The 72,089-nt window shown below is 35.7% G+C and overlaps 1 protein-coding gene across 6 annotated transcripts; it reads right to left on the minus strand.

Annotated features, from left to right (window-relative positions):
• Positions 1 to 3,991: 3,991 nt before the first annotated feature.
• LOC142337742 (uncharacterized) lies at positions 3,992 to 46,599 on the minus strand. Of its 6 annotated transcripts, none has more exons than XM_075387223.1 (9): positions 46,325 to 46,599; positions 27,559 to 29,636; positions 26,776 to 27,285; positions 25,832 to 26,290; positions 15,931 to 16,337; positions 15,444 to 15,505; positions 10,423 to 11,581; positions 5,239 to 6,973; positions 3,992 to 4,831 (listed from the first exon to the last, which is right to left on the minus strand). In XM_075387223.1, exons 2-9 carry the CDS (start codon positions 29,294 to 29,296, stop codon positions 4,230 to 4,232), a joined length of 6,672 nt encoding a protein of 2,223 aa, XP_075243338.1. In that variant the 5' UTR covers positions 29,297 to 29,636; positions 46,325 to 46,599; the 3' UTR covers positions 3,992 to 4,229. The 6 variants fall into 6 exon arrangements, with proteins under 6 accessions (XP_075243338.1, XP_075243339.1, XP_075243341.1 ...); XM_075387224.1 differs by lacking the exon at positions 46,325 to 46,599 and adding an exon at positions 45,713 to 46,140; XM_075387226.1 differs by lacking the exon at positions 46,325 to 46,599 and adding an exon at positions 45,600 to 45,622.
• Between the last annotated feature and the right edge of the window lie 25,490 nt (positions 46,600 to 72,089).

Genomic DNA, 72,089 nt, shown 5'->3' on the forward strand with positions numbered 1-72,089 from the left:
TTTAGCTTCCGCCGAGTCACCTGAAAAGAATTGTATAATGTTATTGGTAATCTACCTAAGCATAAATCTCCCGGACCGGGCTATATACCAGCATGGGCGCTAAAAGATAGTAAACTGTCTATTAGAACTCATTTACAATTTGTCGTCAATGAATGTATAAACAAAATTATGTTTCCTAATAATTTGAAAACAGCCCATGTTACACCTGTCTATAAGAAGGGAGACCGACTAGAACCAGAAAACTATCGACCCATATCAGTCACACCAACTCTAGCTAAAATTTTTGAGCAATTACTACTTGAACAACTAACTCACCACCTAACTCTTAATGGTCTGATTAACAGCAATCAATTCGGCTTTCAAAAGCAAAAGTCCTTTCTCAATACTATCATTTCATTAACTAAAAAGATAAACCAATGCGTTGACGAAAACGAAATTGTTGTCACACTCTTTTTAGACTTAGCAAAGGCTTTCAACTCAATATCTATAGATGTTTTTATGAACAAAATAAAAAGGTATGGAATTGGAGAAAATGCAAGAATCTTATAAAACTCTTTCCTTTGTGATAGAAAACAGTGTGTAAAAAATGGGATAGCAAAATCAGATTGGGTTGTCATAAATCACGGTGTTCCTCAGGGAACTGTCTTAGGGCCTCTAATTTTTATACTTCATGTCAACGATTTCAGTGAAGCTGTATCAACGAATTGTGATGTATTACAGTTTGCCGATGATACAGCAATTTTATGTCATGCAAAGAATGAAGCAAATTTGCAGCTAATAGCTGAAGATACATTAAACAAGACAGACCTATATATGAAACAAAACAGGTTAACTTTGAATGAGAAAAAAACGGAGTTATTGGTGTTCAGGAATGAAAAATTGCCGATCATTGAAACTGTCGATTTCAAGGGACACCGATTGGAAGCATCTGAAAAATGTAGATATTTAGGTGTAATAATTGATAGGGAACTGACATACCAAAATCAACTAAATAAGGTTATCAGTAAAATGGCTTCAGCAATCAGATCATTATATTTGGTTCGTTATCAGGTACCGCTAAAAACAAGAATAAATCTTTTTAAATCACTAGTTTTGTCTCATTTAGATTTTAGCGCAATTTTTTTTCAAAATTTACCATCTTAATCTATTGACAGAATTAACAAACAGATAAACTGGGGAATAAAAGTTTGCTTTATGAAAACCAAATACGATACTGCCAGAGATCTACTTCTGGAGACTAAAATTCTTCCAGCAGAGCTCCAAATAACACGGGTGTCTTTAAATAGGTTTTTCAATATTCTCCAACAAACAAGAAATCGCTCTAATAAACAGTTCAGATTTTTAGAAAACGTGCCTATTATTGTAAACAAACGAACCCATAACCTTTTCTTAGAACAAAAATGTAAGTCAAAATGGAGTAATGGTTCAATTGTTCGTAACTTTATTCGAAAATGGAACACACTTCCAATTACAATTAGAAAAGAAACGTCGAAGACCAAATTTAAACAAAAAGTTTCAGAGGAAATGCTTAAACGACACGAAAGAGTTCCAATAGACAGAAGGGTTGCAGGATTTAACCATATTTTTTATTAAATTATTTTACGAAAACCGAACCTTAGTTTGTTATAAATTATAAAAAAATAATGTTTGATTAATAAATTTCTAACATGTAACATTAACCAAGTGGTTAGTTTTATTTACATGTTTGCAGATTAAAAAAAACACGCTAGTAAGTTGTTCACATTATTCGTTGGAGAAAATTTTTTTTCCTATTTTGTTAAGCATCCATAGTTTCTCTGTTTCTCGTTTTAAATATCGTATCTTGACACAATATCGCGAAATGTTATTTGAAACAAGTTTTCAACAAAATAGAAGGCGTGGATCTTAAGTTTTACAAAATTTATCAACGTTTTCAAGAAAAACATTGGTTTTTTCTTATTCTTATTCCATAAAAGTAATAATTATGTTTAAATGCTTATTCCGTTGACTTAGATAGTCTCTTGTACAGGTGTTTTTTGCAAATTAAAATATCTGTTGTGAGAAGCCACAGAAACCAGCAAAACTGTGAATGATTTTTTTTCAATTATTTTTGTTTTTTTGCGTCCTTTCTGGAAAACTTGATCTCTATTTCTCTATTGTTTTTTGTAGAGCATGAGTGTAGCAGATGTTTATTTGGATCTGTTATCTTTTAAAAAACAGAACAATTAACTATAAGACACTATACAGTTTAAAGTGGAAAGAAAGACGAAAAAATTAGAAGATTTTTTCCTTCTCGTTATTATCTTTGGGATTAAAATATTTTATTAAATTTTCGGCTGTGGTTTTAACGGTAACTTAATTGGTCCAATAAATGAAAAAATGCTTTGAAAAGTTGAACAAAACTGCTTTAATTAAATTGAAAAGAACTAAAAAAAGTATATTTGTTTTTTTTAATTTGTACAACCAGTTATTGTTCAAAGAAACGATACTTGAAATACTGTTTATTATTGAAAAAATCGTTTAACTTAGAAACATAAAACTCTGATTTGACGTGATTATTATGAATTAGCTCCTGAAGACACAGAAAGAAACGCTCTTTTTCTTTTCTTCGCGTTCAAGATATGCCCGATGGAACCTTTACCACGCCATTAGCTCTTGATTCCGTTAAAAAATTTTATGTTCGTTTGTTCTTGTCTCAAGCATCCCATATCAGCCAATAGTGTTTTTTAATCGAATCGATTTTCCAATAAAATAGAAGTGAATTTTAGTATTGGTTTACGTTCTCGCAGAAATTTACAACTTTAATCAATATTTTGTCCTATACTTTCTCTGTTGACGTAAATATTCTATATGGAATTTTTTTTTGCAATTAAAAATGTTAATTCAAAAAGCCGCGGAAAACAGCAAAAAGATAGTTGTTTCAATTTTATTTGGTTTTTGCTTCTCAAGAGCAGTTGTTTCTTGTAAATTTTTTTATTGCCGACAGACCACCGAAACAAAGCTGACATTTTTCACAAAACGTCTCTCTCAACAAATCGCTCAATTTAGTCTAAAAAACAGCAAAACAGATGAAAACTTTAAATTAGCGAAAAACTCATAGTATTTGCCAGCAACTTTCAAACCACTATCAAAAGGAATTGGAAGTTAACATCATCAAGCCTCCTCCACAAAAGGGCAAAACTCCTAGATTTTTTTACACCTCAGTTTTTCGCTCTCTCGAAGAGGTATGAATTAAAACCATTTTGCTTTCACTCCACTCTTCTGTTTTGTTCAGCATCCAAACTTCAATTTTTTCGAGCTTTTCATTACCTTTTCCTTTTCTTTACCTGCTCCACAATTCACTCCAATGAAATTGTTTTCAAAGACACTTCTCCAATAGTCCGCTTCGAGTCTCAAAAACGACAGCTCAATACAATTCAAAATTTTTGTAAACCCACGAACGCCGCAATATAACTACGCTCAGCTTACAGCTTCACATCTATAAAGACGTCTTATTTTCACTTTACTGGATGGTCATGCTCACTGCTGCTTCATAATGAGCACCTGTTATAAGCTGCGCGGAATTTTATCTCCATGCTTAAAGTCGTGCATGTTCGCAGGGTCAGTTGTAGAGTTCAAGTTATTCTGAAGGCGGTGGTTTCAGGAAATTGAGCAAGAAAAATTTGTGAATGATCTTCTCAGAAGCTTGCAAAGGATTTCTCCAAAAATTATGCTTAACTTTTGGAACAAGTAGTTTATTTCGAAGTTGAAAACGTTCTACTGATTACATGAGAAAAACTTGAAATTAGTGAACAAGCTCAGATTAATTTGTGCTTTTTATTAGCCACAAAATTGGGGTCTAATTAAGTTTACCGATAGTTCAATCAATTTACAGTACCACCAAAATGAGAATCGCATGCATAGGCCCGATCAAAAAACTAACCTTAAGAGGGGCATAAAATCTTGTTGAACAAAAACACTGGCATGTTAAGGTTATCTTTGCTAGAGGACTCTAGCGCAGCTGGTGAAAAGATAGATTGTAAATATCTATTGCCTTTATAAACAAAGCATAGAAACTTGGATACAATACAGGAAACAAAGTACAATATAAATTTCTAATATTAGATGAGTATCAACATTTAGCACCAATCAACCTTAAATTATCGCTTTTTAAACTATTAATTTTAACTGACATCGTTTGTGCCTGGTCATTTCACTAAGTTTTCGACTAACGTATCATACCGTTGGCAAATCTTTTCTACTGAAGTTTGTCAAACATCTCCAAATCCTGAACTATTGCTATCGTCAGTTTTAGATCCATTAATATGTAAGTACTGCTTTTTCAACTTGGCTACTTGGTAACAAACTTTTAAAGCTAGCTCTTTTTTAACTTCACACAGTTCAACTAAATTTGTGAAATTCAGCAACAAAAAGCTTTGTCCGTCTATGTTTTCGCGCCTTATGAAAGGCAAGAAATCAGCACATTCAGTTGTGTTCAGATGTAAGCATAATTCTTCCGTAGACCACTTCAAAGGATCTGACTTTTGCAGCGGATTGGCAGCTCTCGTGTATCGCTTGGGCACTTTTGCTTGCGCATTTTGGGTTCGTTTTCTTGTCGACATTTTAATCGAAGTTACCGTCAACTCGCTTTTACTTTTGTCTTTGCTGCAGTGAGGTGAACTCGTTTTGTCGCTTGACGATTGCCGAGATTTTGGACCTTTCGGACTTTGTTTTTGCGGCGAAGAGAGCAATGAGCGCCTTTGATTTTTTGCATTTCTGTGATCGTTACGTACATTGATTGTGGAAGATCTGCTAGACGCTGACGACGCCTGTGGATTAGCTTCTGAAGTTGAGGGTTGCTCTTTTTCAGATCCTGCAAAAAATAAGGCGTCAGTTAAGCAAATCGAGCCAATGCTGTTGAACAAGGATTTCTAACGTGTGCTGTAAATTACCTATACTGAACAACAAAATTAGATCTGCATTCAGAAAAACTTACAGCCCTGCTTGCAGAAAAATCCAGATAGAAGTTGGCCACTTTTCCGTAAGCAGCAGTACTTTGAGTCCCACGGAAACAGTTAATTGGTTGAATTTACAAGGCAAAGTTTTTTTTGCTTAAATTGATGGATAGATAATCAATTGAACAGATTCCACGAGACGCACAAATTATTTAGTAATATTAGGGATTGCTAACTTACTTTGGACGTTCAGTATACTTTGTCAGCATGTTACTCTCACAATAACTTCAAGGTACCCACCCTCACTATGACAAACTGGTCTTACCTTGATCAGGAGAAATGGGTCTGAATCGACTTTCTTCACTCAGCAAGCTAGAAGAACCAGCATCACCATGTTTCACACCACTGCTACATGTCTCACTTAGCATAAAGTCCTCAAATTCGATTTCATTTTTGGCAATCATGTTGACAGTCGAAAAGACACTTTTATGTCGTTTGCTTTTCTCGCGTCCGGGCGGATTCGACGTCGTAATTGGCGTGACAGATGCATTCTTTTTCAACTTCACAAAACCTCGTTTGGGCTCAACTGTAATTAGCTTTCCGAAATCTGTCGTATCGGCAGGCGATTCCGAGTGCGGTGTAAGAGGACGCGATCCGGGCAAACTATTGTCTGATGGGATTTTGTCATCATGTTTGGCACTGCTAGTGTTAATAGCACTGCCCGTTTTGTTAGCACCTTTTTTATTTGGCAAACTTAACCCATTCTTTGCCTTATCAGAGCCGTTTTGATTGTTTCCGCGTTTATGTGTCGAAAAAAGCATTTTCTTTTTCTTGCGTTTTTTATTACGGTTCATACTGCCGCGTGTTCTGTTTAGATATGAATTGGTTAGAGAATCCGATTCTTTATAATCAGTTAACTCTTGAGCGGTTAAAGTTTTGTAATTGGCTAAGCAATCAGCACTTTCACAAACTCTTTTCGGGAATGACCGAAGAGTGAACAAATTCTCACAACATCCCAGTTTTCTCAGAACCATCTGAATAAACTCTTCAAAGTCTGAAAAAAATTCGGGAAGTTTAACAAATGCGTGAAGATTTTTAGTTTTGAATTTCGCTTTAATGTAAGCTTGACTTGTGGCGAAGCTATCAAACTGTGAACAAATAACGATAATTTCCCTGAAAACTTGAAAAGGTTTCACAGAACAAGAAATCAAACAGTTCAAGATTGAGCGTATAACGTAAATTGATAGACCGGGTCCATAACTTTGATTCAAACACGATAATCTGTATCGACTAAAAATTGGGTTTTTGCAGCACTTGAAGTTGACGTACACTTTAGGGCACCAGAATTTATTGGTAAAATTGGAATGGAACAATTTCAACTCCCGTTCAGAAGGAATGTCGCTGAATGTTTTGTAATTATCGGCTATTGGTCTTTCAAAGATTTTCAACTCCTGCAAATGTTCCTCACGTCTAGTAGCTGCAATGTTTGACTCTTGCTTGGAATCGTTTGAAGTCGTTTGTCGAGGAATCAGAAAATAAGGACAGCCATTGCTTTGACTCCACCGCGCTGGAAAAATCGAATGACTTTTTGCATCGACAAAGATTCGCAATGGCTTCTCATTTTCAGAGTCACAGAACCAACCATCAATTTCAACTAACACAACATTTCCCACGACTTTTATCACAGTACACGGGCTTATAAATCTTGGACACAATGGGTTAATTATTTCCATTTTATGCCCAATTTTAAAGCTTTCAGTAACAGCTGCAGAACAGATTTGCTCTCTTTGATGCTTCTCCTGTTGGGCTAACTTGAGGAAGTTTTTCGGGAAGCAGCGTCGACCATATTGCATAAGGTAGTCATGCCATATAAAGTCATTACAAGGATGCAGTTTGTTTTTAGGTCGTATGGATGGGTTCGGAATGTAGTTAAGAGGCCAAGTTAGTTCAACGTCGTTTTGCTCGCACCATAAAGCAGGTCGAAGGTTGAAGCTATCGAGAAAAAATGTTTCTGAAAGCGTGTCTTTGCCTTCCTTCATGCTGATGTCGTCAAGTTCAACCTAAAAATTGAACAATTCTCACTGAATGCCAACAATTTTAAAACATACCGGGCGATTGACGCAAAATAGCCGTCATTGAATCCCGTAACCCCATTAATAAAATTTTAAAGTGCGAGCTATTTTGATTAGATTTCGTAGTTAGACATATCCCCTGTTTCTTAATTAGAGGATACAGAGTTGGTATCAATACAATTGAACATTAGGCCTGGTAACCAAGTTCACGTTAGAATATAGTTCTGGTAAGCCTAAGGGAATTAGATCTCAGAGCAAAAGGTGCTTGCAACTGGAGGTCACACTCGACGTTCGCCTCAGGATCCGATTTAAGCAGGACCATTATATTCAAGATACCGACAGCCATTTGAATTCAAGTCTTTGATCCAAAACTAAAAGATATAAAAACAAGGAACAGAATATTCTGATTGTTTTTTCCGCAAAATTCGTCATCAATGTCCACTCCGAAGATCAAATAAATCAGTGGATCTTCTTATAGATCTGTTCATTAGTTCTTGTCTGTCTATAGGTATGATGATGAACAATAGGACGCAAAAAACATGCAAATACTTCTTATTTTCACGATAATAAACAATCAAAAAAATTTAATTATCATTCCGAAAACACAAAACTTGAAAAATAGCTTCCTACCAACTAATGCTATCAGCAAATACAGAATAGTATCCACAAAATTAAAGATATACTGAAGAATAGGCAGAAAAATTGAAAATTCGACAAAAATGGGTAAAAAATTAACCAAATTCACTCAAAAATTCTTTCAAGACATTGGATCCCATCAAATCAAGTCAAATCGAACAAGCATGAGGGAGAGTATCTCCACCAAGCATCTGCCCCTTCTTTGGCCCTCAAAACAGACAAAAAATTGTTCAAAAATCCTCTAAACCATCAGAATGAGAGAAAAACAAATCAAAATTGGTTGTAAAAGACTGAAAATTGTTCAAAAAGCTCAAACTAGTATTGAACTCCCCCTAAACTGTAGAATCCGTGATAAGAAATTAATTCATCTGAATTACATGCAATTAAAACTGAAAAAAGATTTTTGAAAACGGCGCGCATGAACAGAACTCGATCGCACAGCGAAAATTTATTTACATCCTGAGAAAAATATTCACATTTGTCGCCCTGTTTCAAAAGGTATGAACAAAAAAACCAGCCTTATTTTTACTGCTCTTGGAAATTGTTACCCGAAACATCTTATTCAATCTTGATTCACTCCCTGAACTTCCGTCGGGGGGGGGGGGGGGGGGGTGACTAAATTCATTATTGCGGCTTCAAATGACGTCATTACAGGTTATTATGTACCAATATAACAACAAAAAAATTACACCCATTTTTCGTACTTTTAATTTGACTTTTAGTAGTGAACTGCCGCCACTTGAGTTCAGCTATTTACACTTGTGAATGAGACAGAAATTGAGTTAATGAGAGGAAAATTTAGCGAAACGAAAAAGTCAAGTACGTAAAAATCATTCTAGAAGTCAAAACGGTCAAGCAAAAAAGAGCAAACTGTCACTAATTGCTTCAAACTTTGTTCGAATGCAATTAACCAGCTGAGAAGATGAGGGCGGCCATTAAACAGGTTAAATGTAAAAAAATGAGTTTGGGCAGGTTGTAATGATAGAACTGCAGAAAGAATTCAAAAGACTCTCTGTAATTGCTCTGATAGCTCATGATTGAGTTTCTTTTGATTTCAAGGGCCCAATAGTGCAACAAAAATATTAACAAATGTCACAGTCTTCCAAGAAAAGACGCCATTTAACTGCTCTTACTGTTAGCCCAGTACTATGTTTAACATCAATTGCACATAACCAACTAACGTCGGTCGAACTGCTTTCAAACGACCGGCGAGCGGTTGGCTTCGGTAGTACCCAGCTGCGGCTCGATGCTGAGGTGTTGGGGTGTTAGCGCGGAGTACGGGGGTGGAGGGGGTTAAGCGATTGGGGGGGGGGGGGGGGGGGGTAAGGTGGGGAGGGCTGGAGACGATAGGGGGGTCCATATCGACAGGTAGAGGCGTGTGGACTGGGGGTATGAGTGGTGGTGGTGGTGGGGGGGGAGGGGGGAGTGAATGAGTGTGGGGTGGGGGAGGATATGACCGTCGTCAAACTTTCAAGACAAAGAACTGCCCTTCACACCAAGAAATTTTCTCGAATAATTTTGGTTGAATTGCATTCTTAAGAGACTGTTTAGGCGTAGGGCTCAAAGAGAACTTAATGCCCCAGAGCGTTACCTGTTTATCCCCTTTTTGAGGACTAAAAGTCAAATGGATCAGAAAAATCGGTTCAAGCAAAAATCACAAGAAACCACAGGACTAATATAATTGCTACAAACTTCGCTTGAGCAATTAAACACTTCATTTTCATGAACATACCCCGCAGATCGCCGAAAAATAGCCGCCGTTGATTCCAATAAGCATGATTGGGATTGAAGGAATAGAAGATATTGAAAAAAAAAGATTTTTGTACAAAAACATTTTTTAAGTCCGATTTATTTTGATGGCATTTCGTCGTTGAACTTACTCCTGTCTCTTAGAGAGAGGCTACAGGGGCTACTATCAATACCAATAAGCATTAGAGATGGTAACTAAGACTTATAGGAACGAAGTTCAAATAGCGGGCATCTCAAATTCGTCTTTATGGGTTTATCCCGTTTCTATTTCTGACTTCAATTTTTTTATACTGACTCTGTTGATTTAAATATGCTTTGCTGAGCAACTGATGTTGAAAATCACTTTTAGAAGAATGAGAAAAGAGAGAAACTAGCCTAGAGAAGTCAAAAAGATTTCACGCAAAATGTTGAAAAAGCGGCAAAATGAGGTAAAGCGAAACATTTTTTTGTTCGACGAAGTAAAAAAACATAGCAGGACAAGTCCTGACGTACAATTCAAAGAATTTTCATTGACTAAACAGAAAAACTAGACCTAGAATGGACTATGAGTGAATTGAGAGAACCATTTTAAAAAAATCAGATCAAAAAATAAGAAAAAAACTGAAAATCAATGTCAAAATGCCGCATGTGAACAAAAAAAAACCACTAGCGAGAAAAGAAAAATTAATTCAAACAAAACTAGGCCTAGAATGAGCTGTGAATTGATTGGGAAAACCATCTAGAAAAAAAATCCGATCCAAAAAATCGAAAAAACAGTAAAAATCAGAGTGAACTGGCCGCATGTGAACAAAAAACCACTACCGCGAAACCGAATTTTTGTTTAAACACCATTTTCGCACTCTACTTTAAAATCAGAGCGAAAAAAATTCACGCCGCAAAACCACTCGCTTTTTCGCTCCATTTCCTGTTGCGGCGTGACCAAAATCACCACTCACAAAAAAAGACAGCGCCCCAATACAATTCAAATTCTTTGAATTGTAATAAAAAATTAGGAGCGCTATAATAACCGGCCGAGAAGATGAGGGCGGCTATTAACAAAGAAAATGACTTACCGTAATGGCATTGTCACTCACAACCTTTGTTACTGTTCCCACACACACCAAATGGGGCAACTTGGAGAACACAACTTCTAATTTCGAATTCACATAACACTCTCGCTCCTGAAGTCTTGTCACATTTAGGACACAACTTTCATTGCTCAAAGTTGGATCATGCGTCGAAGCTTGGTTGAAAAACTTAGCAGGCATTTTCAATTTGACTTTCTCTTGTTTCAGCCATCCTGCCTTGTATGTTCGCACTACTTCCTCTTGACTTGTGACAAATTCTGATAGCAATTTTGGGGGTTCCATTATTGTGTCGAAACTTTTAATTGCGAAACCCACGGGGTGCAACTTATCCGAAGTGAACAAAACCAAAAAATCGTGTTCTTCCACATCATTTGGAACACCCTCGTATTTTAACATGAGTAGCCCGCCATGATTTGACAAAACGCGGACTAGCCAGACTTTTTTAGCCTCGTATTCATATTCAAACCTCGCGTCAATTGGTATCCTGAACTCCGCCGGCCAAAATTGCTGATTTTCGATTGTAGCTTCACAAACTGACATTCGTCCCATTAGATATCTTTTAAGGAATAATTTCAGGTTTTTAGCATACGAATCTTGTACAGTTTTGCAACTTCGGACTTCGTTTCCGCATAATTTTTCATCTGGATCAACCATTACAGGCTCGATTTTCATAATCTTGCTCTCGTTAAATTTACTAATGTCTGTCGAAACACTTGAGCTTCCGCCACTTTTGGCATCATGAACTGATGTGTGGTTGCATAATGATTCAAATTTGATTTTGTCTTCTTCCTTCATTTCATCTTCACATTTATCAGAACTAGTCGGACCGTTCTTGTTATTTTCCACTGACAAATCGGGTTCCTTATTTCTGGGCAAAAGTTTCCCCCAATTCTGCTCATCCCATTGCCTGCTATTGGTACCATTAAGTATAAACTTATCTGCAGCAGAACACATTCTCCTTTCATCCGAAGTGAGGAAATTGGAGTGAATTGAAGTGCAGTCATCTTTCATGATGAGACTTGGTGGGAATCCGGGTGGTGGCACGAGAGTCTTGCCTTGTTCCTTGCACCATCCAACAGAATGAATCTCAGCTGTTCGCATGTCCAGCCATACGTCGTCAACGGGGTCCGAGAATCCAGCGTATCTGCACAACGAAAACATTTACTAGCTTTACAATTACTCATTAAAGAACCGACTAACGTCCCAAATGCTCTCAAACGACTGGCGAGCAGCTTGTTTTCGTAGTCACTAACTTAAACTTAGAGATCCTATTTTCACTGGATGAGGGGCCATTAAAGTGGGGGGGGGGGGGGGGGGGGTGCAGGATGGAGAGGGGTCGAGTGATCCAAAAAACTCACACCATGAGTGTCTCCTCAGCGGTTTCAGTGAATTCTTAGAGAATAGTAAGGCTCTTAACCAACTGCTCGGTAGCTAAATGCCTTTGGACTTCATCCAAGAGGACTGAAATTATTGATGTAAATTTTATTTGAGAGCAATTAATTCCACCACTTAGCAAGACAACTAGTGTCACTTTGTGCATGGTACAGAAAATTCATACATAGTAATAGTCGTTATCGCAATTGGGCTGAAAAAAAATTGGATCCATTACATTCTTTCTAAAACATTCTAACTAACGTCGGGGAATTGTTATCGAACGACTACTAGTCTTTCAGTCTGCTTCAGTCGTGGGGGGGGGGGGGGGGGGGGCAGAAGTATCCTAAGGTAAACGCGATATGTGCTGATAAGTTGCAGAAGCTGAATTAATTCAGAGTATACAAAATAGCCTGGAATAGGGGGGACTTAAGTTAACAAAGGGGCGTCAAATGACGTCATTAGAGGTCATCATATACCAGTATAAAAATGACACCGATTTCTGCGCAATTTCAATTTGATTTTTTGTCTCGAACTGCCACCAATTGAATTTAGCTATTTACAATTGCGACTGAGGGAGAAAAATATATCACACAGAACGTCAAGGGCGTGAGGGTCACAAGAAAATTCAAAACGGTCAAGCAAAAATTGGATCTATTCTATTTTACCGCCCCCCACCTTAGTAAGCTTACATTTTTACGCCCCCAGGCGGACGAGCTATTTTTCTACATAGTAACGTGCTATATAACAACATGCAAGTTGTAACTGGGGGTGTAAAAACACTGGGGGGGGGAAACAGAATAGATCCCAAAAATGTTGTATTAAAATCATAGCAGGTAGAATACCGGAAACGACTCGAAGAGTCGTGCAATAAAATTCTTTACTAGCCCTACAAATTTCAGAAATATATTTAAAAAATTGCCGATTTTAGTTATGAATTTGGGTGGATGTGTGTTTATGCGGTGGTATGTGCTGGGGCGTAGGTAGCTGGTGAGATGCAATTAAAAAACGGGGGAAAACTGTTAATATGAAAGTCAAATTGCCGCAGGTGAACAAAACATCTCATCAAAAAACCTATTTGTTCACAAAGCATGTTCTCACTCTAGTTGAAAGCTCGAGTAACAAATTTTCACGCCAAAAAACCACTGCTTTTTTTGTTCCACCTGTTTCAGCGTGACCAAAATCACAACTCCGATTTCAATCTGACTTCAAAAAACATGTATGAAGAGAACATTAAAAAGACCCTAGCCAAAAGAATCCCGGAAGCGAATTGAAGAGTAGTCTCCGCCAAATAGAACATTTTCAGAAAACTATTACATACTGAAACTGCAAGAAAAATTTGAAACTACAAGAAAAATTAAAAACGCAATTTCAAGTCAATTGATAAAATACTTAACCCCAGAAATCAACTAGGATCTATTCTGTTTCATTTCCTGCTTCAACATACACACTACAATAAAACCGATTAAACAAAACACTTCTTGGTTAATTAAGATTTCTCAAATGATGATTCTATCGAAGGGAGCCAAATAAAAAAATGAAAACATAAACAACTAATGTCGGGCGAATTGCTCTCAAACGACCGGCGAGCGGTTGGCTTCGTCAGTAGCCAGCCACGGTTTAGTGAAGCTAGATTTAGCTTGATTCGACACTGCAACTTATAAATTTCTACCCTTGTTCGTAAATAAATCAAATAGAAAAAAAACAGATATTTTAAAAATTTGCAACATGTTGCAAAATTTAAAAAGTTTTGAGATTTCGTAGTAAAAAAGGTTCAGAACCATTTTTTGTCTCTAGAATTCTGTCAAGTAACCCATCTGTTGTCCAGTAATGATCGTTAAACTCAGAAAAGGACAAAATATTCAAAATTTTTGACAACAATCGCAAACTTTAACAAAATGTTTCTGAATTTCAAGATATTAAAATCTTCCAAACCATTTCATTGTCCCAAGAAAGTATACAAAATCCATATTTCAAGCTTTCACTGGCTCAAAGCTCCATCAACTTGGAACATAATAATTTTCCAAAAATTTGAAAAATTGCTAAAACTTAATCAAAAATTGCTAAAACTCGAGTAATTAAAATATTGATGAACATTCCATTAACTCTAGAAACTATTCAACAGCTTATTATCAAACCTTCGAGGAGTTCTTTGGGCTCCTGGAGGTCCTTGGGCCCCTGGTGTCGGAAAATATAAAAAGTTTCAAAAAATGGCAAAATTTTTTTTTAAAATTGCTTAAATTCGTGATAATTAATTCTTGAAAACATTCCATTACATCTACAAACTATGCAGTATCCTTTTATCAAACGCTGGAGGAGGTTCCCTGGCTCTTGAGGCTGGAAAAACCTAAAAAATGGCAAGGAATTCAAAATTTGTGATATTAAGAAAAAACTTTAAAAAAATCGATAAAAATTGTGATATTAAAAAAGTTGAAAACTAAAACATGGCCAAAAAATCCGGTAAGTTATCAAACACTAACGGAGATTTTCTGACCCCTGAGGGTAAAAGCATCTGAATATTGGCATTAAATGTCAAAAAATTGAAATTGCAAGTTTTGTGAAAAAATTGCAAAAAAATCGTGATGTTAAAACGTTGAAAACCATTCCATTACCACTAGAAACAATACAATAACCTATTTTCAGACGATATAGGGTGTTCCTTGGCTCTTGAGGCTGGAGAACCTTAAAAAACGATAAAAATTATCAAAAAAAACTTGAAAAAAAAAGAAGTTTTATAAAAAAAAACAGCTAGAATTTGTGACATAAAGAAGTTGAAAATTTATTCCATGTCCAATAAAAATTTGTTAATATTTTATTATCAAACCCCTTAGAATCTTTTCTGGCCCCTGGGTCTTGAAAGACCTGAAAAATTTTAAAAATTTGCAAGTTTTATAAAAAAAAATGCTAAAATTTGTATATAAAAAAGTTGAAAACTATTCCATGCAACTAAAAATTTTTTAGTAACTTATTATCAAACCCTTAAGGTTTTCTGGCCCCTGCGTCAGGAAAAACGTGAATAATGAAAAATAAAGTGTACCGGGGGGCTGATGGGGGGCAACAGCGCGGTGGGGGTGGGGGCAATATGGGGGGGGGGCGTCAACAGTGGGGGTGTCTTCAACCTCTAAGAACCGCCCTTCACACCATAAGTATAAGTCTCCAAAACAGTTTAAGCTGAAACAGAGCTGAAAGGCTCTAAGACCACTTAATGCCCGCTGGTTGCTACCTGTTTATCCCGTTTTTGAGGACAAAAAGTCAAATGGGTCAGACTAAAATCGGTCAAGCGAAAAATCGCATAAAAAAGAGACCGACAGGACTAATATAATTGCGACAAACTTCGTTTGAGAGCAATTAAAAAGCAAGGCGTTCTATATTATAATTGTGACCAATTGATTTATTTCTTAATTACACCAAGTACTCGGGGATGGCGGCAGTTTACTGAGGGGGCACTGATACCAACAAATCCCAAAATTTCTTGCTACTACCCGTGATATTGATTGATAAGTCTGAAGTTACTCCCTCAATCTGCATCCTTTTATTTCTGGTTGAGATCTAACGGTGAGCTGCATCTACTAGTATAAGCCCCGTTATTTCAGAACTTGAATTTACGAAATATTTTTCACAGGTTTCTGACTCACCTGACCAAGATGCGAGTCCCACTTGAGTAGACGACTGCGCCTGCCCACCACGCGTCTAAATCCTGTAACAAGATGGAAAATACGTCTCAAAGACACATTTCTTTGCAAATTATTGAGCAACAATCAAACTGTTATTCTGCTCCAGTGCACAAGACTACCTCGAAAAAGTCTTCGTATAAATCTCCGGAATAATTGGGGTAATGTGAAACACCACACCCTAACCATCCAGGTAAATAGTTTCGCTTCACAAGTGGGCTATTTCTAGGTTATCTTTATTAGGATTTTAGGATCTATTGGAACCCACTGCCATTTATTAGCCTCAGTTACGACTTTTGCATAGTTTTATAGCACGCAACTATGTAAAATAGCACAACAAAGTTATGCCCACTAAATTTGGGGTTTGAAACAGAACATATCCGTACTTTACTGCTCGAGCAAAACAGAAAATTTTAAGGAAAATGAAGACATTCGTTTAAGAAATAGTAACCTTATGACTTCGCAACTCAATCACGGCTCCTTCGGGCATTTCCTGTGCTCTGATGGCTTTTATTGACTCGAAACACTCTTGTGGAGCTTCCTTTTCATTGGTTGATAACTCATCATCCGCTAAGTACTCCGACCAATCAAATCCGCTCAATTTTTGCAGTTTCTCAACGTGACTTTGGACGTCTAATGTGAGCATTAATTCTTGTACTGTTTTGGCAGATGTTTTTAAAATTCTGTCTCTAGAATTGTCGTCCGCTGAAAACTGATACATACTCTCAGAAGTGACTTCCGACTTTTCCGGTTTTGGTTCTGCAGTGGGAACTGAACTAGTTACAAGGTCATCTTTGGAGTTGTTTTCTGATGACAAATTGGCAACTGTGTTGACTTTTGCCTCATTTGAGCTTGTGGCTGAAAAGGATACAAATAAAGTCAGAAAGTCACACAGAGGTCAGTCAGAATTTTGAAGACTGATTTAACAAAAACTCTAAATGGTGTAGCGGTAAAATATGAATTCATAAAAAAAAATCTCTTACCATTTAGCTAGAATACATAACGGTCTAACGTATAGCTCAAGCTGTTGTACATTTGCACCTGATTATGTCTAGAACTAATATTTGAATTATTAAATAATACCATGACAGGGGAACAATTATGTATAGAATATGTTGATTGTGATACCAACTTCTGGTAACTTGAATTCGTGCCCTAGTGTTAGTTCAAACCTTAAGAATGGGGAAATAACTATGTTACAGGGTTTCTCTCAGTCAATGCTGGACCATCAATATCCTTCCGGAACGAGTGACATCACGCAGAAGCACTTGGGCCATATTACTTCCATTGTAGCAGTTGGTAAGATCACAGAGTTACAAAAACAACCGATAAACGTCGGGCGAGTCGCTCTCAAACGACTGGTGAGCGGTTGGCTTCTTCAGTAGCCAGCTGAAGCTTAGGGAGTTTAGCTTGAGGGAGGGGTTGGGTTGGAACAAGGGGGTTTGGGTTGAGTAAGGGGGGGGGGGGGTGCTGGGCAACGGGTGGAATGAGTAGGAGTAGGGTATACGAGGAGAGAGGGGGTGAGATGTTTATCCCGTTCTTGAGGCCCAACAAGAAGAAGGGTCAGACAAATCGCAGAAGACCACAGGACTAACATTGCTACCAACTTCGCTTGAGAGCAATTATTTAGAGCTTATCATCGCCTTCTACAAGGATTTAAATTTATAACAAATAAATTATCCACAAGTGGGGGATAGACAGTGAGGGGTCTGCACCAAAAATGCCCTTTAGACCGCGAGTTTTCGGCTAAAACAGCAGAATTGTGGGGGTAGGGGATGGCGGAAGAAGTGCAGTGGGGGATACGATGGTCCAAAACTTCACGAGAGTTGCCCTTAACACCATGAACTTATGTCTATGTCTACCCAGTATCCTCGGTGAATAGCATAATTAGCAGGCTCCAGGAGACTTGCTCAGCTACTTAATGCACTCGGGGTTTACCAGTTTGTCGCGAAAAGTTACACAAAAAACGTTAAGAAAACTCCGTAGTATGAAAAATTGCAACATAGCAGGACAAGTCCAGAACTACAATTCAAACACTGACTGAGGGGGGGGGGGGTAGACAAACTTTCAAGACTAAAAAATATCCCGTCACACCCGGAAATAGTCTCTCAAAAGTTTTGGTTAATCAGATACTTAGAAAGTAGTAAGGCGTAAGACTCTTAAGAGAGCTGCGCGGTCACTTAATGCCAACCGAGCGCTAACTGTTTATCCAGTTTTTGAGGATGAAAAGTCAAACTGGTCAGAAAAATAGGTCAAAAATGCATAAAAAAGAAAGACCACAGGACTAATGTAATTGCTACAAACTTTGTTTGAGAGCAGTTAGTAACAAAATTCAAGTAGCAGGCATCTAAAATTTTGCTTAGAGTTTATCCCGTTTCTATTTTTGATTCCATTTTTCGATACTAATTTTGTTCATTTTAGATTTATTTGCTGAGCAACTGCTGCTTAAAAGCACTTTGAGCAAACTGGCGAACACTGATAACAAGGATGTCACGCAAAACGTCGATAAAGGGTCAAAATGAGGTAAAGCGAAACAAATTTTTGTTCGTCGAAGCAGACAAAAGTGCAATAATAATCTGCTGAGATGATGGCGGCTATAAGAAGGTAGACCTACAACTGATCAAAAAACTCCAAAAAACAGTAAAAGCAGAAGTCAAATTGCTGCCCGTGAACAAAATCAAAATGTAGAAAACAAATTTTGGTTCAAACACCGTTTTCTCAAGCTACTTTTAAATTGAAGTGAAAACATAGCTGGCAGATTGCCAGAAAATAGCCGCAATAGATTCGTAGATCGGCAGTCTAAAAAAACAATAAAAAAGACAGACCAAAATAATTCGTCTTTTCATTGAAGGCCTATCTGTTAGATTTTGATTAAAAATCTGTATAAGTTATTGCTGCCTCTATTAGCTGATCTCAAATAACCTTCATTTAGAGTGACACACACCCATTTGACTTTATCTCTTTGAATTAAAGTAAAAAAAACTTGAAATTGAGGAAGTCATTTTTGAGAGTGAGGTAAGTCAAGTGTGACCAAAAATTTAATCACGCGCATGAACAAAAAAAACTCGCTCCACTAAGAGCGAAAAATGACGTCACACATGCAATTCAGTTGAAATTGCATGAACGAATGAACAAAAAGTGGCTGTGACGTCATATGGTCGTAACAAAAATCATGACGAAATAAAAAAACATAGCAGGACAAGTCCTGACGTACAATTCAAAGAATTTTCATTGACTAAACAGAAAAACTAGACCTAGAATGGACTATGAGTGAATTGAGAGAACCTTTTTAAAAAAATCAGATCAAAAAATAAGAAAAAAACTGAAAATCAATGTCAAAATGCCGCATGTGATAAAAAAAACCACTAGCGGGAAATGAAAATTCAATTCAAACAAAAAACTAGGCCTAGAATGAGCTGTGAATGGATTGGGAAAACCATTTGAAAAATATCCGATCCAAAAAATTGAAAAAACAGTAAAAATCAGTGAAATTGCCGCATGTGAACAAAAAACCACTACCGATAAACCGAACTTTTGTTCAAACACCATTTTCTCACTCTACTTTAAATATAGAGCGAAAAAAATTCACGCCGCAAAACCACTCGCTTTTTCGCTCCATTTCCTGTTTCGGCGTGACCAAAATCACTACTCCAATTTGACTTCAAAAATAATGAAAATGTGTGAACAGATCTTAAAAAAAAGACAGCGCCCAAATACAATTCAAATTCTTTGAATTGTAAAAAACCAAGAGAAGGCCAATAATAGCCCCAGCTATCGCTGTGCGGCTATTAGAAAAAAAATCAATGAGCTCGCCTTTTCGCTCCACTTCCTGCTTCGGCATGACCAAAGTTCAATTTGAATTCAAAAATCATTGAAATGTAAGAACAGACCTTAAAAACAAAAACGGAAGAATTCCGCGAACATCTCGCAGTAGAAAGTTGACCATCCTACAGATCTAAGGTACCTCCTACATAATTGAACCCAAAATTTTTAAAAATAATAAAATAATACTCACAAAAAGTAAACATAGCTGGCAGATTGCCAGAAAATAAGCCACAATAGCTTCGTAGATTTGCAGTCTCAAAAAATGGTAACAAAAACTACTAAGGTCAGGCGAATTGCTCTCAAACGATCGGCGAGCAGTTGGCTTCGTCAGTAGCTAGCCACCGCTTAATTGAAGCGGCGTAAGATGAGCGCAGCTGGGGTGCACCGTAGCGGGGGTAAAAGTGGATCAAAGGGACTGATGTGGGGGCGGTGAGAGTGGGTGTAAGATCAATTTCTAAGAACCGCCCTTCAGACCATAAGTATATGTCTCCTAAACAATTTCTGTTAATCGCATACTTGAAGACCAGTGAGCTGAACGGATATAAGAGAACTTCATGCAAACTGGGCTTTACCTTTTTATAACGTTTCTGAGACGTAAGTCAAATGGGTCAGGCAAAAAATCGGCCAAGCAAAAAATTGCATAAAAGAGACAAACAGGAATAATATATTTGCTACAAATTGCTCATTGTTAATTGAGAGCAATTAACAATGATTTTTCTAAAAGTGACTGCTATGTCATTTATGATTTAAAAAACATTTCTACTATAACTCATTATTAATGAGGATCAGAGATGATGACATTACGCCACATAACAGCAGCTGAAGTGCAGCATCAACAAAAAAAGAGATAAAGTGTGTGTGTGAGAGAGATGAAATGTGAACGAGAAAAAAAAACCCTAACCGACACAGAGAGAAAGAGATTGGAATATTTTCCATGATGTGCTTCGACTCTGCAACTTCTAGTTTTCTAGCCTTGTTAGTAAATAAATCATAGAGAAAAACTGAAGGCAAAAACAAAAATTTTCAACTTCGCAGTACAAAAAAGTTCAAAAACATTTTTTGTTTCTAAGGTGCTGTCAAATAACCCATCTCCACGACTTAAAAAGTTTTGTTTGCCAGTAATGGTCTTTAAACTCAGAAAAGGACAAATATTGAGAAATTTTAGAAGCAATTACAAATTTTAATAAAATCTTGCCGAAATTCCAGATATTAGTATCTTAAGAACAATTTCATTGTCTCGAGAGGCTATCAAGTATCCCTGTGTTAAGCCTGAAATAGTTTCACTGGCTCATAAAGATTCGTACACTTGGAATAAGAAAAAATTTTCCAATAACGAAAATTTTTTAATTTTATCTGAAAATTACTAAAACTGGAGTCATAAAAACAAGTAGAGTAACTCAAATTCAGCTGACCTTATCTCAATGAACTAATGTAACAAAAAGCCATTTTGAAACTGGGGAAGTCATTTTTGAGAGTGAGGTAAGTCACGCGTGACCAAAGACAATCTAGCAAAGGAACAAAAAACCAAGATTGAAAAATGAAGTCACTCACGAAATTTATTTGGAACTGCACGAATGAACGAACAAAAAGCAGATTCGAAGTGATCGTGAGGTCATATGATTGAAACAAAAATCTTGACGAAATAAAACAAAACCAAGAGAAGACCAATAATAGACCCAGCAAAAAAGCATGAGAACGATTAGCTGATATTTACGCGTGAAATCAGTTTCAAAAAATTTCACGCGTCAAACACCGAGCCTTTTTTGCTCCCTTCACTACTCCAGTTCGGCTAACATTATCATTCAAAATTTACCTCTCATCAATGCCAAAACGTTGAAAAAATTGTCAACAGGCCTTTTTAAAAAATCGGGACTCCAATACAATAAAAACCATTTGGATTGCAGAAAAAAAACTATAAACATAACCGATTAAACGTCGGAAGAATTGCTCTACTCGAGGGAGCTCTAATGAATTGCATGCCTGCTAAAGTCGGGGGAGCCTAAATGGGACTAAGAAGTTCAATAGTGGGCTTCAAATAACCACATTAGAGGTTAACATATACCACTATTAAGATTTAAAGTAAAAAATGGCACCAGTTTCGGCGCACTTTTCATTTGACTTTTAGTATTAAATTGCCGCCGATTGAGTTCAGCTGCTTGAAATTGTGATTGAGAGAATTTTAGATCACGCGAAACGCAAAAAGTCAAGGGCGTAAAAGTCACTCGAAAAGTCAAAATTGTCAAGCGAAAATTTTGCATAAAAAAGACACACACGTTTACAATAATTGCTATGAAACTTCGTTCAAGAGCAGTTAAACATACCCGGCAGATTGCCGGAAAATAGCCGCCGTTGATTCGAATAAGCATGATTGGGACTGAAAGAATAGAAGATATTGAAAAAAAAAATTTTGTTCAAAAACGTTTTTAAGTCCGATTTATTTTGATGGCATTTCTTCGTAGTTGAACATACTTCTGTTTCTTAGAGAGAGGCTACAGGGGCTACTTTCAATACCAATAAGCATAAGAGATGGTAACTAAGACTTATAGGAACGACGTTCAAATAGAGGGCATCTAAAATTGGGCTTTATGGGTTTATCCCGTTTCTATTTCTGACTTCAGTTTTTTATACTGACTCTGTTCATTTTGAATTGCTTTGCTGAGCAACTGATGTTCAAATTCACTTTTAGCAGAATGAGAGAAGAGAGAAACTAGCCTAGAGAAGTCAAAAAGATTTCACGCAAAATGTCGAAAAAGCGGCAAAATGGTAAAGCGAAAAAACGTTTGACGAAGTAAAAAAACATAGCAGAACAAGTGCTGACAAACAATTCAAAGAATTTTCATTGACTAAAAAATATCTAGACCTGAAAAGGACTATGAGTGAATTGGAAAAACCATTGAAAAGATCAGATAAAAAAATTTAAAAAAAAACAGAAAATCAATGTCAAAATGTCGCATGTCAAGAAAAAAATCATTGGCGAGAAATGGAAATTCGGTTCATACAAAAAACTAGGCCTAGAATGAACTATGAATGGATTGGTAAAACCATTTAGAAAAAAACCGATCCAAAAAATCGAAAAAACAGTAAAAATCAAAGTGAAATTGCCGCATGTGAACAAAAAACCACTATCGAGAAAGCTAATTTTTGTTCAAACACCGTTTCCTCACTCTACTTTAAAATTAGAGCGAAAAAAATCACGCCGAAAAACCACTCGCTTTTTCGCTCCATTTCCTGTTTCGGCGTGACCAAAATCACCACTCCAATTTGACTTCAAAAATCATGAAAATGTGTGAACAGATCTTAAAAAAAAAGACAGCGCCCCAATACAATTCAAATTCTTTGAATTGTAAAAAACCAAGAGAAGGCCAATAATAACCCCAGCTATCGCTGTGCGGCTATTAGAAAAAATCAATGAGCTCGCCTTTTTGCTCCACTTCCTGCTTCGGCATGACCAAAGTTCAATTTGAATTCAAAAATCATTGAAATGTAAGAACAGACCTTAAAAACAAAACCGGAAGAATTCCGCGAACATCTCGCAGTAGAAAGTTGACCATCCTACAGATCTAAGGTACCTCCTACATAATTGAACCCAAAATTTTTAAAATAATAAAATAATACTCACAAAAAGTAAACATAGCTGGCAGATTGCCAGAAAATAAGCCACAATAGCTTCGTAGATTTGCAGTCTCAAAAAATGGTAACAAAAACTACTAACGTCAGGCGAATTGCTCTCAAACGATCGGCGAGCAGTTGGCTTTGTCAGTAGCTAGCCACCACTTAAGTGAAGCGGCGTAATTAATTGAAGCGGCGTAAGATGAGCGCAGCTGGGGTGCACCGTAGCGGGGGTAAAAGTGGATCGAAGGGACTGATGTGGGGGCGGTGAGAGTGGGTGTAAGATCAATTTCTAAGAACCGCCCTTCAGACCATAAGTATATGTCTCCTAAACAATTTCTGTTAATCGCATACTTGAAGACCAGTGAGCTGAACGGATATAAGAGAACTTTATGCAAACTGGGCTCTACCTTTTTATAACGTTTCTGAAGACGTAAGTCAAATGGGTCAGGCAAACAATCGGCCAAGCAAAAAATTGCATAAAAGAGACAAACAGGAATAATAAATTTGCTACAAATTGCTCATTGTTAATTGAGAGCAATTAACAATGATTTTTCTAAAAGTGACTGCTATGTCATTTATGATTTAAAAAACATTTCTACTATAACTCATTATTAATGAGGATCAGAGATGATGACATTACGCCACATAACAGCAGCTGAAGTGCAGCATCAACAAAAAAAGAGATAAAGTTCGTGTGTGTGTGAGAGAGATGAAATGTGAACGAGAAAAAAAACCCTAACCGACACAGAGAGAAAGAGATTGGAATATTTTCCATGATGTGCTTCGACTCTGCAACTTCTAGTTTTCTAGCCTTGTTAGTAAATAAATCATAGAGAAAAACTGAAGGCAAAAACAAAAATTTTCTACTTCGCAGTACAAAAACGTTCAAAAACATTTTTTGTTTCTAAGGTGCTGTCAAGTAACCCATCTCCACGACTTAAAAAGTTTCGTTTGCCAGTAATGGTCTTTAAACACAGAAAAGGACAAATATTGAGAAATTTTAGAAGCAATTGCAAATTTTAATAAAATCTTGCCGAAATTCCAGATATTAGTATCTTAAGAACAATTTCATTGTCTCGAGAGGCTATCAAGTATCCCTGTGTCAAGCCTGAAATAGTTTCACTGGCTCATAAAGATTCGTACACTTGGAATAAGAAAAAATTTTCCAATAACGAAAATTTTTTAATTTTATCTGAAAATTACTAAAACTGGAGTCATAAAAAAATTGATCACCATACCATTAACTCTTGAAACTAAGCAACAGCTTATCAATTCTTGGAGCAAATTACAGGGCACTTGGTGCCGGAAAAAAATCAAAAAAATGATTAAATTGCTTGAATTGGTGATATTAAAATCTTGAAAAACATTCCATTTCATATATAATTTATGGAGTAACATATTATCAAATCCTAGAGGAAATTCCATGACTATTGTTGCTGAAAAAAAAAACAACGTTAAATATTCATTTAAAAAACGTGAAAAAAAGCAAGTTGTAAAAAAACTGCTAAAATTTGGGACATTCAAACGTTCAAAAACTATTACGTGGCCAATAAAAATTTGTCAGTAACTTATTATCAATACCATTAGGATGTTTTCTGGCCCCTGCGTCTGTAAAGGCCCGAATAAAAAAAATGTCACAAAACTTGAAAAATATTGCACGTTAGTAGTATAAGTAAATGACTAGTAGTAGTACTAGGGGGGTCACGCACTGTAAAAATGAGTGGGTCGTTTTTTTACAGTGCGTGACCCCCCCCCCCCCCCCTAGTACTACTACTAGTCATTTACTTATACTACTCACGTTTTGTCAAAAAAAGCTAAAATTCATGATGTTAAAATGTTGAAACCATTTTATTACTACTAGAAACTATGCAGTAACCTATTATTGGGGCCAAGAGGAGGTTCCTTGACACCTAGGCCTGATAAAAATCATAAAATGTCAAAAATTTTCAAAAAGCTTGAACAAAGTTGCAAAAATAGTATAAATTTGCGTGTTTTTAGCGAGCGGTTGTTCGTTAGGAGCTAGAAACGAGTGGGGGGGGGGTTCACCGAGGGATGATGGGGGTGTGGTGGTTAACAGCGCTGGGGGGGGGGGGTGGGGCAACAGTGGAGAGGGGGGTCAACCACCTATCACAAAAGTATAAGTCTCCAAACCAGTTTGAGCAGAAACAGAGCTGAAAGACTCTAGGATCACTTAATGCCCGCTGGCCGCTACCTGTTTATCCCGTTTTTGAGGACGAAAAGTCAAAAGCGTCAGACGAAAAATCGGTCAAGCGAAAAAAACGCTTAAAAAGACCGACAGGACTAACATAATTGCTACAAACTTGAAACGTTTACTCTCCCACGCACTAGCGCTACGTTGTTCTTTATAGTAAACTGTCAAATAGATCCGTATATTTTTTCTTAAGCCAGGAGTACCATAGCAGAGAGATCTCTGAGGTAAAATATTTCTAAGCTCATCGTAACAATTAAATTGTACCCCCTCTCCGGCAGTTACGCCGTACAGGTACGATTTTTTGTAGTCATATTGGAGCCATTTAGGTTAGCGTTTTTTTGCCGAAAACGATCTATTTGTACTAATAGATGCAGCGATAACCTTGCAAAAAATGTAACTTTTGCAGTAACCCAAAGACTTGAGAACACCTTAACACAATACCAATGTTGGACGCACTGCTTTCGAACGACTAACGGGAGCTCGTTTGTATTGTAGCCTTCTTCAGCTGAAGGGGTAACAGCAGGGCTATAGATTTACTAAGGGGGCTTTTTACAAAATGCTCTGAGAGAGCTTAAGGGCAACTCAATGCCCTCCCGCGTTACCCATTTCTTTTGACAAAACTTGTCCAAAACTACAATAATTGCTGCAAACGTCAACAGTTCATCTCGTTTCTCAAGACGAAAAGACCATATTTACAACTCACCATTATCAAGTGGGCCAGTAGAGCTTGTATTCTTGGCCAAAGCAGCCGTGGTTGCATTTTTTACCACTTCCAGAATCTCCTGTTTACTCAACTCCTTGAACGAAGAAGACAAAGCTGAACTTTTCTCAGCCTTCGCAGATGAAGATTGTGATTTCTTCCCTATAGGAGATCTCTTCAAACTGTCCGTCAACTTAGTCACACCAGCAGGCGGTATTAAAGATGGCGCGGTCGCTTTAGCCGGGTTCGATATGGTCTTCACAAGTGGACGAATTAGAGGCGGTGGTGGCGGGGGAGGAGCAACTGGAGGTCTGCTTTTGGAAGGGGGCATTGCATTACTGCTAACTGTGGCTGTACTTTGCCCAGGTGCTGAAGAGATTGTTGCGCCCAGATTTTTCAGTTGGACTGTTGAAATGGAAGCCTGTGAAGTTGAAATAGGCAGTGGAAGTATGGAATTCACCTCTAAAACACATTCGATCACCGCTCAATTAACCAGTTGACTCAAGTTGGTTTCTATTTTGATAACTATCACTTGGGATTTTGACCCTGATTAGCATTTTGAGCAAAAATAGCTGCTTAACATTTGTTTTTACTCGGTGAAAAGAAGAAGGACTCGTGGAAACCCTCTGAAATAAGATACAACTCAATAAGAGTTCCCGGGAAGGCTCACAAAAACCAATCTAGTCCGTTTGTGCTCCTCCTCCCCCCGTTACCGAGCACGTGCGATTACAAAAAGCATCACGTAAAAATGCTACATGCGTTTTTTTTGGGGGGGGGGGGGCACAAACAGAACATATGCTGATATAAAATGCAAACACATTTTCTGATATAATTTAAAGCACAATTTTGTGTTAACTTCGACGCGAAAAAATGTGCACGGCAGGGGATAGTTCGTGTTACTTGATATTGAGAGTTGTAATCTGAACAGAGCGTATCTCTTCACTTACCGTTTGAAGCCAGTGATGCATTAGCAGAAGCAGGCCTCACGTTCAATTTGGGTGCCACTGTGATTTTCTGCGACTGGTGCTGTTGTGGGTTCAAAAAACGAGGTCCACTACTCGTTGACTGTGAACTACTCGAGCTCTGGCGATTTGGACTCAAGCTGCTTGGGACTGTACCCGAACCCAGATCAGAGGTTACAATTGACGTTGGTACCTGATGTCTAAAAACAGCTAGATTTGCCATAAATTGGTTACTCGGCTTTTGGGAAATGTGTATGCTCTGCTGGGATAACAGTTGATTGTGATGACTCTCTCCCAGTTTGGAACTCTGATTGCCAGGCTGGTGATTGGCTATAGTTGCTGACAGTCTTTGCTGCTGAGCAACAATAGGACTACTAAGCGGTGTAACGGGCTTTGGTTTGGGTATTAAGGGTTTTACTCCGCTTACGACAGGGTTGAAGAATCGAACTTGTTGACCAGAAGTTGAACTGGGGACGGGGATCACTTCTGGGCGAGCTAGAATAAATAGAGCGTTGAAAAGCAAAAATTTTTTTGTTTCCAGGAAATTTTTCAATTACACTCAAACCTATTTTTCACTCATGTACAAAAGTGTTTGCAGTACCTTATGTACACTAAGAACGATTTATTTACGCAAAAACTTCATTGATAGAGTACATCTAAAGTAAGTTTGTACTTGGGTGCAACAATAAGTGATCACAAGTTCATACACTCAGGACAAAAATTCAATTTTTCGAGTGCTAACTTAAGTTTGGCGTTCAGTATACGTACCTCGTGTAACTATCGGATTGTGGCTATGACTAAGTGCAGTAGGTGTCGCCAACCGATGACTTTGAGTAGTCGGAGGAACGAGTAGAGGCTGGGTTGGATTAACTGGAGGTCGATTTCTGGGCATCGCAACACCTGGTCTTGCAAGTTGCGGCGCCACACTTTGGACCATTGGGGTGGCAACAACTTGAAAGTTTGGATTGCCCAATTTTTTCGCATTATTAGCCTGATTAATTTGATTAACTAGGTTAACTTGACCAGCGTTTAAAATCAGTGAACTGGGAGAAGACTTGGGAACAAACGTAAAATTGGCTTCTTGAAGTTGCTTGGCCTGATTACTAATTGCGGCAATTTGCTGTTGCTGAGAAATTGTAGGTTGGAATGCTTGAGTCACGTTTCCAGTTCTAACAATTTGCATTTGATGAGGAAGTCGGTTTAAGGTTGGACTACCCGTGAACACCGGCTTGGGCTGACTATGAGCGGCTCTGATTTGTTGCATATCAGGGTTGGGAGCCCGGTTGAAAAGTGCAGCCGCAGACGAAGATGATTGTACAGGAATCGATCTTGCCAAGACCTGGGGGGAAGGCTGCGACGGCCTCGGTTGCTGTTGTTGCTTAGGCATTATGTGCTGCAAGTTAGCAGCGTACGTTTTCAGTTGGGGGTGAGGTTGCGAAGATTCAGGAGGCTGCTGAACGTGAACGATTGAAAACTCTGGGTATTTTTTGAACGCAACTCTAGTCTGCTTTAAGGGTTCCTCCTTCCGAATTGGTGCCATAAACGGGTTGTTATGACGAGGAATCATATCTTCAAGCACGTTTGAAGTTGAAGCTCCAGTTTGAACTTGAGGTTGAAAGACTCCCGGGGAACTTTGGACAGAAACAGGAGCAACAATTTGCGGCGAGTTTGGGGCTCGTTGGCCGTGAATCGCTGGCGATTGTGGATTTGTCACGAATCGTGATGGAGGTCTTTGAGAGGGAACCAGAAATCGTTGAGCACCTGGTACGTTTCCAACATTTGCCGGAATAACTGGCCGTAGTAAGCTTGGGCTTTGATTGTTAGGGGGCAAGTTGACGACTGGTCGGGTTACTGCTGCTCTGGGAAACAAAGGAGTGACTCCTGCAATGTTGTAAGGGTTAAATGTATTTGACCTCTGGGGCTGTTGGGGCTGATTCTGATGGCTTTGGTTCAAGGGTTGAAGATTGACTTTCTGCATAATCTGGTTTTGCTGAGCGGGGTTCAAAACGGGTTGATTTGCCAACATAGGATTGACCATTGGTTTCTGTTGCGGATTTGGTGTTGCTATGTTAACTGCGTTAATTTGCTGTTGCTGTGGTTTAGCTTGATGCGCTGATGGAATCTTCAACTGCAACTGAACATTCATATTTTTAGTCGGAGTTTGAACCGGCTGGCTAACGCAAGTCACCAAAGGGGGAGGTAACTGTCTCCTTACTTTGGGTTGGGGCGCGGGGGGAACGTAGGGTTCTATTTGAGGTCCTTTCCTTTTCAGCGCTGTTGCTGAAACCAGCGGAACATTTCGTTTCACCTCGGCTGCATTTTGCTGATCTATGTTCGAACGCGAACTTGAAGAAAAATCTTGAGGTTCACTATTCGCGTTTGAAGTCAAGTCAATCGTATCGGTTTTTGAAAAATTCGAATCATCAGTTGAATTACAGTTATTCATTTCGAGTTCGTCTCTCGGAAGAGAAAGGTCCAAAATCGAAGTTGAGTTAACATTCGTCATAATGTTTAGACACCAAACAAGTTTGTATTTAAAGTGAGCAAATATCTTTCAAGAATTGTATCAGCTCGTAGCTGGTAAAGTCTTCATTTCGTCTCTGCTAAACGAACGATACACCAGTTAATAATAACCGTTCTTTCTAGACCAAATTTGAATCAGATCGTTCAAACTTTCTACTGCAAATAAAGACGATAATGATTCTTATCAGTAAACGTGATTTGAAGAAGGTTGAATAATCGCACTGCGGGAAATGATTTTTTGTCGAAACAAAGGCAAACTTTGCCGCTCTTTTTTCCGTCCATAAGAAAAGTTGACTTTACAACACACGGAGGTCGGCTCGGTACTAAAATGTGAACAATCTATCATTTACATAATCTCGGAAGCTTTTCACATTTCAGTCACAATTAAGTGATCAAAACTGGTGAAAATACTCAGCATGAACCAATATAGCGGCAAATTTGCAGAAAGATAATCAACCATGCAATGTAACCTCTCTTCAGTCAAAAAATGACACAAAAATGTATTTTAATACTTGAAGTTAAACGTAACAAAATAGATCGTATATTTTATTGCAGCTTCCTTCAGTTTGCACTGAATTAGCAATAGACTGCAGCGAAAACTAATTGAGCTAATTAATATTCTGCCGACATTTACTCTTATTCTAAATTTAAACTTCGACATTTTTAAACAGATGATTTTTTTATTTTTAGAAAGTATTAACGTATTTGCGTGAGCAAGTGCTCGCTCGTCATACATAATTTCAGACGTCTTCAAAGCATATCATCATTCAAACATCACAAAGTTAATCTTTTATCTCCCAAAACGTTAAGGACAATGATCACTCAAACACTGTACTGAACATCCAACGCTTATTTGCGTTTCTGATTTATTTGTCTAAAATTTACTGAGAAAATGAAACGATCAAAAGCAGATTCTAACCAATGTTGCATATGACAAGTTAGTGGAAATTAACTGTAAAAAGTTAAAACAATAATGGAAAACTTTGACAGTAAAATTGATATTTCAACGCATGTTTCTCGTTAGACAACTGGTTTGATCCATCATTTATTCATAAACAAGGAGGCTCGGTAATGTGCATTCGAACATAAAGTTCCGACCCTGCTCATCCACATTTTTGGCATAATTGTCTACCAAATGAGGAACAGTTAGAAAACCCCCCAAAATTCAACTATTTTTCAGAAAATGGTGTATGAACATAAATATCACCTCCAACGGAAAAACTTCAGTGGATTAAAAAAAACCGCATTAGATTGATGAGATCTGTCATTATTAAGAAAGTGAGGCAAGACGAACAACAAAATCAAACAACGACAACAAACATTAGTTACATCCAAAATTTTAACAAAAAAAACTTAATAACAAAGTCAAGATGGCGTCAGATACAACTGAAACTGAACAAAATAACTTGTACTTTACTAGAAAAGATATGGGACCAGTCCATAATAAGGCTCGGCTACAATTAGACAAAAAACAAAAACAGCAAAGTCATTAAATTCGATTATATTTTTAAAAGTAATTATTTTCAAAGTAATGAAAACCATTAGATATCATTTGAAAACATCCACATGTTTTATTATCACTGGTGCCTATATATGCCTACATAGGAGAGCACTAAGACCTGTCTTTATTCAACTTTTTATGCTGTTACCAAAAGAACAACAAAGAGAACAAACAAAAACCAATTGAAACTTGTGAGAAAATGCTGTCGATACAGTAAAGCCATATTTTGCCCTTCAAAATATGCTCGGTTACGCGTTCTGCGAGTGCCAAAAATTTTTTATACGACCTCTCATTAATGGGACTCGGTAAAAAGTTGACAAAAAGAGAGAAAAAGGGGTAAAAATAAAATCTTTTGCATTTTTGAAAACAATCATTTTCAAAGTCATGAAAGCCATTAGCTACAAAATGAAGAAAATAAATAGATTCGTTGATTCGTCCAAAAGCTAACCATGAGACCTTAAGTATTCAGAATATGTCTTACTTTTACAAAAAGAATTTCAAACAAACACAAAAGTCAAAATTAAATTTACTGTTTCTTGCGAAAAACACGTGTCGAAGCCAGTAAAGTCCTAACGAATTCTTCAAAATTTTTCAATTTTGTACACCTGCGCCCGCTCTCGAGGACAATTATGTCACATGCGACCTGAAAATAACGAGACTAAGGAACAAATACAAACAAAAAAAAAGAATGCGAAGTTTAAAAGTGTTCAATTGTGCCTTATGTTGAACGCTAGTAATAGGCTATAAGAACTGTCATTAGTGTGATAATGTGATGAAACGGGAAAAAGGCCTGAAAATTGGGCAAATGCCAAAAAACGTCAAATTTGTTAGAATCAGAGCCAAAAAACCATAAGTTAACGAGTAAAACCCCAATAAAGACTAAATTTGAGTTCAGTAGAAAGACAAAAACATTTTCTTTGCTGACGCTAAGCTACAAGTTGAGCAAATTCAGAGGAAAATAAAGGCAAAGTTCTCAAAAGCTATTGTTTATTTAAAAATGAAATGGTTTTAAAGTCAAAACGACCACAAGCTTTCGAGTAAAAAAACTTTGGAACTGCCTAGGAAGCCGTATTTGACATATCATCAGGTAGCTTTGCTTCCAAAAGTTAGAAAAAGGGCAAACTTTAATTCCAGAGCATTCTCAATGGAAGTGGAAGTCAGACTAGCCCCCTTTGGAGTTAACAAGGATTGCGTTAGTAGTTTTTGGGTGTGTACTTCCGGCAAATTTAATCAAAGTGGCCTAAAGAAGCTTACTTCGTGCAATTTTTAATGAAAAAGGCCGAATTTTGAAATATTTAGCCGAAACTTTTGCCAACAAAAATTAAAAACAAAACCAGACAAGGTGACAATAACTGAAGCCCCCAAGGGCTTCAATCGATGCTAGAGTTACAAAACCTATAGTTCCTTTTTAAATCGAATTAAAGTTTTCGTGTTTTGGCATGGAGAATTGCGTTTTTTACCATTCAATAATTCAGAAGAGAGAGAGAGACGTATCCAGCGAATGGTTATGAACAGCATCTCAAAAACATCAGTTGGACAGGCTCCCAAAAATAGTTGGTGTTGATGTTCAATATGCGGGGAATTTCCTCAAAGGAGGGTTGAGCGACAAGTCGATTTGAACTTTCGAAATATAGGTATTCAAACTTATGAAATCACGGATTGATGTGATATTTGCCTCAAAATTTGATATATATCTTTTTAATTGATCTCAAACGAAGTAGCAATTATATTAGTTCCGTCGGTCTTTTTTAAATGCAATTTTTCGCTTGACCAATTTTTCCTCTGACGCATTTGACTTTTCATCCTCAAGAAGGGGATAAACAGGTAGCGCCCAGCGGGCATTAAGTGCTCTTAGAGCCTTTCAGCTCACTAGTCTTCAAGTATGCGATTCACAGAATCTGTTTTGGAGACTTATACTTATGGTGCGGAGGGCGGTTCTTAGAGATTAACCCCCTCCCCACTGTCGCTACCCCATCAGCCCCTGGTAACCCCCCGCTGCGCTCACTTACGCCCCTTCAATTAAGCTAAAGCTAGCCTCACTAAACCGTGCCTAGCTACTGACGAAACCAACCGCTCGCCGGTCGTTTGAGAGCACTTTGCCCGACGTTAGTCGATTATGTTTTTAACTTCGTTTGAATCACTTTTTCGACAACGCACTCCAGAACAACTAGTGCTAAATCGAAATCTTAAAGCTTGTGTTCTCGGTTAGCTTTTTGGAATACAAAATTTTCTTAGTTACAAAAATCCGCAGGCAATTTTTTCAAACGTTCTTCATGTCCGATAAATTCAGAGCTTATTGGTAGGAGATTCGTTCTAAGCTTATCAGCTTGACAACAGGATAGATGGTAAGCAGTCGCCTAGTTTTTGTTCAATCTTAAATGCAAGCAAGATCACAAATATAGGGAATTACCTGTGCAAAATTCAAGAAAAAAATATTAAACAATGAATTTTTATGTCACAAAAAATTCTTTTAGCATCGATTTACAGATATCAGCCGACCGAATATAATAAGATTTGATGATGATTTGATAATCCAGAGCATTTAAAATCTGTTCAACAGAAAATTTGAGCTCGTTAAGATTCTAATTTGTTCTCAAGCATGGTTACTTTAGGGCTCGAACATATAAGCACAGGATCGGGGGAGGGCAGAATACGTATTACGGTTAAATGAACTATTACTACCGATTAATGCCAAAAATTTGTTTTCCAATTTGCGAATTAGCAAGATGAAATAATTCGAAGCAACATGAAGATAGGATAAACTATAAATACAAGTCAAAACTAACCATTTATGTTGAGATGTCAATTAAATGCATCAGAAACGCCGTTTTAACGGTAAAATTATGGCGCGAAATGTCTACGACTAGATTTGAGTTTGGTACCAGTTCTTCATAATTGATGAAAAACAAGCTTGAATTCGAAATCTTAACTTGAAGTGACTTTTAGTCTCTAAGAAAACTCTGCTATAAGACTGAATGAATAAATGCGCCGATTTTTTGTTCATACAATACTAAAGCTTGATCATTAACTTGAAAGTAATTTTGCAGAAAAATAACAAGCATAAACGCAGCTACTGGCCAATAGCCAGTGATAATAACAAAAACTCGGTGACGTAAATTTATTCTTATCAAATCGAAAAGCCGCTGAAATTAATTGGCTTCTGTTTTAAATATTACCGTATTTGATTGCTTTATTTATTTCGGTTTCAATAAAGCGTACTTCAAATGATGATTATGTTCAAAACTTAGCAAGTAGGCTCAAACAATTTGTGCGTTTGTACAGCAACCAGTCAGTCTGTAAGAATGAAGCTCCAATCAATTTTATCCTGAAATGAGCAACTGAGACTAAATTTAAAGCCAATATAAAAAATTGTTTACGGTTAGATAGAAAATAAAAACAGCATCGCACTTCATTTTTCATAGCAAATATAGTGAAACAAAAATATATCATGGAGTCATTTTACAGAGAGTTATTTAATAACTATACTATAACCAAGAGACAACTTTTAGGTCCAAAAGTAACTACTTTCAAGTGTCACTAGCGGAACAAAATCAATCCAAAATTATGAAACAATTAGTGCACGTATTAAAAGAAAAGAAAAATATCTCATGTTGGTTGTTATACTTTCGTTCTCAATTGGAAAACAATCATGATGTAACAATCTAGATGAAGTAACTAAATTAGAAAAATCTTAAACTGACGTGGACTTCACGTTTAAGACTTTGGAATTGTTAAAAAATGATCGTAGCAACCACCGAATCATTGGATAATAAATTACTAAACTACAAAAGATAAAAACATTGGTGGAAGCAGAATCATTACAATCCAAAGTATTTGGATTAAACTCCTGCGCTGTCTTTTTTTAAAGATCTGTTCACAGTTTTTTCGGCTTTTTCACGTCAATGAGAAGTCAAATTAGTGTGGTGATTTTCGTCATGCTGAAGAAGTAAAGAGAGCGGAAGAGCGATTAGCTTTCAAGAGCATTTTTTTTTCAAACGACCTTTAAAGTGGAGTCGAAATTTGGTGTTTGCACAAATTTGAATTTGTCCGGGATTTTTTCAGGTGCATCAATTTGGATTCTATTTTCAGTGTTCCTTCTCTTGAATAATAATAAAATTATATCTATGTGTTTTAATTGAGCCTATTCGCAATTGCTTGAATTGACCAACGGTCAGCTAACGCTTTTTCTGATTTTGAAGCTACTGTTGCCGCGTTGTAGTCTTATCTGTTGTCTTGTTATTTTTAAAGAGAACCAGGGTACGAACTTTTTGATCACTAAAACTTAGAGGCACGTGCAATTAGCACGCGCAAAAGTAGAATGCTATGTTTTGCGGCCCAAACTTAGCGACCGGCTCGCAGCAAGGAAGCAATTTTTGGCGGTGAGGCCAAACCCACTAACACTTTTGACATTTCCCATCAAAACCAGCAAAAACGGTCTCGTGATAGCAACAATTTCGATAGCGATGACGAATTGGAGCAGAAAATGATTGAAATAGCTCAAAAACAGAAAATAGAAAAATTGACGAAAACTTTTCGGGGTCTTTCCCATTACAGCCCCCCCCACGAAATTATAGCCCCCCTATTATGGTATAATTACCATGATTGGGGGGGCTATAGGTTATCTGACCACTAAGCTTAGGGGGGCTATAATGGGCAAAAACCACTTCTAGTTTAATAATTTGCAAAACTGTACTCTTAATTTCAATTTTAATTAAAGTTTAACACCCTTCGTACCCTTTGATTCTCTAAATAAGTCAGCACATGAATTCTAGCCCCCCTCGGGCCTTGTGTCCAGCACTCGGGCGCAAGCGCCCTCGTGTCAGGGCAATAAGTCCCTCGGGCCGCTAAGATTCTTGTGCTAACATATACCTGTCACCTTATCATTTAGCATCATTAATGACAAATCTCATTGGTAGCAAAGAAACAAAAATGAGCCTAGCTAAAGGTTCGAAATCAAAACGAATAGTTTTGATGGCTGCGAATTTACTCTAAAAAATTTTGAGTGGATTGTTGGGTTTCCCAAGAATTTTTAGAATAATTTTTCAGGTCCTATCATTTAAACTCATTAGGGATAGGTCTTCGAGGTTGCTGAGGGGGCTTAAACTAATAAATTCAATTGCTTCAGTTCAAAAATAATGCTTTTGTATGACTTTGACTCTAATTGCTATCATGAAACAATCCATATTTTGAATTTTGCGAGGTCGTATTGTTCACTTTGTTCTATTATTTCTTAGTCTTATTATGACGGGTCTCACCGGCTACTATGGAAGCCTAATTTAATTGAATTAGTAAATTCACTTCATAGCTGTAGCTTTCTATGCAGTTCATTTTCAAGAATACCAATGAATTTTTCACTTTTGCTAATATTTATTGTACTTATCGTTGTCGTATCACTTAATCTCATAAATTGCAGTTCTCAGCGGTTGCTAAAAAGGATTTAATTAAGTGAAATATTAATTTCAGACCGTAGCTAACGTTTTCCGTGACTTTTACAACAGTTGCTTTCAAAAAATGTGGCCAGTTTTTGCAAGAAAATAGTCTTGTTCGTTGTCTTATTAATTAGTCTCATTAATGACAAGTGTCATTGTTTGCTAATAAGGAACATAAAATTCTAATTAGTTTCAAGTAATTCTAGTAAAATCATAGCTATGCTTTTGATGATTCTGAAACCTTCTTTTCAAGAAATCAGAATCTAAAATCGTCAACACAGCGAATCCCTAAGTATCTAATTCAAAAGCGTTCAGAGGACTTAATTAATAAAATAAAACTTTTGAAATAATTTTCAACGTTCAACAATGTCAACTTTTAATTGAAACTAATTGAAAATTAACACTTCTCAACACATTGGCCGATCTGATATTATCCTGTGGAAAAAAGACTTTAGCGCCAGATCCCCTTAGGAAATTAGTCACCGCCGTTTATCATTTATCTAAGTTTAAACAATGCGAACATTAAACTATTCACGTGTAAGTATGAATTTGCATTGCACACGGCGGGGGGTAGAAGCAAAAAAGTGTAGAATATAATATAAGCACCAATGAGAACTTGATATAACATTTCTTGGAGTTGCCAAAATTTTTAAGAAACTTACGTTGTGAGCAAAAAATTAAATTTGGCAAAACAAAAAAAAACAGAAGACACAATTACTGAAGTTTGAATTAATCGTATTGATAGGCGGTTAATGAGAATGTTTGCAGCTTCCATTTGCAGTAATGTTTAGACAAAGAAAACAAATAAGCAACAATTCTTTTCAATAAAAAATAAATAGACTTATCGAGGAAAACGTGTGTTTGATACTAAAACTAGAACTTCGAGTTGGAACGAAATTGCCCATCGTAGTTGCTAGTTGGTTTTTGCATGCAAAATTTATCAAAAATCGAATTTCATCCTGTAAGTAGTATACCTCTCTTAGAAAAATGCTGGCGCCTCTTTTGGAAAACATTAGTGCAATAAAGACTGCGCTATTTAACTTTTCTCAGTCTCATTTTGTAATTAAATCCTACTTATTCCATAACATTTGGAACAGTCAGACCAATATGGCAAAAATATAAGGAGTCTTCATATCAGAAACGACCAATAAGAAAGTAATATATTTTTTTAACAATTATCTTTCGTTTTGCAACAGTTTCCCTTGGTACTCATCACCGCTCTAGGCAATGCAGTTTAGAAAAATTAAGATCAGTATTGCAGACAGAAGCGTTATAGAAACTCAAATATTACTGCCTTCGGGTTGGGATGAATTAGAGGAATTGAACAGAATCTAAATCTCCCCAAATAGGGGCACACCGAGATGGTGACAATCAGGCTTTGCTTTAATTCATTATTATCACTAATATTATTTTCATTATTATTATTATTATTTTTTTATCATTATTATTAGTATTATTAGTAGTATTTTAATTATAATAAAAACATGACCTGTTGTCCTTTTTTTTTCAAAGACGATAGCCCCAGTGAGCACCAAGCCTAGCAAATTAGAAATAATGCTGAGACCGAATTATTTAAATTCGAAATTTTGAACTCAACTTACATTTTTTATTATACAAATTAACCTGAATATTTGTTGCATAACCCTAAACAAAAAGGATTAAGCCAGCGTTAGTATGAATTATACGTTATTATCGGAACAATATACGTTTATCATTTCAGTTTTTGATTGTCAACAGAAACAAAATACATTTCACAGAACTGCTGTGCAAAATACATTGAAGTCACGACTTACCTTAACAACAACAGAACGAAGTACATAAGGAGCAATACCGACATAAAAGCGTAGTTTGAAAAGTTCAAAGCCTATTGAGCTGTGATTTGAATCATCACAGAGAACAGTGTGTGATCTCTTCTCTCTTAAACGATGCCGTAACAGAAGGCAAACACGGTTTATTATACACTCGCATATCTTTATATGGGTGACCCACTTTACGCTTCATACGGTTTTCAATTAAAATTTAGAAAAAATTCTCATTTGGAAAAAATAGAATTTGATTATCACCTGTTTTTTAATTATCCATATAAAGTTTGACTTTTTAAAAGAAGCATTCAGTTGCTTTTTACTCCACAGTTTGACACCACGCTTTCTAAAAATTTGTTTCTAACAAGGTTTAAATGTCTGAAAACAAAAAAAATATATTGGTTTGCATCTGGTGCGGTTTCTCATTCTACAACCAGTGACAAAACGCAAAGTTATACGAACAACTTACAACATGGAAAGGAAATGTTAAAAAAAGTCAATTTCGGTAGCCAAATAAATTGGTTTAAATTTCAGTTTGAAAACGGTTTCATTATTAGCTTTGAAAGCACCCCCCCCCCCCCCGTTTGGCAATAAAACAAATAAGTAACAAGTACAAAAGTCAAACAACAACAGTCTTCGAATATACCGAGGATAAACATTCATCATCGGAAACATAAAAGTTTCATTCGAACAACAGGTTTTCATTAACAAGAATTGAACCTGTTGAGTTCAGATTTATTTTAAAAAAATGCTCAGTATCCAACATCTATTTGCACAATTTTTCACCAACCCAAACCGAAACCTGTCATTCAAGTCATATGGTTTAAAATAACAATTCGTCTCTCTCTGGGGGTTGAAAACTTTTGTCCAAAACTTTATTGAAGAAAACAATTTGAAAAATACATTAAAACAAAATTTCTAACCGCTCATTGAAAAGTAAGGACAGATCAAAAGCAATGATTATATGAAAACAAAATATAATCAAGTATATGATTTCTCAAAATACTTCTCGCACGTAACGATATATGCAAAATTTCAGCAGAATCTAAGAACTGATTTTTAAACTTTGACACCCATCTATTATCCAACAGAGCAAAAAAATTAGATCAAAGCATTTCATTAAGTTTTGAGAAGTTTATTACAGGATATTCAGAACTTCTGCTAATAAAAATGCTCTAAAACAGAAAAAAATTCATTCCAATAGTCGGCTCAGCTTCCCACCTCTCCAAATCAAGTTAGAGTCCAAATCAAGTCTCAAATTGTATCTTCACTCCAAAAAAGAATTAAACACGCTTGGCACAAATGGTTTGTCTGAATCTTTAAAAAATATTAAATATATGTTCGAAAGGTCGAAAAACAAGGCAATCAAGAATACAAATCGCAAACACATACCAATGACCACAATTCACACTACAAGACCGATGATGAATCAGAATGAGTCTTTTGCAAGAGCCTAATGCAAGAGTTCCGTATTTATTTAAACAATAATGGTAATTAAACAGCCCCTAATGGTAATTAAAACATTCTTTGAAATCTGTTGTACAAAATAAGGATTGAAAGATGACGCTTTTATTTGTGATGATTTCTACATAGATATCTCTGACACGCGCCATCAGCATTACATCAACATGATTAGGTCATTTGGTTTTAAAATACAAAACACTGAGCCCACATGAGTAACCAAGTTGACAAGCAAATACATTGATCAAGTTTTATCAAAAAGATTAACATGCTAAGACCAAAATGGAATTTTGGCGATCAATAATTTCTGCTAATTGAAAAAGATTTGTCAGCTGTATGCTTACAAACTGATAAATTATTTTTAGCCACAATTTTAAATATTTTAAAATAGAACAAAAATACATATAATTTCTCATAAATTAGGCCAAACGGATGAAAACAATCTTGGTGCAAATTAAGTTCTATTATTCAGCTAGTTTATGATGATAAATGTCCAGTTACGACAAAATGTGAAGAACGATTGGTTGACAAAAAAATTAAAAACTCTAATAAACAAAAGAGACCGTGCTCATAGAACGCCCATACTTAATCTAATCCTAGTGATGGAAATGAAATCCGTTTCAAACAATTACAAAATTTAGTCACACAATCTGTACGAAAAGAGTGCAAACAACACTATGATCAAAAGTTGTGTCTATCAAGAGATCTAGCAAACAAGTTTAAAGTCTTCGAAGAAGATTTAGGTCAACAAAGGAGGTCAGCACAAGATATCGATGATGAAAAATTCGACAAATTTTTCTGTTGATGTCGAGAAAAATTGAGTAACAAAATGTAAAAGAAAACAGTGAGACAGGATTAGCACTGAACGAAAAGACTTTTTTCTTATTTCCTGTAAACGCATGCGATCGTTAATACAAAAAATTCTTTGAAAAAATTGAACTCAACGGGTCATGACGGGATAAGTAACAATCTTTTGAAGTCGTTTTGCTTCACTTGGCTAACGTGATAAATACAAGCATGCAAAAAGGAGTTTTTTCCAGTCTGTATTAAAATTGCAAAAAAATTCCTCGGCAAAAAGACGTTACTTCTGAAGACCTCTCAAATTATCGGCCAATTAGTCATCCCTAACCAAGGCGTTTGAAAAATAGAAAATATAAGAATAGTTGACTTCCTTGACAAACAAAAACTTCTATCTACTGAGCAGTTCGTTTTCCGGTCAAAAATGTCATCGCAAACGCTATAGCTTTAGTTACGGAAATAATGCGAAACGAAACAGATTCGGAAAATATGGGTTTTGCTTGTTTCACTGACTCTTAAGAAGCGTTTGACACAAATGACCATACAATTTTTCTGAAAAGGTTAGAGAGAATGGGTTTTCGCGGTAACATAAAAAACTGAAAGCTTCTTTCCTCTCGGATAGAAAACAATGTGTAGTCGAAGGATAAAAACAGTCAACCAAAATTGAATATAATGTAGGTGTTCCTCCAGTTCAAATCTTGGGTCCATTGCACTTTCTCTTATTTAATAATGATCTGCTTAAATCTGCTGCAAACAGTTCAAAATTAACATTTTGTGCAGATGATACGATACTCCTAACATTAGTTAAAAAATATAGAAGTTCAAAATAACCTCATCATTGATTTTTAAAAAAAATAACGAACTAGTTTCCTTCAATTAACTGGGCTTTTTCATTGACTGGCGTCTCGAGTTTGAACTTCATATTGATCACGTTTTCAGAAAAAAAATTAGCAAAATGTAATGGAAAGTTATTTCGAGCAAGTTTAATTCAATTTCTTCTCGAGAGCCTGTTTAATTCAAATTTACAAGAGCTATGCCGAGCCAATAATATCAGATGTCATATTAGCTTACAATTGTGCATCAAAAACTGAACTGAATGCTATTCATTGCCTATAGAATCTCATTTTAAAAACGTTTTTTGTTCATAAAGAGAGATCATGTTTGTTATCTTTTCAAGCTATAAAATGTGTTCACACTTTTTTATATTTACCTAGACGCTCTTGTAAAGGAGGTGATGGATCAGATGGAGAAAACTTCTCCCTTTGATTTTCTCCAAGTTGCCAGTAAGAGGCCAAACACATGGTCATCCGTTAGGTAACTCGTTCTTACATCAAAAATGAAAACACAGACGCAGAAGAAGTCCTTGAGATTTTCGGTTCAGAAATAGTTCAATTACCTTGATGAAGAAAACCGTTTGCCGAAATCGATAGATAAAAATGAATTTTTTTCAATTCAAAACAATCTTAGAATATACTATTTAGTAAATAAAGATGTTTTTGATATGTTTTACTAGGTATTGCTCGATCATGTAGAATCTCTGGTCACCTCCTAAAGAGTCATTTGACTCATATGGTGATCAAGGTGGTGAATTAAATTAGTGCTTCATGATAATTGTTTTGCATCTTTTGCCATCTGAATTCGAATCTAAATTATTCATCAAATAACCAAAAAATATATTTTTTTACGCACAGCTTGTGGGAACCAAATTGTCCGACAGTAGAAAATTTAAAAATTTGAAGTTAGAGACGCCATCTTCCTCACAGTTCCCTGAAGATAAATAACTATTGGGAAATAACTATTGCTAAAAACAATCTAAAAATAAAGCTTTAATTGTAGTAGAAATTTGTTACTATGAAAAAGGCTAACATAAAACTTTTGAAATTTTTCTATTTTCATATTTTTTCAAATAAATTTATAAAACAACAAGAGCTCAACTTTCCACAAACAATTTTTAAGAAGGCGAGAAACCAAGTTAGGGTTCACTCTGTGATGTCAGAAGAAGTTTCTCCTAATCTTGGGTGCTATGTCGCCGAAATAGGTTATGAACGAAGTGCTCTCAGTGAAGCAGAGACTCCAACAGATCTGAAAGAGTATGCTGACCAGGTGTTCATTCAACAATCGATCGAAGTGGATATCCCGCAAAACAGTTGTAGAAGTTTGGGACATTGTTTAGCTTATGTAGGATATCATCTCATGAGGTATCTGGCTACTGGGATGAGCCACGCGGACTTCCGTCGGAAAGAACATTAATGCTAGGTCATGTGTGGTTAAGACCGTTTTAGCTTCACCGCAAATTAATTGAAGATTAGGTTTAACTTCCTCGTGCCCCGAGGATGTTAATGCTGATCATTAACTTCTCTAGCAATGCTGATTCTCCGCCCTTACTTGTGAGTGATTCATTATGATGTTCATTTTGCACGAATAAACATCTTAACCCACGTGCGTCTGGGGTGCGCAAATAATATGCGCCACTAAGCTTGGGGGCACAAACGAAAAAGATCCGAAGAAACTAAACAAAACAAACAAATACAATTGAAACTTAAACAGTACAAGATTAATGCATGATAGGATTAGGGGAGCAGTCTTATTCACTCCTAGTCGGAGGGAAATGAGGACAGCTGACTCAGAGACTACCCTTATTTCTCTTCTGCCAATCAAAAGTATTTTAGATACGACGAAATATTGTCGCGTTGCTCTGAAAGCTGTTGAGACAAAAAAACTTGAGCAATGTTCTCCAGGACTTTGAGTCTTTGGAAAATTGTCAGTCAATGACAGACAAATGTGATCAAGACATCCCCTCTAAATGACAATAGAAGTTTCATGTCAAGAGGATTGCCAGTTGCCTTCAGTAGGCTGGAACAAGCCATTTTGAGTACGTAAATGCGGGGCAAAGCCACTATAATTATCAGATGAAGAGATGCCAGGTGGCGAACAACCAAGCTTTTAGGAGTTGTGGAGGAGTTGACCTTCGAAGTACTTCCACCCAATTTGAAATCAAGACGGGGTCAATTGTTTCTCAAATTATAGTGGGAAACAGGTCATTGTGTGATACAAAAATAATGTCCTGCAGTTGTCACAGCCATTGCAATATTCAATAAGCTTTCTTTCCGTTACTTTTTTTAAAGAAAAGTTAGAGAATATCTCTTTTGTTCCAAGGCACGTGAAAAGTCCATTAAAAGCTGTTTAGTAACATCAACCGGGTCGAGATTTCACCTCGAAAATTTAGTAAACTCGATCGCGAGTTCATTTTGGCTTGAAAAAAAACTGATTTTTGCTCAAACTTATTGATAAATTGCCGCAGTAAATCATATGAACTTCAGTTTCGATTTGAAGAAGCTATCCTATTTGTACATTCGAGGAAAACAAAAATGAAGGCACTAATTTCTCAACTCACTTATCGAGCAGTTTTTTAAAGAAAACAATAATTTTATGTTCATTCTTATAATTCAAAACAACGAGCATTTTTGTACTCATAGCTGATGAACAAATTTGAGTTCAAGTCACATTAAAATTGTTGTCTTAAAAAGTGTGAGAAACAAACCCGCTGAAGAACGTGAAAACTTACCTTTTCAGCTCACCAAAACCAGGATCAACGCAATGAAAATCTTTTCAACTGTTGGTCGAAACGGTAGTTAAAGCTTTAAAAATACACTTTTTAATAAAATTTCAATGAAAAGGAATACCTCATTAAAAAGAAAATGGGATCCAATTGTACTAACTATTGTGGTTATTACAAATAACTAAATAACTGTTGTCTGTTTATTTTACGGTCGGCGTGTATTGGTTAGTTAGTTAGTTATACTGGTTATAAATCCGGTCAATCTTGTAAAGGGTGAAAATTTCATAAGCAAATCAGACGGTTGCTAGGCAACCAAAAGCGGATTGCTGTTACTCCAAAGGTACTAAACTGAACTTCAGGGTAGGGTAAAAGGGAAAGGAAGAAAAAATAAGAGCGAATAAGAAATGAGAATGAATAAATGTAGGAATTATACAGGGGCGGTGGTGCTAGTGGTGGTGGTGGTGGCATTTTCTTTCTTCAATATGGTAAGAATATATAATGTAAAACAGAGTCCCTGTTTCGAGGTAAAACTACCGCAAAGTTCACATTCTTAACCGAACTCTAACATAGCCGAATTTGAAAAAATAATTTAAAGGAAATATTGAAAAAACTTGCTATCTTTATCACAGAATTTGGAAAATCAAAACTTTACCAAAAAAATAGAAAAATTTTAAAGTTTGGATCGAAAATTGCATTGAAAACTCATAGAAATTTGTTGGTAATTTGGCGTTGTATATAACAATGTTAAAATAATTGCCATACAAATATTAGTCAAAATAAATAATTAACGTGTCTTTTGTGTGTGTGTGTGGAAAGATTAAATATATATTGCGAATCGGCTAAACATTACCAAGTTTTGGTTGGCTCAATGACAGATTTATACAGACCATACTAGTATGAGAGAACAATATAAGAGATTTGAAGCCGTGCTGGTTTCTATTTGTTAAAATAGTTTCGGCTATAAGCGAATGAAAAGAAGAAGGTAAGAGAACAGAGCGAGATATAACAACGAGCGCTTTCCTTGGCTACTATGCTAAACTAAGCTCAGAGAGGATATTTTGCAAAATTTCGGGAAACCGGGAAAAGAAAGCGAGGGGGGCTATTTTCCATCAGAGCTATGTACTAGGTTGCTATAGCTAGCTAGGTCGTTAGTGAAGAATATACGACTGAAATTGTGAACTATGGAATAAAAGATGGCATTGCTCTGTATGAGAGCGGGGAAAAGGTAAGATTGAGAAACTGGTTGTGTTAAATGTACAAAAAGTCTTCCGTAAATTCAATTCTCAATAAACAATTTCAATTCAATCACCAGAATTTTCAGCTTTCTCCGTAAAATTCATTCCTCTCTTCTATCTAGTCTTAAGAATAAACCAGTCACACTATTATAATGTCTTGTCTATTCTCTTGTATAGTAGGAAAGAATATAGAGCAACTAAAAGTAAAGGCGCACTACAATACGATATAATACAATAGCTTTTCATTTTTTGTTCCCCCCTTTACTCTGAAATTTTTACCGTCTAAGCTGCGAAATTGCGTATTTTGTACAGGTTTCTTGCGCTCCAGACGCTAAGTCAAATTATCCGACAAAAATTAGACCGAAAGCACTAATATGTTAGCTTTCAAGTTGCAATATGGATTACATTCTGTAAATTTGCTGTGAAATAGTTGGTATTGAGATCGCATTTGAGTATAGCACTATTTAACAAATAATTTCAGATGATACTAGATTAACTAACCTAGTTTTACCAAACGAAATTTCAATTATTTGAGCACCAGATTTTTCGGCGAAAGTGCACATCGAAATAACAACATCTTCAATCCCTATAAAAATAGCTTCTGTTGTACTGACTTGTGTAAACATAGACTGTGTTCTGATTGGTCAACGAGTAGAGTCCGTTCAGTTCGGCTGTGAAATTGAAGCAAAACAAATGTAAGTCGCGGGATTTTGTCTCAGTTTTCCTAATGACGGGGGAATCTCAAAGCTTTATTTCCACAAAATGGCGCAGCTAAATATAAGATAAACAATATTTAGTAGAAAGTGCGTAAAATATAAAATTTGGGGAAAATAATTTATTGGTGGGACATATTTTCTTTGAACTATTCCCTTTTAATCGACAATTTTCCAAGCTCTGATAATTTGTTTTACTTGTATTAGTACGTGTTTATTTATGAACTTGCTTTTCGGCGCAAACTAAGCTTGTATTAATGAAAATTTTTATATATAACAAATGTTAACTCCGGTATCACAAACATCAGAAATGGATAAATAATTTTAAAATGATATCACAATTTAAAACAATTATTTAAATAGTAACGTACTGCACGTAAAGTTAAAATTGTTCGAATGTTATCAAAAACTGAACAGCTGTGCATAACCGCAATGATTAATCGCAACATTATGTCGATTAGACATAATGGGAAAGTTTATAAACTAAGAAGTTATATGATGAAGTTTACTAACCTTTGTCACATTTTCCCGCGAACTGCTTTGTCGCAACGATTGCGAAAAAGTTATAACTGAATAACTGGTTAATGAAGTTGATTTTATTACTGTTTTGAGTGCTTTTTGAATGATTTTTCGTCGGTTTTCTGGCAAAGCACAGAAAATAATTGTAGAATTGTTCTCAGTTCACAGACTTTTGATATCATAAACCAATGTATACTTTCTTAACTCTCAATCTCTGAGATTTGTTATAAATTTGCATCTTTCGTTAAACATTTGTCTCTTAGTTAACTTGGTATTTTAGAATACATTAGTAAGTGCATTTTACTTTGGTTAAGTGTAAAAGCTAAATATACACAAACATTTTAGTTCTCTTATATATACCATCGGGTCTTCAGCCATTCGTGTTTTGCCGAGAAGTTACTACAGTGCTATTATGTTAATACACTACTTATTCGTCCTCCAATAATATTGGACAAAATTTAGATGATACTTGGAGAAAAGACGCGACTTTGAAACCAAAAATCAACACTGCCTGTATTAATGCAATATCTCTTCAATCAATTATTCAGTATTGATTATAGCACGACTCCATTTTGCATACTACAGTAAAAAGCCGAAAGCGTTATGAACGTATATCACTTGCTACTTGAATAACGAATAGAAACGGCAGAAAAGGTAGCAGCCAACCAGAAAGCGTCGTGTTACGTAATTGAATTTTGGCTGTAGTCATTTTATTGGGGGACGAAGCGGAGAATGGTCGAACTTTGAATATGCGTCGCCTAGAAACGGACTAATTTTGGCCCTTTGAATTGAATGAAACAAGCGCAAATTAAAATGTAGTGTAGATTTGCGTTATACATTGACGTACAGCGGCATGCAAATAGCAGTAAAAGCACAAAACATAACGTCTGTTTGTAACTACACGCATATCAACTTCAGTCATTGCGTGTTCTTTTATTCGAGCAGTATGTTTCAAGGGATTGTTGTTTGCGTCGCAAAATGAGCACATTATATTTTCAGCTTTCTCTCTCTTGCTGTTTTCTGTTTTCTGTCTGTTGTGCTTTTCTGTAAATTCGAATCTGCGCAAATGTTAGCTAGCTTAGCTAGCTGGTTGATCATCTATGCTTGCTGTGAACCTGTTTATGCCCTCTGAAAAGGGGCTTTGGGCATGTTTTAATGTTAAAACAATAAAAGAAAGGCTACTTAAAAAGTATAATTTTTTCTATAGTTTGACTCTATTGCATCAGTTTCATTTTTGGTTGATTTGTACCCGGGAAAAATATCAGTAACTGTTGACAATAGCGATCATTCGCTGATCTCGACCAATTTGTAAAGTAGCCGGACCCCAGTTCTGCGACCATATGAGATGGGATTGGAATTAAGGACAAGTAGAATCATGGATCCAACCCTTAGCAAAAAGCTGATTTTACTGATTGTGACAGAATATTCTTATTTGTTTTCATTAAACAGGACAACATCAGTTGTTAAAACATATCCGGGATCTTTTCAACAATTGCCCCCCCCCCCTTTTGCAAAAGGGGGGCCTATTCTTGAATAGAATTTAAGCGAGCGATTTATTAACCAATCAGAGACCACTAAACTTTCCGTGTATGCTCATACTGTGTTAAACTGGATAGAATAAAGTGCGCCATGCTAGGGCAATTAGCCGAATTGGAATACAAAGCGAAAAGAATTTCCGACTGGCGGGTCGAATGGGCGCGCTTCGCGCGCGTCGCGGCTTCGCCGCGAGTAGTGGATAAAACAAGGAAATCAACCACCAGAAAAATTTGGCCTGTTCTCCAAACGCTAATCTCGCATGTCGAATAGGACCAAATTTTACTGCTTGTTGACTTCCTTGTTTTATCCACTACTATATATTAGCTCTATATTCGATCAAAAATCAATCAGAAATCAATTAAAATCAAAACATAAAACGAAAAATCAAAGCAAAATTTACATTTCACTCTTTAAGAGCGATTCACTCTTATTCAGAGTGATACCCCAGTAGAAAGATCGCTCTTTTTCGCTCTTAAAGAGTGATTCCCTCTTTTTTTGATATTTTTTAGTTTTTTAATACTTTTATTTCAAATTATCTATACTCTTCAATAAATTTATATTTTCTTTTACTTTTTCTGTATTTAAGCCCTTATTAATAAGAAATGAGACAAAATTATAATATTTACACGAACAACTTTCCCCAGTTTAGCTAATAACTAAAGGACTTACAGTCTTGCTTTGCCAACTAGGATTAATTGTTTTCTCACTCAAATCAGTGTAACTGCTTGGCTTGCCACGGACTTCGTCCGTTCGCTGATTTCTACTAAATCCTCTAGTTAATTCTACATCTGGATGTTGTTTCTTTACATGAGCCCGTATCCCATCATATCTCACAACAGAAGCACAATATGGACAATTAACTTTAGCTGAAGTACAACTTCTACATGTATACTTACTCTCAACAAAATCAGTTAGTGGTTTTACATAATTACATTTATTACAACTTCTAATTAAGACTTCTGGGCTAAGGTTAAGGTTAAGGTTAGGGTTAGGGTTAAGGTTAGGGTTAGGGTTAGGGTTAGGGTTAGGGTTAGGGTTAGGGTCTGAGTTAGAGTTAGAGTCATAGATAGAACTAGAACCAGAACCAGAACTAGAGCTAGAACTAGAACTAGATTCATTTTTTAAAGAACAACCCCACGGAGAAAAGTTATTAGCACAAATACCACTTAGTATTATATTACCACACATACATTTATCAGTTTTATCTTTATGACTTGATTCATAATGATATTTTAAACAAGCAATGTTTCCATATTTATAGTGACATTCTAAACATTTTAAAAGCATTTATAATAGTGTAAATTATAATATTTACCTAATCATTTCGCAGATAATTTTTAGCCATGATTTCAATTAAACTTTTAGTATTATCTTTAGATGTGATACACTCTGCTAAATATTTATTTCGTAACGCATTGAGTGTATTAGTTTTACATCTCTTATCTAAAATCACTTCAAGGTCGAATTCTTTTTTATCTCTAACAAAATGTGTAATCTCTTCTCTAAATTCTTCATTACTTCCATATAGTCTGGTTAAAAATTTGCCTCCCTTTCTATTCAAAATTCCCATCTCTTCATTTATATATTCTTCTTGTAGTTTTTCTAAGGGTGTAACAATTTTACGTGCCCCGTTAACTCAACTATTTTTTAGATCAGTGTAACTGGTTCCCAGATCAGTATAATCACTTTGTGTATCAGTATAATCACTTTGCAAATAGGACTGTCCATGTTTCACCATCAGTATAATCATTTCCCATATCAGGGAACCTGCTTTGCAGATCTCCATATCCAACGCTAACCAAAGTGTTTGCTCTATTCAACATATTGCTTGCACTCATTGCCACGGCTCCAACAGTTTTTATTATTGAATCAGGATAAATATAACTAGTTATAACTAAACCCCAACCTATAATTCCACCAATATTTGATAATTGTTTTAAACGTTTTGCTTTAACCATCTCTTTTGTTAAAACATCATTCTGAATTTTATTATTATTTAAAGTAAGAAGTTTATTAAAATAAAACTGATAATTATCATGATTAATAGTATTTCTATCTGTAGCATTTATCATGAGTGGTTTCATATATGCTATAATTTTAATTATATCTTCTCTTTTTAATTCATCTTTTAAACTAAAAGCTTTAAAATCAAGGAAACCAACTCTTGAATCATATACCAATGTTCTATTACTATTAATAATAATAAAAGTATTTTCCTTCTTATTGTATTTAATTATACCATAACGAAGTTCATCTGACATTCCATCTGTACGATAATAATGGTTACTATTTAAATGACTAATTATTTTTCTAAAGTCATGTTCACATTTATATATCTCATTAAAGTTTTTAGATAGATCAGGTCCATTATAAGTTGTTAAATAAATAGTATCACAACTCAATCTTGCCGTATTATTTATTTGAGCGGGTTTATGACACATTACAATCATTTGAATATTATAATTTCTACCTTCAGTAAAATAATAAGCTATATCCTTATTTAAACTATCACCCATATCATCAAGTACTATTACACAATTTTGAAATTTATGCATATTATTTTTTGTGATCATATTTATATCACATTTATTAAACCCAGTATAAAACTTATTAGACTCAGGATCTATCCAATCTCTGTCAACTTTACACACTATAACTATATTTTTAGCTCTGTCTTGGTTTTGGTTTTGGTTTTGGTTTTGTCCCGGTTTTGGTCTTGGTTTTGGTCTGAGTATAATTTTAAGTATCGTCTGATAAAATGTTTTCCCTGTACCAGTTCCACCATAAACAATAGTATGTAATGGTGACTTTTCATATTCAAATCTAACTAGACTCCTATTCATAAATCCACCAAAGCTTTCTTCTAGTTTTGTATATTTACTTGGTATTGAATCATATATTATATAACAAATTCCAATTAAGTAAATAAAAATTATAACTGCGCTACCTGTCTCCATTTTTATACCTATTAAAAATGCTTATACTAATTTTTGAGGAATTCAATAAATTTAATATTGATAATAATGCTATGAGTTATATCAGAATAAAAGATACAGGAAAAGATATAAGTCTAACACCAATTGAAATAGTAATGAGAGATCAGACTCCATATAACACAAGTGAAACCCAAGTCAACATTATTGTGAATCTACATCCAACTGAAGATACACATTTGGTTTTAGTTATAAGAAGAGAAGGTGGTCCTGTGTATTACTTTGATAGTTTTGGTGTTGAGAAACCACCATTATTTTTACAAGAATATGTTGATCTAGGCTCTAATGAAAGAATACAACAATATGATGAATCTTATTGTGGGGCTTATTGGTTATATATGATCTATCTTATTGATAGAGGATTGAGAATTATTAATGCTATGAATATTCTAGTTAATCAATGTAAATATCCAGGAAAATATAATGAGTGTTTTTGGTTAGGTTGTTAATTTTTTTTGGTTAGGTTGTAATGTTAATGATAATGTTAATGTTAATGATAATGTTGTTGATAATGATAATGTTAATGATAATGTTAATGATAATGATAATGATAAAGATAATGATAGTGTTAAACATAACGTTAGTGATAAAGATAATAATAATGTTAATGATAATTGTCGTGTTGAATAAGGTTTGATCACAAAAGATTAAGTGAGAAACTTGAATTAGCAACTATCTTTCAATTTGCTAAATGCAAAACTGCGCTTTAGCTTTCACGCTCTACGTGATTTAGACGAAGTACCAGTTGACACTTCATAATGAGTGTTTAACAAAGCTGTCACTCAAGCGCACAATACGTTGTCACCTATTGGTGATACTAATCAACCTAACATATCTACAAGAGAATCAAAAGAATAAGAGTTCATTGCATATGGAATATATATATATATATATATATATATATATATATATATATATGTAATATAGTTTATCAGTGTTCATATTATTAGGTAAGATACTTGGTTACAGGCTCTCCGGATGGATCCGTCCACCAAACTTCCCCTCGTCTTTTTGATTTTTGATTTAGTCAAAAATCTTATTCAGCGCTTCTATTTCCGCAGTGTTTAGTGATAATATGGAGCTTGTTCCTGAATAGTCGTCCTCTTGATTCTCCATGTGTATGTTTTCTCTTTCTGTGTTCGTGTCCTGACGTTCCTCTGGCGGTTCTGATAGTCCTTTGTTTGTTTGCTGAAGTGCCTGTGTGTTGTCGTTTGGTAGTGTCGAAGTTTGTTGTACGTTGCTATGTTGTTGTGAGTTGTTGTCTGAGCCAGTTGGTTTCGTTGTTTGTTTTTCGATGTCCTGTTGTGGTGTGTCTTTGTTGTCGTTACCCGTTTGGTTGTGGTGGTTGTTTGATGTCAATGTGTTGTAGTGTCTTTGTGTTGTTTCCAATTGGTGTTGATGTTGATGCTGGGATGATTGTTATGATTTGTTCGATTTCGGGATCTACTGGTGTCTTCTTGGGTGAGTTGGTGATTCTTCTTATGATCTTGTTGACTTTTGCGTCTCTTTTCGTTGGGCTGTTGTCTATTGTTTGGTGGTGCGTACATGAATGCATAGGGGTTGTCGGAAGTGAAGATTTGCAATGGACTTCCTTGAGACGAGTCTGAGGCAAGGTTGATTACTTCTACTGATTTGTCCTTGTGCAGCTTTTTTGTATCCAGATGGATGCGTGGTGAGATTACTTTGTCTTTTTGTCGTTGCCTTGCCTTTTCAAGTTTTGTTTGTGCGAGAGCTGCCTCCTCTGAGCGTTGGTCGAAATCTTTGTTAGGTTTATATGTGCGTTTGGTTGGGGCCGTCCCTTTTCTTTTTGGTTCCTTGAGGCTCTTAGCTGCTTGAGTCCATTGTGTTTCGCTTGGGCCGGGTTGGTCCATTTGGGTCGATGGTCCGGGGATGCACTCGTTTTTTTGCTCTTTAGGATGAGTCTCTTTGTTGCTCTTCTTTTCTGTTAACAAAAATTATTTTATTTTTTCTTGATTTCTTTTGTATTCTCGTACGGTCTTACATGCTACAAAGTGTATCAATCTAGGTTTTGTTTCATTAACGATAGCTAGATCGTTTTTTCTGATTACTGTGTTTTTGCGATTGTGTGTGTCTATAGTGTTATTGTTGTTGGAGTGTAGTTTGTAATTGTACCATGTGGTATTATGTTCCATAATGGTTTAAGTGTACCTCGAGGTTCATTCGTTCTACGCGCGAGTGTTTTTCTTGCTGCTTGTTTTCTTTTGTTAGTGAATGTTTTTGTTTTATCTCCGAATGTTATCATTAGTTTATCAGGTTTAATTTGTTTAGGTGATGTATGCTTACGTTTCACTGCCTTTTTCTTGACGTTCTGTAGGGTGGAGTTGTCGGATGCAGAATCTTCATCGGGGATGTCTTCGTTGATTCTGATGTCTAGCTCTGGTTCCGAATCAGTCTGGATGTTCCAGATGGATTCTGCGGTCAACATTGGCTGTTTGAGCCCTCTCTTCTTGTCTAAATAAAAACTTTTTATGTCTTTGTATGTCAAGTTGTTTTGTGATGGTTTTGTGGTTATGTTTGAAAGTTGTGTGTTGATTTTTCTGCCAAAGCGTGCTGTGTAATGTGTTATTTTAGTTGTTGTGTTTGGGATTAATTTTATTTCTTGTATTATTTCTGCTACTTTGTCTGCGAGTGTTACTTGTGACCAATTAGTGTCATTGTTTAGTGCTGATAGGCGTCTTTTGATTGTTTGGATTAGGCGCTCTATCATTCCTGTGGCTCTGTGGTCTCCGAATGGAGCTAGTATTAGTTTTATGTTATTGTTTTTACAATATATTTCAATTTGTCTTGATTTGAATGCTTGTGCTTGATCGCACATTATGTTTCAGGGTATTCCGTGGAATTTTATATATTGGTTGAGATATTCGATGGCGGTTTCCTTGTCGCAATTATGATAAATTTTAGCGTGGGGGTACCTAGAGGATCTATCTACAGATGCTAATATATACGATTCTTTGTGTTGTTCGTCTGTTATTGGGCCAGCAAAGTCCAGTTGGACTTCTTCATTTGGTTTCATTAATTATGGTAGTTCTGATGTTTTGTTTTTGGGAATTAGTGGTTTTAAGTTCTTACCTATCTTGATGCATGGTTGGCAATTTTGAGTAAGCGTAACGATTTCCCTGTGAATGCGTGGGAACCAAATTAAATTCGCAAGATGCATCATCCCTGTTTGTCCTGGATGTTTCCTGTGTATTGCGTTCATGATGGGTTTGCGTAGCTGGGTCGGTATAAATAACTTGCCATCGTAAAGGATGCATCCAGATGGTGTTACTACTAAGTCTCGTTTTAGAGAGTGCCAGTAGTGGCTGAAATGTTTTAATGTCGTCCAATCTTTGTCCTGTATAATTTGTAATAATCTCCGGCTTTGAGGGTCCGACCTTGTGGCCTCCGCTATGAATTCTTCTCCTAGGACTTTATGTAAGTTCTTGAGGTAGTCTGGGATTTCCTCGTAATGTATCTCTACGAATGGGCTAAAGTGTTGTTTTGAATTGAGTGGGTTTCGTCCCTGTCCTGTATTGTTTGTGTCCTCGGTCTGTGGTGTTGCTATTGTGTTTGTGTTGTTTGTTGTGTAACCATTTGGTGAATCCATCTTCTTTTTGTTGGATGCTCTGTTTCTTCTTGTTATTGGTATTGTGTTCGTATCTAAATGTGGTCTTCTTCGTGTTGTTATGTGTACTTTTCTTTTGGATAAATTTTGAAAGTTTTATTTAAATTGATAAAGTTTAGGCTGTGTTGAATTGTTAATTTGGAAATTTGCTGTTAGCGAAGGCTTAGTAGATAGCGATTGATTGTTAGCTTGAAAGTGGCAAAAAGCGCGTTGTTTTTGTTCGCTCCAATTGGAATGGTTTTTGATGTCATTCTGTGCGCTTATTTGGCGCGCTTTCTGATTGGCTGATTTTCTCTGTTTGGTGAATAGAGCATATTTTAATGCTGTTATTATGTTAATTACATGATTTTCGTTCATGTTTTCACCAGTTGGTGGTGAATTAGGATGGCGGCTTAAATAGTCTGCGAAACCCATGTATTTTCCTGCGATGTGTTCAACTTTAAAATGGAATGAAAATAGTCTGTCGACCCATCTTGTTAGTCGGCTCTGATATTTTTTATTTCCTCTATTATTTTTTAGGGCTAATAATAATGATTGGTGATCCGTTTGGAGGGTGAAGTGTGATCCAAATAGGTAATATTTGAAGTGTTCTAGCGACCAGACGACCGCTAATAGTTCGAGTTCATTTATACTGTATCTTTGATCATTTCTGTTAAGGAACCTACTGGCATATGCAATAGGATGCCAGTTGTTGTTCTCTTTTTGTTCGAAGCATGCACCTTGTCCTTCTTCGCTTGCGTCGCACTTTACTCGCATTTCGTTGTTGATATTAAAATTTTTTTGTTCTATTATGTTCTGTATTGCGTTTTTAATATTTTTGAATGCGGCTGAGTGTTTTTCGTTCCATTCTAGTTTTTTCTTAGATGCTGATGATGAAAGCAGTGGTCTAATTGGGGCTGATAGTGTTGCCAAGTTTGGTATGAATTTTATCAGGTGATGAATGCTACCCATATATGATCGTAGTTGCTTTAGTGTTTTAGGATTTTCCAGTTGGATAATTGCGTCTGTTTTTCGTTTGGTTGGTTTTATTCCTTCTGCATTTATTTTGTATCGCAACCAAATAATTTCGTTCAGACCAAATCGCACTTGTGTAGACTTATTGCCAGGTTTTCTTCATTTATTCTGATTAGTGTTTTGTCAATTTCTTCTTCGTGTTTTCTATTGTGCCTTTTGTTATGATCATTATATCATCTAAAAATGCGTTTGTTGAATCTAGTCTATCTAATATTGTGTCCATCAATTTTTGAAAAGTTGCCGAGAGCTCTGTTAGTCCGTAAAATCCGTTTAAAAGTTTTTATGTGCCTGTAGCGTTGCGTCTTAGTATATTTAAGTTGCAGTGTTTTTGTGTGTCTGGGTGGAGAGGTAATTGGCTGTATGCGTAATTGAGGTCAATTTTACTGAAATATAATTTTCCTTCTTGTGTTTTTAGTTCTGATATTTTCATGCCTATTTTGTCCATTAGATGATCTATGCTCTGCATTTGATATTTGTTTTTGTGTATGGCGTCGTTAAATATTTTCGAGTCTAGTGCTATTGTGATTGATTGGTCTGATTTGACGGTGATAACTACGGGGCTAATAAAATGTTCATCGGAACATTTTGTTAATTTTTTTATTTGTTTTTCGTCTATTAATTTTTTGAGTTCTCTTTCATTTTTTTCTGTCAAATGTAGTGGAATTCGTCGTCCTTTGTGTTGTGTGGGTTGGAATTATTTTGTAAACGTTGATTTTGCCACGTGGTTTTTTGACCTTCCCAATCTTTTGCATAGATGTGGGTATTTATTGAATATCCATTTGGATATTCGTTGGTGTGTGTTCGAAATATTGAATAAATTTTCCTCACCTTTATTTGTTGTTGTCATTGTTAGGCGTAGACCCAATTGGTCCATGATGTCTCTCCCCATGATGTTGATGGTATTGTTATTCACTAGGAGTATTGTGCAGTTCTTTGCGTTGGATGAGCCTGATGTGATGTCCACTTGGATAGTTCCGATGATGTTGATTTTATTATTGTTAAAGCATCTGAACTCTCCAATTGATTTGTTTGGCTGTTTTATTGGAGTTTTCCCGTTTGCTAGTAGTTTTTGTGCGGTGTCGATATCCATGAAGATACGTGGGCTTCCCGTGTCTGCCAGACAGAATATATGTTGGTTATTTGTTCTTGTCTTGATCCAGATTTCTCCTCTCTTCGTTTTGTTTACGTCTGATACTTTTTCTTTCGTGAAGTTTATTGAGTTGATGAAATTTATATTTTGCAAATCCTCCATCATTTCTCTTATATAACATGTCGATTCTGGGTCGATTGTTTCCTCTGTTTCGGTTTGTTTGTCCGTCTCTGTTTTCTTGTTTATGTTTCTAATTTTTTGTTGCGTTTGTCTTTGTGCCTGTTGGTTGTACCTTTGCTGGGGGTGTGATCCTGTATTCATTTGTTGTTGTCGTTGTTGTGGTCTGAATGTGGGGCGTGGTGGCATTTCTGATCTGCATAGTTTTGCGAAATGACCGATCTTTTTGCATATTCTGCAAGCTTCAATTTTCGCGGGGCATGTGTTTAAGTGACCGGGTAGGAATTTGTTTCCGCATCTTCTGCAATTTTGTATTTGTCCTGTTTGTGGGGTGGGTAGTATCCGTCCTCTATTTTGTGTCTTGATGTACTGTACTTTCTCGAACCACGGGTTGTCTGTGTGGATGAGTGACTGCGATGATTGTGAGTTGTGCAGTTTTTGTTGATTGGCTTGGCCTCTTTCTCTCGCTAGTGCGTAGTTTAGTGTTTCACTTGGTGTTCTGTCTTCGGATAGTAAATCCATTTGGATTTGTTGATTCCTCATTCCCTGTATAAATATATTTTTTACCAAGCTTTCTTCGAGATGTTCCCAGTTACATAGTGTTGCGTGCTTCTTTATTCGTGAGTGAAATACTTCGAGAGATTCTCCTTCTTTTTGTTGGCATCTGAAAAACTGAAACCTATCGAATGTTTCAATTCTTGCTTGTGTGAATGATTCTTTCAGTTGTTCAACAAGTGCGTCTGTGGTGCATTTTTGTAGGTCCGTGTTCGGGAATCCCTGGTGAAAGATGTTTGTAGCTTGTGCTCCTGGTGATATGTACATTAGGCGCTTTGCTTTGTTGTCTGCATCATCCCATGGGATGTTATCTACCATTGGTCCTTTTTCTTCAATTGTTTTGCATTCGTTTTGCCAATCGGTTTTCCTTTTTTGATTGCGCTGTTCACGTTGTCTTTTTTGGCCGTTGTTTCGTCTGGTTGTGGTGGTTCGTAGTCTGGTTGGGCTGGATAATCCAGTTCCTCGCTTTCAGGTTTTGGTTGTAGTAACTTTTCTACTGGAATGTTATCCTTCACCATAATCGTTAGTTTAACAGTTGATAACCATTTGTCCCAGTCCAATTCTGGTTGATGGCCTTTATCCCAAAAGAAGTTAACTCCAAGAGGAGATCTTGCCATTGCTGACTGCGCCATGTCGTGTTGAATAAGGTTTGATCACAAAAGAGCAAGTGCGAAACTTGAATTAGCAACTATCTTTCAATTTGCTAAAGGCAAAACTGCGCTTTAGCTTTCACGCTCTACGTGATTTAGACGAAGTAATGAATCTTTAACAAAGCTGTCACTCAAGCGTACAATACGTTGTCACCTATTGGTGATACTAATCAATCTAACATATCCAAAAAAGAATAAGAGTTCATTCCATAGGAAATATATATATATATATATATATATATATATATATATATATATATATATATATATGTAATATAGTTTATCGGTGTTCATATTATTAGGTAAGATACTTGGTTACAGGCTCTCCGGGTGGATCCGTCCACCACAATAACAATAATAATAATGATAAAGATAATGATAGTGTTAAAGGTAATGTTAATGATACAGATAATGATAATGATAATGATAATGATAATGATAGTTTTAAAGGTAATGTTAATGATAAAGATAATGATAATGTTAATGTTAATGATAATGATAATGATAATGATAATGATAATGTTAATGATAATGATAATGTTAATGATAATGATAATGATAATGATAATGATAATGATAATGTTAATGATAATGATAATGATAGTGTTAACGATAATGATAATGATAAAGATAATTTTATATATCTATTTGGTGAAAAACATCAATGGGGTAAATCTAACAACAAAGAATGTCTTAGTAACAAAATCTCTGTAAACATAAATGAAGATCTACAATCAGGGCTAAATGATAATAATATAATTACTGAAGGCGCATTCCCAGATAACTTTAGATGTATAATATCTGGTCCTAGTGAATTTGGTAAGAAAGTCTTATTAAAAAAAACTTAATTCTAGCTAGTATATATTTTGATAAGCTATACATCATTGGTCCTACTGGTGATCAATACGATGGATTAGAAAGAATAAACCCAAAAGCAGTTATAGAATTTATTAAAGATATAAAAGATTTACCATCTTCTGATAAACTACCCAAATATTTAAAGAAACTAATGATTTTCGATTATATTAGAGCCAAAGAACCAGTTATTAATGAATACTTTTGTAGAGGTAGACATAATAATTGCAATATGTTATATTTTAATCAAAACCTCTTCTCTCTGGATAGGCAGAGTGTTAGAGAGAACTGTAATCTATTTATTATATTTGAACAGATAGGTAAAGTCCTAGGATCGATATATCAAGATTTCTTTAATAATATTGAACTTAGTTATAATGATTTTGCTAATATATGTAATAAGGTAGGGAAAGAGCCTTATAATTATATTGTAATTGATATAACTAAAAATAAAAATATTAATGGTAAACTAAGAATTGATTGGCATCGGAGAGTTTTGTAGATTAATTATTATTATACAATTTGATGCCTCACTTGGTCTCCATGCTTCACTTGGTTTCCATGCTTCACTTGGGTTCCATGCTTCACTTGGTTTTCATGCCTCACTTGGCTTCCATGCTTCACTTGGTGTCCATGTTTAACTTGGTTCCTAAATCTTTCTTTAGTACATAACCTACCATAGAATTGTTTAAATCTAAACTGAGAGATATTTTTATATAATTTACATTTTCTACATGTTAGATATTGATCAGAGTTATTAAAATTTTCTAGTAAATGATCATGTTTATCTCTATGTGTTATAATCCTATTACATACAAAACATTGATATGGTTTACCTTGACAGCAATTATAAATCTGACCCCAGGATTTATTTTAACATTCATCACATTTAATACTAAACAATTTTTATTATTTTTTAAGGGGAAATATTATTTCAAAAAATGTTATGGTTATTAGGGAAATAGGAACTGTTTTTTCTAAGTCTAGGTCTAAGTCTAAGTTTAGCTGTTAACATAGATGCAAAGTAAAACCTAATACATCACCATTAAAGTCTATAGGTCTTCCATACTCATCTTTAATATGAAATTCATTATATTCTATTCTATCTTTAGTTACATTTTGATACAAGATATTAGTTGGTATAATTTTTATCAAGTAACCTGGTGGTTCAGTTAGATTAAAAGTATATAATATATCTCTATCTTCACCATTATCTTTAGCTCCTGATATAATAATGCAATGAATATTAAATGTATTGAAACCCATTATATCAATAATTTTATTTTTAGTATACTTACCTCTTGAATATATTTGTTTATCAAATCCTAGTAATGATGCTACCGAGTTTTCTACATCAAAATTAATAACACCTTGTTTCACTTCCATTTTTCATTTCATTGTATTTTTATCTACTTGTATTATAACATTAGTAATTGTTTCTTGTTTTATTAAATCTGCCATATCGGTTAACTCATATGACCCTGGTGGTATAATAAATATTTTGGATGCATCTATTTGATGGAAAGATTGTGGATTAGTAAATGTAAACTGGTTATTTCTTTCAGTTATATTAAACACCGAATTATAAACAGATAATCTAATCAAAACCAAATTTCGTTTTGTTAAGCATAGGTTCACTAAAGTTAAATTTTCTGTTGGCTTTATCATTCTAAAGTTAAGTGTATGCTCTTCTTTAGTTTTACTTAGAGTTTCATTTATCTTTCGTAGTTCATATAGAATTAATGAAGATGTACTTCCCATGGTTAAACTATCAGCCATATTATTATATTCAAATATTAGGTTAGATAATTTAAACGATAAAATTTTATCTAATAAAAATGGATTTTAATTTAGATACAACTTATGGTTATAAAAATGATATACATAAAAGTAAGATTATAAAAAATAAACCAAATAATCTAGCAACAATGAATACGGTTAATACTAATATTAATATCATAATTAATAGAGAAGAGAATCATTTAAATTTGCATGATTCATATCTAGAGATAGAATTTGTTGTATCAGATGATGCTGGTGGTGTATTTGCTAATGATGCTAATATCAGATTAGTTACTTATGGTATGATGGCATTATTTAGTTCAGTTAAGCTTGAAACTAGTGGTGGTAGGACTATTGAATATATAGATCTTTTCCATCCTAATCTATTGATGTATAAGTTATTAACCCGTACTGATAATGAATATGAGAGTAGTTTTGTTAGAAATCAAGGTAATAGAGATAGTCAACTTAAAGGTGACCTTATTGCTGCAGAACGAGGTCATATGTATATGATGATTAAATTGAGAGATCTATTTGGTTTTGTAAATGATTTAGCATAGTTTATATATGGTTTAGGATTTAAACTAATATTAAAAAGAAATAATAATGATAGATCTCTATTTAGAATTAGTGCTAATCCTGGTGCAGTTGCTAATGATGCTAATATAAAAATTAGAGATATATCTTGGTGTGTACCTAGTATTGAACCTAGGAATGATAATAGAATTATTGTGCAAAACGGTTTAAGTAAAAAGAATAGACTTTAGCTATTATTAAAGGAAAATATTTTATACGAATGTACCCAATGCTACTAACTTCTTGTTTGATCTTGGTATGGAAAGTCGGATGGAAAGACCACAATATATAATAATTGGTTTTGAAAATAAAAATGCTAATGAACAAACTCATGATGCAAGTACATTTGATATAATGAATGTTATCGATTTTTATTGTAAGATTGGTGAGTTTTTTCTTGAGAATAGAATGAATATTAATTATGGTACCAATAATTATATTGAGGCTTTTAAAGAGATTGTTAGCTTTAATAAAGATTATAGTGGTTTTCTACATAATATAAAACCGTATATAAATCGTAGATCCTTCAAAAGTAGTTATAGAATATATGTATATGATACTAGATATCAAAATGATCATATAGGTCCACAATCAAGACAACTGAATTTTAAATTTAGTGCTGCAATTGCAGATGTTATATGTCATGCATTAGTATTAACTAGAAAGGTTATTAGTGTGAATAGTGATGGTAATAAGATGGTTGATATAATCTCGGAGAGATTAATGGCCGGAGGCCTATTATATCATAACATAGTCTTAGTTATAAATAAGTCATAGTTATAACAAATGATATATTTATTGACTCAACCAATGACTAAACAATGACTAAATCAATGATAATCAAACTATTCCCTACTAGTCTTAACAAAACCCTTAGCATAAATAATATCTAATTTCTTTTTATTCTCTAGAGTTAAGCCTCTAGCTTCAAGTTTAGTTTGGGGTTTGGGTTTGGCTTTAGGTTTAACCTGGGCTTAGGCTTAGTCTTAATAACAACAAAGGGATTATACTTTTTATTTTCCATTATTTTTTATATATTTAAATGAGTCTTTTAAACAAGTTAAAAACTAATTCATATTGTGTTGATGGCAGACATTATAGTGGTACTAATAATATCAGTGGAGCTATTACTTCAAAAGGCACTATAATTTTAAGAGGATCCTGCACTAAATGTAGAAGGAATAAATCAATGACAGTTTCTGATGCAACAATGGAAGCTGAGGGATTGAAAGATTTCTTTAAATGTGTTGATAAAGCTACGGTTATCTTTGGAAAGAAAGTTGCTAATAATCCAGTAAGAGCATTAGAAATAGCAAGTAAAGTAGGAAGTGCAGCCGCAAGTAGAAACCCTAGTGCTGCTCTATCAGCTACACCCGATTTAATTAAATTTGCAACTACTGGTGAAGGTATAAAGTGGTACAGAAAGGTAGAGGGTTATATTTAGGTACAAAGAAGAGATAATTATTTGATTATAGTCATGATTAAATTTAAATGTTTAAATTTTTGTTATAGTCATTATTCCCGGATAAATATTAATACTAACATTATTATTACTAAACATACTATTATTACTAAACACTAATATCTTTAATCTAAAAAAATACTCAGCTTGTTTTTCTTGTTCCTCTTATAATCCTCATATACCTTAACTAATTCATTATATTCATCATTATCTATTTTATTATCTTTCATTGATTTACTATATAGTCTATTAAACTGGTCACTAAACTGTTTACTTAAAATATACATTTGTGAATACTTTATAATTTTATTTCTTATTTTAGTATTAATTGTTTTTGGTAATGAACCACAAACAGTTGCTGTAGCAAAAACTGTTGGTATAGAATAAGGTAATTCTATACCTGTTAATGCAACTGATGTTGTTGTTGCAGTTGTCGCTATAGATGATAATACTATTTCTGTTATCTCAGCTATGTTAATATAATTTTTATATCTACTTAACTTCTTATTATAGTTATTAGTTTCACTTTCTTAATAATTTCTAATATCTTTTATAATGTTAATATTGTTGTTAAATTAATTATTGGCTTGAATCTTTTCATTTATGTATTGTTCATTAACGGTTGACAAGTTGGGATTTAGTAATCTCTCAGTCGGTGCTGTTGGATTGGTCATGGACTCCGTCATAGCTTTGCTTATTTTCATTAGTAAGAAAACTTTCTATTTTTTTGTTATATCCTCTTGTTTAAAACCATAAAGCTTCTCAAGTCTTGCTTGCTCTTTGTTATCAACTAACGTATAACGTACTTCGTAAAAGTATAACAATTATATATTGTACTATTGTCCTTTTATTCTTTATAAGTGCTTCATCAACGGCAGAATTAGTCTTTTCTATTAATTTCTTTAAGTTCTTTTAGACCCGTAGTAAACATATCATCTAGTTGTATGTTAGTGATATTCTGATTAAAGTTATTATTATCAAATTCTTGTTTTAATTGATTATAATTAGAGATAGTATCAGCAGCAACTTCATTGCAAAACTTAACAGTATTTGTGACTTCATTTGCTGATTTAATAAATTCTTTAATTAGTTCTCCATTAACTTGTGTTTCAATTAGTTGTAATGTTTTAGTTGTAGCTTTATCAAAGTCACCTTTTCTTAGTTCAGTTATGTTTCTACTTAAAATGTCTGTTCTATTAGTAGAGGATAATAAGTTATTGTCACAATACTCTTTATTTACAACATCTTTTTCATCTATCGAGGATGAACATTTGTAATTCTATAGGTATCCTTCATATCAATGTTTTCATTATCCTCTAGGAATAACCCAAGAGCCTTACTTAGTGTTAAGTTGTCTCCATTCCCCATCTGATGTTTCGCTTGGTTAAATCTATTTCCTGTCATTATTTATATTAAGAAATGTATTTAATGATTCTAAAACTTTTTTATTAGATTCAAAGTCAAACTCGGATTTTAATAGTTCCTGTTCGTAGTATTTACCTCTTCTATTATCTCTCCATTCATGTCTTCTATTTTATATGTTGGTGGTTGTGTTTTTAGAACTTCATTAACTTTAAACATTCCAATTAGACGTGTAACCTTTAGAGAAGATATTGCTTTTATCTGCATTTCTAACATGATCACCAACTTTAAATTTTGGTGTTGCTTTGGTAGAATTAACATAGTATTTAACCTTATCGGGATTATTAGAAGCATCAAGAGGTGTCATATTAATTGTTGAATGAATGTTATTGTTATATGTTATGACTGCATCATTTAATATATTTACCCAATTACCATCACCTCTGATGAACATTGGTTTATTTATTATGTGTAATAATGTTCTATTAAATCTTTCTATGAGTACAGCCTTTAAATCACTATAAGTAGAATATAGTTTTGTTTCATATTCTTTAAGTAAAGATTTAAATGTTTTATTGTAAAACTCATTACCTCTATCTACCCATAACAATTCTGGTTTTCTATTTTCAGAGCCACCCTTTGGATGTTCACCTAATATTATTTTAAAGCCATTAGTTATAGATAAACCAGATTTATTTTTTAAAGGAATAGCCCATGCATATATTGTGAATATATCTATAACGGTTAATATAAACTTATAATTATTATTGTATTTACTTAGAGATGACTTGTCTATCAAATCAGCTGACCATGTTTCATCTTTATTTAATGGTATTATTCTTTCTCTTCTAAACTCTGTTGTTTGAGGACTTCTTTACCTGATAAATGTTGTTGTTGTTGTTTTTGTTCTTGTTTTTCCATCATTATTCATTTACCATAGTTAAAAGCAAAATTATCTAATTGTTCTTGATTAATAATGTTCATAGATAATAGTTGCTTAGATATATCTAGCATTTCATCATAAAAGCCATCATGACCAGCTTTTGCTTCCAGTATTAATAATTCTAGTCTTTCTACTAAACTATTGGGGTCAGTCTTGTTAAGACCGCTGGCTTTAACTTCTTCTTCTTCATTAAACAGTGGATTCACTACTAAAGGAATCTCATCTCGGTGATGCGATACTAATTGATAATCATCTTATAACTTTTGATCTATTACTTTTAGTATTTCCTCTTTGTTTATAACCGATATCCCTTAGAAATCGTGTTATTTTATTTTCATCACCTTTTATATCTCTTTCTGTCACATTTTTATTAGTGATAAACATAAGGAAAACTTTAGTGAAATCAAAGTTGTTATTTCTTATTTCTATACCATTCGGTGTTATACGAGTGGGCACATTAGTAATGGTAAACTCATTTTCATTTGCATCGGATGGGACGTCTCGTAATTGAATATTCGTTTGTTTTCTCATATCTGCAAGAATATCAAGCATCTCGTTACTTAGTTTAAACAACTTTCCCTCTCGACCTGGTAATGTGATAGGCTCTCTGACAGAGAACCCACTTTGTTGAACGGGGGAGAACTCTAAAGCTCTCAATGCATTTGTGTTGTCTTCTATCCGTAAACTGGTTTCACCGATCTGGGAGCCAGCTTCCTGGATCTGCTTAGCGGTTTCACCAATCCGAGAAGCGGTTTCACCGATTGCTTCCATTGTTTGTGTTTGGTGGGCTTGTAGTATTTCGCTTTAGTATTTAGAGTTTTAGTTAAAGGATCAAATAACTCTTCTAGTTCACCATAATATTCTTGTTGTTTTAATTTATCTTCTTAATAATATAGTCGGTGTTGAAGAATATTTTTGTCATTTTAACTTTTTTTTTTGGTTCTCTTCTTGTACTCACACTCAGCCGTGACCTTATATTTAAAACTGTTAATTTTTCTAAACCTGTGAAATGGCTTGGCCGATTGATAACAGTTTTTAATTTCCTCTAATGGGTAATTAGTTGCTTCGTCTATATCTTCAATGTAATTCCCACCTTTATCTGTAATATAAAACTCTCTCATGTTCTGACTGGAGTTTTTATCGAAATCTTCTGTGTTTTCTAGATACTTACGATTATGACTATATGAGTGAGTAGTTAGAGCTATTTTTTTCCTAAACTCTTCATGACATTCTGTACATATAAACCTAATTTTAGAGTAGATATTGTTTTCAGTTTCAGTTTCAGTTTCAGTTTTAATAATACCCTAGTTTTAATAATATAATCATCTTCATCCGAATTATACACCCTCTCCAAGATTTCTTCTTCTTCAGACTCAAACATTTTCTCCAATAGTTCCTTATGTTTGAGATCGTATGATTGATGCCTGTATAGACCCTTCTTGGTTTCAAAGGATAAATTACAGACATCGCAGAAGTTTATGACACTAGTATTAGTTGACTGAGACTTGTTGTATTTATTTAGGGAACTAATCAAAAATAATTTTTCGAAAAATGAAAATGAAATGCAATAAGTGTATAAATAAACCTTGGAAAGAATGTTGTTATAATTGTAAAGAATTAGAATGTTTTTGTTATATATGTAAAAATTTGGTTAAAGAATTTGGTTAATTATATAGAACATTTGGGATAACATTATTCTGATCCTGATCAAAATATCTAACTTGTAGTATGTGTAATGTTTATAAACATATATTTTTATGTAGATTTAGAAATAGGAAATGTAGACTATGTATTTATCTTCATAGATATAGATATGGTCATACTAGAAATCAATTGAGAGAGCATGTTTATAAGTATAATATTCAAGAAGCTAATTCTTCTTCTTTTAATTTACCTGTCATGTAGGTTTTTGGGTTTTATTGATATATCTGCAAACGAGCTCTGCTCGTGGTAAACCAAGCAGGTTGGTATTCCACGGACGGAGTCCGTTCCCTGATATTTTAGATTTAGACCTTTTTTTCTTAATTGATATTGCTTTATTTTTTATTATTTTTTTCTAGAATTAAGCCATTTCTTAATTTAATGTTAGACTTAGAGTGAATATGTAGAAGTAAATAAAAACAAGGATCTTAATATTATATAAATATTAGCAAAAAGCTAAATTTTATAAAAGAGCTAAGCTGGTTTTTTGTTCAAGTTTATTTTCGCAAGTTGGTTTTAGGTGCTTGTTACACGGTCTCACTAGTTTTATACTAGTATCTGGGATACGTCCACTGGAGTCGGTAGGGATCTGCTAAGCAGTTTCACTGATAGAACCCGAACTATCCGTCTCATAACGGTTAATTACCAGTTTAACTCGACACTAGTGGTTTGCACCAAGTGAGACAGGAAATGATAGATTTAAAATATAAAAGAAGTGAATATAGAGAGAATATATAGTAGTGGATAAAACAAGGAAATCAACAAGTAGTAAAATTTGGCCCTATTCGACATGCGCGATTATCGTTTGGAGAACAGGCCAAAATTTACTGGTGGTTAATTTCCTTGTTTTATCCACTACTGCCGCGATAACCGACCCACGATTTCCGGATAACATCCCACAGCGCGTGAGAGGCATGGCCGTGAACAGCGGTCTGCAATTGCACTTAAACTGATATTCGGCTATCTAAACTGTAGGCCAACTAATATTGTGGTAAAGTACAGCACAAAAGGGGTGGCGATTCTCTACTAGGTACCAAAGGGGGGGGGCAATTGTTGAAAAGAAAGATCCCTTATCCGAGAATGTATATACCAGAAAAAGTGGAACTCATGAACTGTTGGGGAACATTTGCCTCTTATTATCTAAGAAACCCTATTTTTTAATCAATCGTCGTCATTATTTCAAAAGCTCGGGATTTTGGCAAGAGCAAACATTCTCAGAAGATTCAGCGGGCATTGATTCCCAGTATCAATGGCAGAGAATATTAGACCCGGTAACTAAGACTAACAAGAGTAAATGCATATACCTTACAACTAAAACTGGGGTTTTAGCGTTTTATTCATTTTCTGTTTTTGGTTATTTTTTTGACACTGACTACAATTCAGATTGATTTCCCGGGCAAAGGATGATTATGAGGACTTTCTGCTAATGATTGAAAATTGGATCCAGCCCAAAGGAGTAAGTGAGTAAGGTTGCTTGAAACGTTTTTGTTTATAAGCTAGCTACAGCCTTCGCTTATTATTTGTCAAAAAATATTTATGAAAACCTGATTTGTATTAGGATTTAAATTAAGAAACAAAGAAACAGTGCTTAATGTCAAAGAAGCGCCCAAATTAGAGAAAAAACCGAACAAATGTGTATGACGAACAGGAAACATAGCAGAACAACTACCTGTAAAATCGTAACCAATGGCCTAAAACCAGAACTATCAGAATTTTAGGTGTGAAATATTTCTTTAGGTCGAACCAACAATTAAGTAAAGCAACTAGAGACAATATAGCAGCTGCAAACACCAGACAACCCTTAAGAGAACATTCAGCTCTGTTTTGGGAACAAGCTACCAAGTAGATTAGGTTCAGTAATGACTTTAACAAGAAACGAAAAGTGAAGTAATTTTGTTAGAGCGGTTACCTTGAACTCTCAGAAATTTCGGGTATTCTATTAAAGATTTGGGATCTGTGGTGCACTGATTGGGAGTTGGCAGAACTTTGGCGCTTGCTGCTATCATATGTACTGTTATCACAAAGTGTGGAATTATAATAAATGTCATCATTGAACTGTTACCATGAAAGTCTCTGTAAAGAGGTTAAACCATCTCTTTCAATCTCTTGCGTATTTATATGTAGGTATCCTAGCTCTCATGAGGTCCAATAAGAGCATATAAAAAGCCACTGCTACGTAGCTGAAGTTCATAAACCGATTATAGCGTATTACTGACTTCAATGCATTTTACGGGGATTTATATGAAATTGCGTTCTATACTGAATACTAGCTTGCGGTAATCCGCGAGTAGCTTGTTGCAACAAAAAACCGTTATTAGTCACTGACATCCGTTATAACTGAAAGAAAATAGAATTTTACAAAATTCGTAATTTTGGCCAAATATGAAAATTTTTACAAGTTGGGACTCCATATTTGTCCACCCCCCCGATTTTGCGAAGTCGATATGGCCGAACCCAGCCAGGATCACCAACACCCTAGGGGGCCCCCAAGCTCTTTGTGTTCCAGAATTGGTAGCCACAGCTTTACTAGGTGGGGAGCCATCAACACTTATATGGGGAAAAAGTGATAATTTTGGGGTAAAATCCGAAAACGCTGATTTTTGAGTTTCATGAACGCCACCTATTACAGGGTGCAATAAGGCCTGGAGCCCATGCCTAATTAGGCTCGATGCGGACCGTGCCCCCCAAACCGCCTTATGTAAACAAACGACCCGGAAATGTAGGATCGGCCGAGAACTAAGCGTGAACCGATTTGTCGGCCGTTTTGGAATATTTCGCTTATCACGGACGTACGGCGCAACCGGACCGTAAGCCTACAGCGGGTAAGCGGACGTGCGGACGGTACACTGGGAATTCCCCTATGTAAACAAATTGCACGTAAGAACAGAAATATCCGGAGTTCGCATATATGTAAATTTGGTAGCCATCTTGAGTGATATCTATTAGGTAAGTTCGGTATTCGACACGTTGAAGTTTTACGGCATTGGTGTGACGGAATGTAAACAAAGTAGCCAATAGCATTATGGCAAGTGGAAACGTGGTGCAATAATGACGGTTATTTGGTTTGAGTAAACAAACTGTTTGCTCGGCTCAGTATAAAAGCGGCTTACACTATAAGCGCAGCGCAGAAGTTGCAAACCGTGAACGAGTTAATATTCGATTGTTTGGCATAGTTTGCCGGTATTTTTGAGCGCGAGGCTCTGTGTATCGTTATTAAGCGTCGTTGCGTTAACTTTGCCGGAGCGATTGAGCGCGATGCTCTGAATAGTCGCTGTTATAGAATTAGAGTTAATTGGCAGAGTTTGCCTGGTTGATTGAGCGAGAAGCTCTGAGTAGTCTTTGCGATGCGGTTAGATTATCGAACACAGATTGCTGTTGCAAGTGAGCGAGAGGCTCTGGAACATGTGTTATTTGATTGAGCGAGAGGCTCTGGAACTTGCGGTATTTGATTAAGCAAGCGGCTCGGATTAGTTACAGTTATTTGGCAGAGTTTGCCTATTGAGCGAGAAGCTCGGACTTATTGTTGTTGTTAGACTGTGGTTCATCAGTCTGTTATTAGCTGAGGGATAATTCCAGCTGTTTTGATTGCGTTTGAGTATAACCGGCAATCGATATTACTGTAGAGTTGGATTGAGAAATAACTTAGTTAGTTATTGTTCCAAGCTTGTGGTTGCTTGTGTTGGAATTAGTTATAGTAGTAGTTATTTTGATTGTCGTAGCGCATGCTACCTGATGCCTATTGAGTTTTTGTAATTAGTGTTACAGTTATTTAATTTAAGTGTTTTTACCATCGACACTTTTGAACAGCCAAGAGCATAACACGGGAAATCTATTGTTGTTAAGAAGAAGACGAACCACCAAACTTAAACCTTTCGAATTGTGAGATCTGGGCGCTATTGTTTTCCCGTGATAGGCTGCCTAATAAAGTTCAGAATCTTACAGTGGCGCTCCTGGGTGGGCTCCTTCTTCAGCGAAACACAATAGGGCGAACATCTACGAGTGGTAATCATGTATCGGAACAACGACAGATGCGTGGGGGATGGCAACGATTGGTGTGACTTTGGCTCGAACCCAGGGCAAGTGGCGAGCGAGTACGGCGAGGAGAACGAAATACACAATCGACAGAGGAATGAAGAGATGGAACTGTTGGAGATGGGTAGACAGCTCTACAAAATGTTTCGATCATGTTCTAATGGACGTGTTGTGGATTTGGAGCAAGTAGATCGCTGGATTGCGGATAATGGACTTAACTCAACAAACGTGTTAGAAATGATGCGAGGACAAGGGGAGGCAAACCCATACACTGGTTCCCACACGCAGCCGTGGAACATAGAGGGACTTGAAGCCTATAGAGCACCGACAATGAGCTACGCCGAACAGGATGCTGAGACGAAGACCAAACTGGACGAGATAAGTCCCAGACTGCAAGCCATTCAACAAGGCATCCACGCATTTGAAAGACAGGGACCCTATGAGATGGTGGAAGACTTCGCACAACGCGTTCATCTGTGGAATTTAGAATTGAGTTGCTTGGATGAAGGGGAACGAGATGACATAGCAATCGACGTGATGTGCACAAAGGCTCGCGAGGAATTGAGGGCAGGACTCGGAGCGAGCCACCACTATAGCTATTTCGAAGAAATTGTCTGGGAGCTCCAGAGATTGGAAATAGAAACGGAAATCCTGGTCCCAAGATCAGAGACCCTAAGTGATGGCAGCGAGGTGGCGGTGTACCAAACATCGAACGTGTGGTTAACCCATAGCAAAAATGAGACCCAGCAAGGGAGAGTACTTGAAACTGAAAAACTTGTAGAGGAAGCCGTCTCCTCCAAAGACAGCCGCAATTCCACAGCACAATCAATTCCAAACACTGAGAGGGAAGTGGAAAAGGAGACTGATGTGACTCTCAACAATCTCGAACTGGAGGACACAGTAGAGGCAAGTGCCGAACCTGGAGTACTAGACATCGACTGGTCCAAGAGTATGGAGCTAGAAGGAAGCGAGCATGAATTGGACTCGCTGATTGAAGACGAGTTAGAAAACTTAACTTTCCAAACACCAGAGGAAGTGGTAGCCGATTTTGCGGAGCGGGTAGTTGCTTGGAGCACCAATCTTGCTCTCAACAAGGCGGACACGGAGTACGCCAGGATTCAAGCACTCTGGCGCAGAACTACAGATCAGATCTACCTTCAGTTGCCTAGAGACAGGAACTGGAGCCACATGTCAGATCTAGTGGAAGACATGCAGGTGGTGGAGCGGCAGATCAATGAGAGACTGCAAGAGTCGGTTGAGTGCATCGAATTAGTGGAAACTGAATTAGCAGCAGCTAATGCAGTCCTGGTGACTGATGAGCCCAAAAACACTGATCTTTGGGAGGATCAAAATCAAAGAGGGTCTTCTGAAAACATTCTGGGTGACATTCAAGAATCAGAAACGAA

The sequence above is a fragment of the Convolutriloba macropyga genome, chromosome 4, assembly GCF_964194025.1.
Source record: "Convolutriloba macropyga chromosome 4, txConMacr16.3, whole genome shotgun sequence".
Lineage (NCBI taxonomy): Eukaryota > Metazoa > Xenacoelomorpha > Acoela > Convolutidae > Convolutriloba > Convolutriloba macropyga.

What these genes read in the sequence shown, in the direction of transcription:
- LOC142337742 (XM_075387223.1), bottom strand. Translation starts at nt 29,296, where the DNA reads ATGACGAATGTTAACTCAACTTCGATTTTGGACCTTTCTCTTCCGAGA. An exon ending in TACTGGCCCACTTGATAATG is followed by an intron (nt 16,338 to 25,831) that starts GTGAGTTGTAAA and finishes TATCCTTTTCAG; the next exon opens with CCACAAGCTCAAATGAGGCA. An exon ending in GGGACTCGCATCTTGGTCAG is followed by an intron (nt 11,582 to 15,443) that starts GTGAGTCAGAAA and finishes TTCGTTGTGCAG; the next exon opens with ATACGCTGGATTCTCGGACC.